The 53,483-nt window shown below is 41.5% G+C and overlaps 1 protein-coding gene across 1 annotated transcript; it reads left to right on the top strand.

Moving 5' to 3' along the window:
• Positions 1 to 409: 409 nt before the first annotated feature.
• On the top strand, positions 410 to 50,121 carry LOC124277697. Its single transcript, XM_046713426.1, is given in 9 exon segments — positions 410 to 478; positions 561 to 606; positions 24,700 to 24,930; positions 25,781 to 25,990; positions 36,998 to 37,108; positions 40,313 to 41,579; positions 41,581 to 41,969; positions 42,001 to 43,425; positions 44,666 to 50,121. Coding segments are annotated over 9 exon segments (4,950 nt in total). The 5' UTR covers positions 410 to 421; the 3' UTR covers positions 45,880 to 50,121.
• Positions 50,122 to 53,483: the final 3,362 nt, after the last annotated feature.

The raw sequence follows: 53,483 nt of genomic DNA, 5'->3' as shown, positions 1-53,483 counted from the left end.
ATATTGCGGTGCCACAGTATTGTAAGTAAATATTTACTCTTATGTAAACGTTTGTGATCCAACAAATATATCAAGTCAAGGAAGGCACGCTTCTGATAGTCGCGTTAATTCGCAACCAAGGGATGTAAACTGTATTCCTGATTCTGTCTTTATCGCAAAAGATAAAGATGCAGATATAAAATACAAAACTAAACATATAATTTACCTATGGAATTGTTTGTTTGTTGCATATTTAATGCAGGGACATATCAGCTAATGGATGGCACATCCACGGCGTTGTGGTATGTAGTTCAGTGACCCGATTCTTGCATCACGCGCTTGTAACACGCGAAAAGGTTATGACCCATCCGTGTTTCCGTAGGTTGTCAACCAATCGAAGTAGCTGTTTGATTCCCTCACAGTGCGAGAACATGGGACCAATATGGCCGATACAACTGTTGTGGTCGAGGGAAAAATTAAGTTTAGAGATGGCAAAAAAGTGAGTTTTCCTCGTAAATTGTGATTTTCAAGTTGAGGTACTATGTGGGATAAATCTACAAGTGTGATTTCCTGTTTTTCAGTGGAAGCCGCGATGGTGTGTTATGAAAAAGCCTTCTCCAGTCGCTGGTAAGTAAAGTTCCTAACTCCAGTCAGAGCCTGTAAGTTTGTAAGTTTCAACGCCCCGTGTTACATAGACGCCCGTCACTTGGAGAGTGCATTGTCTGTGCATTATATAGTGCAACACTCATATGTGCACTCGTGACCACTTGGGTCAATTTTGGAGGGAAAGAAACTGCTTATCAGCCAATACGGAAATAGAAAATCGTTTACGCCGTGTTCAAAATCAGAGTTCGCGAGTCAGATGAACCAAAGTTGTCGACTGAGGCCAAGGAGTTATTGACTGTATGCTGAGGAAATTCCCAGATCTTGTTCATAATAACTAAGCGCAATAGTCCAAAATTGTCTGCTTATATTATCAATGTATTACCAGGTTTCTAGATACGCTATGATGATCCGATAAGGGAGGTATCAACCCGCTGGCCTGTCAAACGCTACAATGTTGAACTGTGCAACCCATTACAACATGAAACAAATGGCACTTGTTAATATTGGGCTAAAGTCAAAACACCTGGTACGAAATGTGAATGTCATTTCAATTGAATTTGCTTTTTGTGGTTTATTATCACAAAACAATTATTCAGATATATCATTCTGTTTATATGTCGTATGTCTTGACCATTGAAGGATGACACAAAATAATATGCCACCATCGTCTTTTCTCATCATGCTGATACAAAGTGAAATTATATATTGGTAAAATTATAACTTTGTATTGATTATATCTGAGGCAGCAAATGCTCAGTGATGAGACACATAAGTTCCTCTGTTATCAACAATGAAATGTATATTTATCATGCATTACACATGTATAAGTTTAACAGTGTTTGTGTTTTTGAAGTATGAATGTGTCTAAGCACAAGTAGAAATTTATCTATATAAGAAATACATGAGCATTCAATAAAAAAAGTCACAAAAAATATTGTGCCAGGTGATACTGTTTATGCATAGTTAATAGCTGGATTGTTTTAGTACATTTAATGCTATAATAGTGTGATTATGTGTTAACATGTAATCCTTGTAGAATATTTGAAATATAATCTGCTTGATAATTTTTGATATGTATTTTCAAATGATATGTTTTTGTTATATCATCTGATATTGTTGTGTAAGTCTATCACTTAATGGGATGTGTTTCTGGCGAGTTAAGTGGGCTCTGAATCATATATGAGAATATTTATACGAGTGCAGTAGGGATGACAAGATACTCTACATATGTATTGTGGGAGAACATTTGTAATATTACAGTAGTGGTGCCGAGAATTGTCCCTGAAAGTGCTTAAGATCTTTTATGACAGTACGGTAGGTGTGCCTGGATACAATACATTATTATTGTCGATTTGTAATAGCATGGTAGGTGTGCCTAGATACAATACATTATTATTGTCGATTTGTAATAGCATGGTAGGTGTGCCTAGATACAATACATTATTATTGTCGATTTGTAATAGTATGGTAGGTGTGCCTAGATACAATACATTATTATTGTCGATTTGTAATAGTATGGTAGGTGTGCCTAGATACAATACATTCTTAGTGTCGATTTGTAATAGTATGGTAGGTGTGCCTAGATACAATACATTATTATTGTCGATTTGTAATAGTACGGTAGGTGTGTCTAGATACAATACATTATTATTGTCGATTTGTAATAGTATGGTAGGTGTGCCTAGATACAATACATTATTATTGTCGATTTGTAATAGTATGGTAGGTGTGCCTAGATACAATACATTGTTATTGTCGATTTGTAATAGCATGGTAGGTGTGCCTAGATACAATTCATTATTATTGTCGATTTGTAATAGCATGGTAGGTGTGCCTAGATACAATACATTATTAGTGTCGACTTGTAATAGTATGGTAGGTGTGTATAGATACAATACATTATTAGTGTCGATTTGTAATAGTACGGTAGGTGTGCCTAGATACAATACATTATTAGTGTCGATTTGTAATAGTATGGTAGGTGTGCCTCGATACAATACATTATTAGTGTCGATTTGTAATAGTATGGTAGGTGTGCCTAGATACAATACATTATTATTGTCGATTTGTAATAGTACGGTAGGTGTGCCTAGATACTATACATAATTTGTGTTGGGGCAGCAGTTGTAGATAGAGTATGTAGGTCAGCCTGATCACCCTACAGTTGGGTCTGTGGGTTGACAGTGTCTTTCAGTAAACCCACAAGCATGACACCACCAGTATATCGGGGACACTTACACAATAGATACTTGTACAGATATTAAAGCCATACGGTGCACACCTTATTATTCTTGAATAAATAAGTGTTTGTTTTGATGGGAAAAGGTTTCAGAAACTAGATTGGATTGTCTCTTGTAGTGCACACAGTCCATTTAAACTGAACTTGGATAAGCTGTCATCAGCTATTTTAATCTTATAAATATATCCAAGATATTTTTTATGGATTAAACTTCTTTTTAATCCCTTCATCAGGCGTTTGATGAAGGGACCATTCCTGGTCCCTTCATCAGTACTGATGAAGGGACCAGGAATGGTCTCAAACGTTGTGAGAGAAATTAAAAAAGAAGTTTAATCCATAAAAAATATCTTGGACATCAATGTACAACTTCTAAATGCCTTATAAATATAGTAAGTAAGTTTGGCATCCTGATGAATAACTGTACTTACATTAGACACAGTGTCTCCAGATGTTGTTAGTTAATAGATGTATATTTGAAGTAGTCTTAGTGACTTAGGTAAGAGTGATATCCAGCTTACATGTGTTAATGATGTTTATATACTGACTTAAGGTTGGAAACAAGTACACTTCATTATCTCACTGCTGAAAGGAAATGGTAAAGGTGTTTCGAGTCGGTTCCTGTTTGTTTGAGTGATGTAGGTTAATAAGCACAGAGCTCACAACACCTGTTGGTTTCAACTTGATGTAATGCTGCATCTGTTCATCTGAGTGGGGATGAGGAAGGTGTTGTGGTTGAATTAATGCATTAAACAGTGAGTGTTCATTAGTCTTCTTGTGGCATCAACAGCAGTTTCATAGAAGTGGTTGACTGTGTATTTAAAACATAGAAGATCAGTCATATGTTATTTGTCGACTTCCTGATTAAAACAATAAAGTAACCTATATATCTATGTGAAGAATAATTCAAATATGTGATCTTCATGCAACCACTGGTTTTGATTCGAGATGGTAGAGGCATCTGCTTGCCCATTCAAGAGTGTTCCATACATGCTGGATTAGTCAGTAGTTGTTCTAGAAGATTCTTGGTGATACTTAACTCCAGAAGGATCAAAATACAGTAACTTCCACACTATTGCTGAATTTAGAAAGAAATATCTTTGACAACCTATTACATTCGTATTTCAGTGATGGAGAATATCAGGGTCAGTGTTGTAGTGATGGGGAATATCGGGGTCAGTGTTGTAGTGATGGGGAATATCGGGGTCAGTGTTGTAGTGATGGGGAATATCGGGGTCAGTGTTGTAATGATGGGGAATATCGGGGTCAGTGTTATAGTGATGGGGAATATCGGGGTCAGTGGTGTAGTGATGGGGAATATCGGGGTCAGTGGTGTAGTGATGGGGAATATCGGGGTCAGTGTTGTAGTGATGGGGAATATCGGGGTCAGTGTTGTAGTGATGGGGAATATCGGGGTCAGTGGTGTAGTGATGGGGAATATCGGGTCAGTGGTGTAGTGATGGGGAATATCGGGTCAGTGTTGTAGTGATGGGGAATATCGGGTCAGTGGTGTAGTGATGGGGAATATCGGGTCAGTGTTGTAGTGATGGGGAATATCGGGGTCAGTGGTGTAGTGATGGGGAATATCAGGGTCAGTGTTATAATGATGGGGAATATCGGGGTCAGTGTTGTAGTGATGGGGAATATCGGGGTCAGTGTTGTAGTGATGGGGAATATCGGGGTCAGTGGTGTAGTGATGGGGAATATCGGGGTCAGTGTTGTAGTGATGGGGAATATCGGGGTCAGTGGTGTAGTGATTGGGATATCAGGGCCTATGTGGTAGCTGGAGCTTGGGCTTCCTGGTGAAGGTTGAAAAGTATACCTATTTAGTGTCTACCGGTAGTTATTTTGTCTACTGGGAGCACCGACTGTGTAGTGTGATGTTCTGCACTCCTCTTTGCCACAGTTGTCTTTGGTGTCAGGTGGAATAAGGCTCATGCTCATAAATAGAAGGTCAGCAAGGAGGACAGCTGTAAGATCATTAAATATCTCTAGAAGCATGTCTTGTATGTTTCAGTAAGATAAAACATAAGTTATCCAGAGAAAATATAGAGCTTCATTGATCCCCAAGATAGATGAGGTGGTTGACCAGCAAGCCCTGGGCCCAGGAGCTTCTACTGTAGGCATGACCATTCAGTATCTAGTTACACCTCAGACCCTTTCATCTGATTTCATTAACATAACAGCTTGATATAATTAGGGTTGGCAGTGGCACCCACTCCTCAAGTAGGGATGGTTGTGGTAGGCAGGGGGCTTCCAGCAGACAGGAAATGGGGAGTACTGAAGAACTACTAGTTTCACAGCTAATTGAAACATACAGGAAGATGATATGGTGCTAGTACTTTCTGAGTACATAGAAGATAGGGCGGCCTTCATCATGGTAGTCAGTAACACATGGTGCCTTCTCTTCTTGTGATGTTTATAGACGTAACCTAGACACTGTAAGTTTGGCCTACATATTGAAAGACAACAATATTAGTTTACCTCCCTGGAATAAACGTGATAAATACCTGTATAGCCTAAAATAGGCTGAATGGTCATTGTCAGCACTGTGGTTTCTGTCCGAAGCATATCTCCTAAACTATTTGTGATAGCTTAACCAAACTTGGTACACATGTCAACCATGATCCCTAGATGTGCCTTTTGGGGGTTAGACCCAGATGTGAATTTAATTTTTTGCGTTTCCATGGAAACATGACTTAGGCTGTGACTATGAGGATGTCATCTTGTCCGGAGCAGATCCGAAACTACACATGCCAGCTTCATCAAACTTGGTACATATGTCAAGCATGATCCCTAGATGTGCCTTTTGGGGTTTAGACCAAGATATGAATTTTATTTTTTGTGGTTTCCATGGAAACATGACTTAGGCTGTGACTATGAGGATGTCATCTTGTTGCATTTCCATGGCAACAAGTTAGGCTTCAACTGATTTGGTGGTAGTGCTCATTTCTGGAGCAGAACTTAAAAACTTTTCAATACTCTCCTTCCACTTTGCTGTATACACTCCAAAACATTTGACATAATCATATCTAGTAGACATATTTATAAAGAGTATTTTGCCGTTGAGGGGGATATTGATGACTTTGTCTTCTTGTTATGTTTGCTTTCTGTCGCTTATGGTACCAACAAAGTTTGAAACTGGCATAAACCTCACCAGGTATTCCACTTATACTAAAAACATGACAATTTTTCACATGTGACACCTAGTCTACTATATAGGTATACACATGTTGTGGGCAGTCATTATGCAAGAAAAGCCTAACTTTTAGAAACTGCCAGGTTTCTGTCACCTAGTGAGATGTGTTTCTGCCCCGTCCCCTGGTTCTGTGAGTGAGCACCACATGTGCTGCAGTCATGTGTTGTGTCCTGCCTCCATCCCTCCCAGAACACCATGCCATGTGCTTTCCTCAACTACTGTAGCAAGAATTTGAGGGGTGCTAATTGAGGCTGTAGCCTGTTTTATCCAACCAGGCCCAGCAGGAATGTCTCTAATCCTGAGCATTGGTTGTTTTGGAGTTTTGCAGTCATGAGTCCTATTTTTCTCTCTTTTTCTAGGTCATGTTGGCATAAAATCCAACTCGCTCACTCTAGATCTTGTATTACTTTCAGTGTTTCAAGTTACCGTTTGTTTGTTCTTGAACTCATCATGCTTTATCAGAAGTATATATATAATCTGTGTAAAATGTTTCAAAATACACAGTTTGCTGGCAATGAATTATCTGTGTTATACACCCCCAAACACTATGAACAGAGCAGCAAATTGTGTCTAGTCGTGAATCTGGTGCTGGTGACATTTTAGGCTTTCTCTCAGTTGTTTAGAATGAGATTGTGTAAGCACTAGCCACTGGTAACTGTGTCAGGGCTGGATCCCTGCTTTGCTAAACCTTCCATTCCTGCCCAATTGTGTATGCCGGGCAGTGGAGTACTTTACTGACTCACAAGTGACTCACAATATGTCAACACTCAATGTCAAGTTTATCTAAAACCTTATGAAATATTGAAGTATTTGGCATAATCTGAATACATTTCAGAAGAAGACTTTCTTATATATTCAAGAGATTGTCAATATTTGTGTTGACTGCTGTATATTTGATGTTTGTAATCTTCACCAGAAAATTCCCTGATGTGAGATACAGCTGGCTGGGCTTCTAGTGTTCCAGGATTGTTCAGTGTGGACCACTGATGTAATTAGGAAAGTGTAATTCGATGATGATTCTGTTTACTTTGAGCTGTACAGACCTACAGGAACTCAGTGTGCATGGCTGTGGGTCGCTGTTTGATGTCTGTCAGTGGCCTCCATGTACAGTGCAGAGTGATGGCCCCGGTGAAACCAGATACCACAGCCTCTATTACACCATGTGTTGAGATAATGTAGTGGGGGAGCTGCTTTTCTTTGGGTGTTGTCACTTTACTGATGCTGAATTCATGAATGAAGGAGAAGTGTGTCACCTCCACCAAATTCTTTCATAATATTTAGTTTGTGGAGGTCATTTAAATGAAGGTATGTTCTTTATTACATCTGATAGGTAGAAAGATGTTTGTTTCTCATTTGACACTGTAATGTTCACAATGAGAAGTCCCAGAAAGTACAAGACAAGGGGGGGGAAAATACAGGACAACAAGGGAAGGTAAATACAAGACAAGGTAGGGGTAGATACAGGACAACAAGGTAGGTGTATATACAGGACAACAAGGTAGGGGTACATACAGGACAACAAGATAGGGGTAGATGCAGGACAACAAGGTAGGGGTAGATACAGGACAATAAGGTAGGGGTACATACAGGACAACAAGGTAGGTGTATATACAGGACAACAAGGTAGGGGTACATACAGGACAACAAGGTAGGGGTAGATGCAGGACAACAAGGCAGGGGTAGATACAGGACAACAAGCAGGGTAGATACAGGACAACAAGGTAGGGTAGATACAGGACAACAAGGTAGGGGTAGATGCAGGACAACAAGGAAGGGGTAGATACAGGACAACAAGGTAGGGGTACATACAGGACAACAAGGTAGGGGTAGATGCAGGACAACAAGGTAGGGGTAGATGCAGGACAACAAGGGAGGGGTAGATACAGGACAACAAGGGAGGGGTAGATACAGGACAACAAGGTAGGGGTACATACAGGGCAACAAGTTAGGGGTTGATACAGGACAACAAGGGATGGGTAGATACAGGACAACAAGGGATGGGTATATACAGGACAACAAGGTAGGGGTAGATACAGGACAACAAGGGAGGGGTAGATACAGGACAACATGGAAGGGTAGATACAGGACAACAAGGGAGGGGTAGATACAGGACAACAAGGGAGGGTAGATACAGGACAACAAAGGGTAGATACAGGACAACAAGGGAGGGGTAGCTACAGGACAACATGGAAGGGGGTATATACAGGACAACAAGGGAGGGGTAGATACAGGACAACAAGGGAGGGGCAGATACAGGACAACAAGGGAGGGGTAGATACAGGACAACAAGGGAGGGGTAGATACAGGACAACAAGGGAGGGGTATATATGGGACAAGGGAGGGGTAGATAGAGGGCAACATGGGAGGGGTAGATACAGGACAACAAGGGAGGGGTAGATACAGGACAACAAGGGAGGGGTATATATGGGACAACAAGGTAGGGGTAGATACAGGACAACAAGGAAGGGGTAGATACAGGACAACAAGGAAGGGGTAGATACAGGACAACAAGGAAGGGATATATACAGGAGAACAAGGTAGGGGTAGATACAGGACAACAAGGGAGGTTTGTATACGGGACAACAAGGTAGGGGTATATACAGGACAACAAGGGAGGGATAGATAGAGGACAACAAGGGAGGGGTAGATACAGGACAACAAGGTAGGTGTAGATACAGGACAACAAGGGAGGGTAGATAGAGGACAACATGGGAGGGTAGATAGAGGACAACATGGGAGGGGTATATACAGGACAACAATGGAGGGGTAGATACAGGACAACAAGGGAGGGGTAGAGGTAGATACAGGACAACAAGGTAGGGGTAGATACAGGACAACATGGAAGGGGTGTATACAGGACAACAAGGGAGGAGTGTATACAGGACAACAAGGGAAGGGTATATACAGGACAAGAAGGGAGGTTTGTATATGGGACAACAAGGGAGGGGTAGATAGAGGACAACATGGGAGGGTTATATACAGGACAAGAAGGGAGGTTTGTATATGGGACAACAAGGGAGGGGTAGATAGAGGACAACATGGGAGGGGTATATACAGGACAAGAAGGGAGGTTTGTATATGGGACAACAAGGGAGGGGTAGATAGAGGACAACATGGGAGGGGTAGATACTGGACATTAAGGTAGTAGTAACGAGGCTGTAGGATGGTATTTGCAAGACAGTTAGGGATGGTTTGTGCAAGACAGAAGTTAAGGGAACCACATGTTCATAGCGTAATGTGGGAAGTTGTTTTTTGCAAGTTTAGTTCTGCAGGAAATAATTAGGTAATAGTTTATAATAACTTCCGTGTAGATTGTGTGTTCTTTTGATAGATCGGATCTTGGCCTCTTCATATTAAGTGTCCACTTCCTGTATTGCCTGTATGGGAGAGTCATGTTCTTGCCATATGGACATTTTCTAACTTTCCGTCAAAAGCATAGATAATTTCACTGAACATGGCAGTGCACCAGATAGTTTTCAACTCCAGGAGAAGTACACCTTAAATCTGATGGAGGAGTATCAACATTCTCAGGAGTATGTAACTGTTTATAAATCTGAACGTATGTTTTACTTGCATAATTTGCAGAATAGCTAACAAGAGCCGTTGTTACCAAGCAAACAATTTCTAACCTTTGGTATGAGTGCTGCCATTGTACATTCTGTGCAGCGTTTCCATCAGTGCGACTGCCTGCCCTGTGGCCGTCCACTGCAGCTGACAGTATCTACAAGATAATTGATAAACCCCACATGTGTAGACATCACAGGCCAGTCAGTTGTTACAATCACATCTTCACAAAAGATACTTTTAATGGACTTTTGTTTCAACACAAATTGTTTAGATTAAATAGCTGGGTCTCAACTTGAGCCAATTGTTGATCTATTATGGCTGCTTAGCAATTGACATATGAATCCCAAGTATCCCCCTACCACAAGATACACGCTTAAGTGAATAGTAGCTCACATATACTCATTTATGAACTTAATCATATTGCCATCTAATTTAGCATTGCTATCTCTACCAGACATACATACCAGGACACTAACTGTATCAATGAGCACTGATGTGTCTTCCACTCCAATTGGGGCCGTGGGGTAGCCTAGTGGTTAAAGCGTTGGCTTGTCACTCCGAAGACCCGGGTTCGAATCCCCACATGGGTACAATGTGTGAAGCCCATTTCTGGTGTCCCCCGCCATGATGTTGCTGGAATATTGCTAAAGCGGCGTAAAACCAAACTCAGTCAGTCAGTCCACTCCAATTGTTCATGGTAGAGACATGCAATCTTATGTCAGTGGGAATCATGGTGATTCACTTTCACTCTTACCAACAAACTTTAGGAAAATCCTAGGTGGCTTTCTTCTCTCATGGCAAGCTCTCGCATGATAATTAATTTTCTGTCAATGGCCAAAAAACTTTGTTATCTCTCCATGAATGATTTTTTTTTTCACAGGTGATGTCTCAGAATAACATGTCTTAGCTCTACTGATCCTAGAGCTGATACAGTAAAGCTATTTCATGTTTTGGTCGCTTTGCAATAACCGTGGCCAAATATTGATGGTTTTCCACCAGATTGGCATAAGTGTGAACCAGTTGCGAGTCCACAATTAATTATGACTAATGCTGTTTTGTACTGTTTCTCCTCCCTACAGAAATCACATGACTTCTTGATCTCAAAAACAACCAAAGAAAGGTATTGGGAGACTAAATATATCTTTTTAAACAGATGTACTGTTTTGTGCAAGGTGTGATGAATGGGTCAAGTTGACTTTCCATACCAACTATGTAATAACAAATGACAAGTTATAAATTACATGCAGTGCTTGGCATTTGTCTGGTTGAATAAGATCAGAATGAGGATTGCTACTTATTGGTTGTATTCTATTTCGACTGCTGGCTGATTTGCCAGCTATCACAGACAACTATTTCATTATCATTTAGTTGCCAAGAATGTCAAATGAATGGGCTGACGTTTTGAAGCTTGATCAGTAGTCCTTTCCTTAATTGATGTAACTGTTAATGCATCTGAACATGGTTTACTGAACAGTTTTGTAAGTTATATGTTCTGAGCTGCCAGGTCTAGAAGGTTGTGTCTTTCCAGAACTCTTTGTGCCATTATTTTAGGACTATGTTGCAGACAAACAGGTTGCCAGGAGGATTTACAGTGATTAGATGAAGTTTGTGTTGACAGAATCCTCTGTAGGGAAGGGTAAGCTCAAAAGCCTACTATGTTGTTAAGATGTCAAGTCATCTTTGTACATGATTGTGTATTTCTGATAGCATTTATTTATGTCCACATATCAGTGTTGATTCCACTGGGTGCCACGTCCTGCCTGGTGCTGGGAACGGAGACTACAACTGGTGCTGTTTATTTATCAAACTGTATCATTTCTGGCATCAACTAGAAACACATTGCTCTCCCAGAACACATGGCTGCTTTGTCGCTCAGCTCAGGGGGGATTTTATCAGCTTTTATATGAATGAGATATGACTGATCACTTGTTTCTTGAACAGACCTTTTTTGTAGGGAGTTAATTTTGTGTAGTGATACAGAGTTACGGCATCAGTTTCTTTTCAGATTGACTGAGATGAAACATGCTCTGTGGCACTGAAAGACTGATATCAATAGGGTTATCTGTCCAACATTGTAAACTGATCGCTCACTTGTCATATGTTCTCTGAAGTGTCATCTGTAGATGGTAGAGTCCACTCAGGCCTGGGAAACATGTCTCATGTGGATTCAGTTTCCTCACAGTATAGATAAAACACCATTCATCAGATGTGTAGATGTAAAAGAAGTTTCATACATTCTGCCTGCATCAACATAACAAGTACACAAAATCTTAATTGAGCAGAGAAAATGTTTTGGAAATACTTGATACCTTCCATTTTATACAAGTTCATCCACTTCAGTTCTTATGTCTCTTGTTCAAACTTTGGAATTTGTTGTTGTGCAAAGAACTCGCTACAAATGGATGTTAATGGAATTTACATTGGAGACATTTTGACAGGACACACAGAAGATGCTGTATGTATGTATACTAGTTAGCACCATACACAGCTTGCAGGCTGGGGATATGCAGAACGTTGGCAGCCTTTTCAAGTGGCATCAGTGCCATACGTTCCTAATACATAGAAAGTATGTTGGATCCATAGCTGGTAACCCTGGAAAGGTCTTGTGTGCTTATCACTTTTGACAAATCATCTCATATTTAATTATGATCTGTTTCCCTGCTCCCCTTGCCAGCAAACATGATTTATATGGGAATTAGCACAGTTGGCATACTGGCCTCTTCAGGTTTCTCACTGGTCCAGGTTGAGACACACTTTTGGCTGAAACTGCTCTACAGTTCAACCTCATTAGCCACCATCTTCCTTTGCCTGCCTTTACTGCCTCTTGCCCCTGTCAAGATCTCCATTCTGTCCCTGACTCCACCCACCTCCCATCTTAAACTGATTGGTGATCTTTATCAGTTGATCTTGGCACTGGGGAAACTACTGCCAGGTGCTTGTCTGGAAACAATTCATTCTGGGGTTGGCGGGACAGTTCTTAGTACGTCTTTCTACAGCAGCTTGTTAGCTTGTTTCACCCTAAAAATCTGGCCAATGAGAGATGTTGTCTTCGTGGCTGCTTGTTTTACTAAAGAGATTTGTATAAAGATTGTTGTGGTGATAGGTGTGACATTATAGCAGATGCCAAAAAGTGCATGTTTGTTGAACATGTCCTGTATGTTTCTATTTCTGAAGAGAATATGTACATGAATTTTGGCCTTTGCACAAGTACATTACTACAAATATGTCCTGTGTAGCTGGTGTACCTGTCCTTAGTTCATATTGGCACATACAGTCTTTGACTTACATGCAGCTTGCATGTTGGGGTACACTGAACCTAGATGCTGCCTGCTTGTTGGGGTACAGTGAACCTGGGTGTAGCCTGCGTGTTGGGTAACAGTGAACCAAGGTGTAGCCTCCTGGTTGGGGTACAGTGAACCTGGGTGTAGCCTGCATGTTGGGTAACAGTGAACCAAAGTGTAGCCTGCATGTTCGTGTACACTGAACCTGGGTGTGGCCTGCTTGTTGGGGTACAGTGAACCAAGGTGTGGCCTGCTTGTTGGGGTACAGTGAACCAAGGTGTAGCCTGCATGTTCGGGTACACTGAACCTCGGTGTAGCCTGCTTGTTGGGGTAACAGTGAACCAAGGTGTAGCCTGCTTGTTGGGGTACAGTGAACCTAGGTGTGGCCTGCTTGTTGGGGTAAACTGAACCTAGGTGTGGCCTGCTTGTTGGGGTACAGTGAACCAAGGTGTAGCCTGCATGTTGGGGTACAGTGAACCTAGGTGTGGCCTGCTTGTTGGGGTAAAGTGAACCTTGGTGTGGCCTGCTTGTTGGGGTACAGTGAACCTGGGTGTGGCCTGCTTGTTGGGGTACAGTGAACCAAGGTGTGGCCTGCTTCTAGGGATACAGTGAACCTAGGTGTGGCCTGCTTGTTGGGGTACAGTGAACCTAGGTGTGGCCTGCTTGTTGGGGTACAGTGAACCTGGGTGTGGCCTGCTTGTTGGGGTACACTGAACCTTGGTGTGGCCTGCTTGTTGGGGTACAGTGAACATAGGTGTGGCCTGCTTGTTGGGGTACAGTGAACCAAAGTGGGGCCTGCTTGTTGGGGTACAGTGAACCTAGGTGTGGCCTGCTTGTTGGGTTATGGGACATACTCTGTTCCCAACAAGTATTCAATTTCCTTATTAAATGTAGTGGCTCTCATCCAAACTATTATGTTAAATCAAACTAAATAGGTACAGTAGGTGCAACTGTAATAAGCTTACATTTTCATTGAATTTTAGTGCTGTTTGATCAAATCTTGTAACTGTTATAACAGTGTCATTTCCATTCTTAATCATCATGCAGTCATTGAATTCTAAAAAGATTGTTATAACAATGGAGAATTTCATGGTTATGGTGATAGTTGTGACAGTGTGTGCACTGTGACAGAGGCAGTTTGAAATGGATGATCTTGTCGGTGAGATGAGATAATATAGAGTAATGTGACCTATTGTTTGCAGCCTTGCTTGGAACCTACCACACGTTCCCTTTTGTACTTGGTGACAGTTGACACATAGGGAAGGAATGTCAAGTTGACAGATCAAAGTGATGGTTTTGTCTACAATCAATCATAATCACATCAGCCACTGTGCATGACATTATTTTTCCTTATCCTGACTCATGCTCTTTTGCTTGTCTTCTTCTTCTTGCGAACATAGTGGAACACTTGTATCTCCCTAATTGAAGCTCCCTTCAATGTAAAATCACTAATTAGTACTCACCAAGAGTTGCTTCCCTTTCCGAAATGCACGGGAAAGGAGGCGCCACCTCTTCCCACATGGTTCACTCTCTCCTTCTTCGCCCAGTGAGCAGGATGTGAGAGCGCCTGTGTCTCCCTACGGCACTATATCCTTTGATTATTCTTACTTAGTTTCCTCTACAAGTGTCTTATAGAGGTTTAGCTAGTATCCTTCAACAATATGGTTTAATATCTTAATTACAGTTCCATTGTGAAGTTCCCGTAGGTTTTTTTTACATATATAAATCACAAATTATTTAAATCCAAAGTATTCTGTTTCCCACCTCCGTTTCCGTAGGATTCTACAAGCAAAACAGCATGAGTCAGGATAAGGTAAAATATGTAATTTTCTGAATAAAATTGATATTTTATACTTATCCTGACTCATGAGGTAAGCCCTCCCATCCTCCTCACATAACACTTTGGATTTCCCTGTAAATTCAAGTGTTGGGAGAGAGTGAAGCATGTGGGAAGAGGTGGCGCCTCCTTTCCCGCGCATTTCGGAAAGGGAAGCAACTCTTGGTGAGTACTAATTAGTGATTTTACATTGAAGGGAGCTTCAATTAAGGAGATACAAGTGTTCCACTATGTTCGCAAGAAGAAGAAGACAAGCAAAAGAGCATGAGTCAGGATAAGTATAAAATATCAATTTTATTCAGAAAATTACATTATCATGGTACATACAGTTTTGTACAGGGTAGGTGTTCAAGTAACACTAGGAGATGGCGACATAGCTCTCACATGGTGTTCCTGTTGTTCAAGTAACACTAGGAGATGGCGACATTGCTCTCACATGGGTGTTCCTGGTGTTAAAGTAACACTAGGAGATGGCAACATAGCTCTCACATGGTGTTCCTGTTGTTCAAGTAACACTAGCAGATGGCGACATAGCTCTCACATGGTGTTCCTGGTGTTAAAGTAACACTAGGAGATGGCGACATGGCTCTCACATGGGTGTTCCTGGTGTTAAAGTAACACTAGGAGATGGCGACATTGTTCTCACATGGGTGTTCCTGGTGTTTAAGTAACACTAGGAGATGGCGACATAGCTCTCACATGGGTGTTCCTGGTGTTAAAGTAACACTAAGAGATGCCGACATAGCTCTCACATGGGTGTTCCTGGTGTTAAAGTAATGCTAGGAGATGGCAACTTAGCCCCTACAATGTACATTGGCCGCCAAGTGCACGGCGGACATTTAATATGTATAAAGTTTGTTAGTTTGTGAAAGCACTGTTGAGACAGTCCATACAGACATTGTACAGGGAAGATCAGACAACTACATAAACAATAGCCTGTGGTGTGTGTGCAGTATGTAGCTTCTTTTGTGTGAAGTTGATCATGTATGAAGTGTTAATGACACAGTGGTTCAGTTACACCACCATCATCCCATCATGAAATGCATCTCCAAGCATCTGCAGCTGTGTAATGGCAGTGTTCCCCACAGCACACTGCAGCCAAGTGTGGGGTATGTGTAACGCTGGAGGAACAAAGCAGTGATTCAAGAATAAGCTTCTGTTTTAGTGAATAAATTGGTGTTTAATCTTGTGGGCATCAATTCTTACTCTTCACTCCTCAAACAGGATCTTGAACTAACTTGTTATTTCCTAGGAGCAGAGATATTTCTGATATGGGTAATACAGATGATGCAGGTTGTTGTTTGTTCTGTAGGTAGCTATCTCCATTACAGTTGGCGATTAATTGTACTGATGTCAGACCAGTACATAACCATGACGATCTTGATGCTGTTCCTCATGTCAGACTTGACCAGCAAGCCAGAATTATAAGAATTATTTTAACTTTAGACTCACATGTGGAGAGCTTGTATGTTGAGCAGCAAGGGTGTAGCTGCTCACACGCAGAAATAACACCCTCACCGGAAGCAGCAAATGCAATATGGCATATCGCTTTTGTAATTGAGGGCATCCAAATATTTCAGTGGAATCTCTGTGGTGCCTGGTACTCTTTTACAGCCATTGATGCAGCCTTCAAACAAGAACTATGAAAGGGTCATAATTGCCACGTCATTGCAGAATAATAGCAATCCCATTTTGATGTGTGAAGAAAATTATCAGCCTTGTACTGGTATCCAGATGGAAAGAATTAATGCTATGAAATCAAATTCAGACAGTCTCATTTGTAAGCATTAATGTGGACATTACATTATTATTAAATAATTATTGATTATGTTATTCAGTTTCTTTCTACAGTTGTGTAATTACAGTTGTGTCAATAGTCCATTCAAATGGTCTGAAGTGTTATCACTCATATTGCTTAGTTTTCAAACACACCGAATTGTGCTGTATTGAATATTCGGTTATATTTGTCCAAGTGAACATCTGTCATATTGTGTGGCTAATCTTTCCAGACTTTATACCTCTCTGTCCTTCTAAATCCAATTTGTTAATTTGATATTACTGGCTCTGTCAGCTGGTCATGTACAAATCTGGCAAATCATTAGAGCTTATCATGCTTATGAATCATCTTTCTTAGTAATTACTGTGGAATTTGGTCCCAGATGGAGCTGATAGTATGGGTAAAAACATAGGCCTGGTAGAGGAATGGTGCACTACAGTAGGCCTGTAATGAAAAACTTGGTCATGATACAATACATATCTCCAGTAGTGTGTTTGGGAAAACTGCAAAATGTGAAGTCTGTTTACCATTGTCGTCTAGCTGTAGATATTGTGGTGAGTCATTGTTTCTTAGTAATTAGTGAAGTCGTCCTTGCTATTATTTAAGTAGATCATATTGTTTGGGTTAGCAGTTGAATAGAGTGCTTCCTGTATGAGTCAAGCTGCAGGCACTGTCAGTTGTTGACGACCATGATGATGTCATGGCCATTTGGATATATTGATTTTTGTAATGTTCCTTGAAGTATCCAGAGCACTTAATCACTTCAGTGACTATTTGAATTAATTTTCCGAAAGCATAGCTGAGAGAGCCATCTCATTTTGCACTAACAAACTTTTATGTTCCTATCTTTGCACTTCACTCTCTGTTGTCTTCAGAATTCACATGAAGCTTATTTAGTTATCCAAACTAATTTCCTCTGGTGTTGCTTTTTGGTTACATTTGTCAAATTTAGGCAATAAGATCTGGGTACATTTTGTGACATGAAATCAATATATTTTTTGAGTAAGAAGCTTTCTTACTTACCTGTAGTTATGTTTTTATATGTTTCCTTTGTTTAGCTGTTGCCTGCAAATTTTACCCAGGGTTGTATTTTTTTATTAATCTTCTTGTGTGACTATATATTGTTTGATTCTCCACTCAGAATTAACTGTAAAAATGTAATGGTAGAAACTATAACATATGTGAATGTGTTGAAACAGAGGTGGTGTTATTATAAATCATGGCTTGTCAATCCAAATAGTGTGAAGTACTTGCAACAAGGTCAACATTCTAGTCCACTTACATACATGTGTTTAAGTCCAATCATGATGGTAATCAGCCAGATCTTGTTTTTCATGTAATGACATTCCTAGCATACCAGTGACATTTTATGTAGGCCCCAGCACATATTATTATTGATGACGGGACATGCCATGAATGCCTACGATTACCTACACTGACAATGGAATCTCTAGCAGGTGTCAATATGAGGACAAGGCAATGTTGAGGCCTTATGACTGGACATCTCTTTCTTAGGCAGGCCGCCAGCCAGCCAGCCAGGCAATCAGGTGTGACCAGCAAGCCTTATCCTTAACGATTGAGTGAACAGTTATTTATGATCACTTTCACACGTTCTGTCAGCAACAGATGTCATTGTATTTATATATGGCTTTTGTGAAACTGAATGACTTCCACTACTGTTGTAGTCCTTATGTCTTCAAACCTATATTCTTGTTTGAATTGGATTTGTGAATGTGCACATATCACTGATCTGTGTAAATCTGGTATTTTTTAAATACATTTGTACTTGTGTGCATGCAGTGATGTGTGACACCTGTCACTTACAATGCAATCAAGACACACTGTTACATGTCTGTATTGACATTGCAAACATCACTGGCTTCTACAGGTGTGTCACTGCTGCATAGCCAGGCACTTCCCACATGGTGTAAACAACAACCTAGCACTGCCTGCTGCTGTATGTTGCAGTTGGTGAGTGGGTGTTGTTGTGGACCTGTTTGTGGGACTTGGAATATAGGTGTGCCACATTGAGAAGGCTGTGATTGTTACCAAGCTGTCACATCAGAACAAGGTTGTCTGTGTAGGAAGAATTCCATACAGTCACTGGGTTCTGTTGCAGGTTGTCTTACAGTAATAGCTCATAGTCATCATAGTAGTTGTTTGAGAAGTTGAATAAACTATGAATAAATGTGCTCTCTTCTTCCTCCGCATTTTTGGACTGAAACCTAATCAGGATTTCTATTTTGGTCACCAAATTTACATTGTTACATTTACATTTGTTGTATGTTTATTGTGTTCTTTTAGCCAGTTAACCCAGAAAGATAGCAAGATATATTATATCTGTGACATTTAGAAGCAGTAAAGGCAGTGTTAGCTATTTATGCTGATGGATTTCAGCTTTGCCATGTCCTGAATCTTCACAGTTGTGTGTCCATTGTAAACACCAAACGTTAAAAATCATCTTCTTCAAAACCAGTAAACAATAGTTTTATTTTCCCATCATACATGTTACAAGACAAGGCCAGTTCTATTTGCCAAGAATGGGGTTGTTACAGCAGCACCTTTAGTGCTTACTTACATCTTCTTCAAAATCATTGGACATAATTTTCTGATGTTCCAAAGATGGTCCAAACAAGCTTTGTCAAACAAGCCCAATTTATTAATAACAACCTCTATAAATGATGATGTGATGTTTGATTTGCTGACTGAAGGACAATGTGACATAAGAACCGATTATGATTGGAATAACTTATATACACTGACCTAACAAGACACACACCTGAAACAGTTGGTTATACCTGTTTTTGGTTAGACTTGTGGAAAAAAATGAACTTAGATGCTTAGGGACCATTCATAATTTATGGCAAGGGGGTGTGATGATGATTTTTATGCAGAAGCATGTACAATGTGAATTGGACACACACCCCAATTTACGTGCAAGGTAAGTGCCCCCTATCATGTACGAAATCAATGACCCCAAACTTCTTGACCCCAGTACCTGCGTACAAAATTGCTGACCACCCCAGAACAAAATGGATGACAAACCACCCCACCCACCCCTAAAAATCATCATCAACCCCCACCCACCCCTAAGCCATAAATTATGAACGGTCCCTTATGTGCTAAGATATGACAACAAGTTTATCCAGTGATACTTGAAGGAGCAAACATCTGTTTGAAAATGACACACTGAACAAATAATTTGAGATAAATGGTTCAACCTTTTCTTCATATAAACACTTTATCAATCAATCATACATGTTGGAAACTGGTAACACCTAAACTGAATGACCACGACAGTTGGGAAACTTTACATGATTTATGTGTCACAGGAAGAAGGAGTGTCTCAGTCCAAAAACAGGTTGAACAACCCAGCACAAGTGAAACATCAGGACATAATCCCTGGTATAGCAAATCCTATGGTGTAACCCTTGCATGAAGTTAAGGACTGCTGAGGAAGATGATTTTATTGTGTGGAAAAGAGAAGGAGGAAGAGGGCATTAGACACTGTTGATATCTAGCCACTACCCAGTACTGGCCACAAGATTTCTATAGTATGCATCGCCATGACTTCAGGTAAAACAGACAGTCTACCAAACCACGAGGACGATAGCCAACAAGTTTATGGTAGTTAGATTAGTGCATGCTGGGAGAGGGAGGGAGTTAGTGTGAAGAGCCAGAGATAACAGTAAATCTAGAGGGTGCTGGATTGACCTGATAATGATGTAAGGGAGCTGGATACTCTTTGATGGGAGCTGGGATCCTGACTTAGTTGCAAACATTTCAGCTGAAATTACAGATATGAAGGATAAGTCAAAAGAACTTGTTTATAAATGGTTCAATGATGCAAGGTATTTGTTGCATTTAAAATTATAATTTGCAAAATAGATGAACTGTGGGAAAATTTCAACAGACTAGGATAATGATATTTGGTGACTGGTAGGAAATGTAATTCTTCTGAAGAGGAGCATTATCACTGGAAGTTGAACATGATCTGTGTGCTCACTTAGTAATAATTCAATATTGTTTTCAAGGGAGATTACATTCACAATGCTCATTAGATTATCCAATGAATTAAGGACTTAATTTACCAGTATATAACTTCATACATCACTGCTTATCAGTGATCTAGAAACATGCACAGGAACATTTGCTTCTTTTCATATTTTGGATTGCACTACTCTTCATTCTGATTATCAATTATCTTGTACTGTAATAGTATTGTACTATTGTTTAGCTTCCCTGACAGAAACATGATGTTACTAGAGCTTCAATGAGTCCATTTTTTTAGACTCGAGTACTCGAGGGATGAGACTCGACTCGGACCCGAGTACTCGAAATTCATACCTTTCAAGCAAACGATAGCGTAAATTGCATGACGTGTTCCGATCACAGAAGTGAACACTTACTTCTTTCCGACTTCATATCGTCATGTGACTAACATTTCCTATTGGTCAGAATCAGTATTTGGATGTTTACTTGACAAATGGTTTTTTTCTTCGTACTTCATGTATTGCCTGCAAAACGCAGTGATGTACCGCACAGGCGGCATTTGGTTATTTTGCTCTTTTCACTATCCAGACCAAGATACGCACATACATTTGATTTTTTTTATCTTTCTCCATGTCTATCAATTGTCAAGATAGTTACCTAATCATTTTAAGAAGTGAAATCTCAAACGATGTATAATATTTACTCTCATCTGCAGACTTGTAACAACTAATACCATACAGCCACACCGTGTGAGGAGTAAACTATTTAATTTAGGTGTTAATAAAAACATTATCAGATGGGTTAAAGAGTTCAGGGTACATAGAACTCAGTATGTCAGTGTCAATGGCTATCAATCTTCTTTCCTCTCAACCTCTACTGGAGCTCCACAGGACTGTGTTCTTTCATCCGTTCTCTTCGTTTTGTATACCAATGACTGTTACTTGTCAATATATGACGTGATTACTGTGAAATGTGCAGATGACGCCACTGTTACTGGCCTAATTTCTGATTCTGAACATTATTATCGCCAAGGCATTGACAAATCCGTAATGACAGTTTTTTATCAAACCTTTATTCAAAGTGTGTTGACCTACAATTTTCTATGTTGGTATGGGGATCTGTCTCATCGCAACAAAAACAAACTTTTCAATATTGTTAATACTGCTTGCAAAATTTCTGGAGTGTCTTTCGAGTATATTCCCTTTATCTATGAGCGCCAGATTGTCAAAAAGGCATCTAAAATTAGATTTGATAGTTGATATATTTGATCTCAACATTTTGAACTACTCCTTGTGGACTGCTGTCGATTCTCTCCTTCAAAACAAACAGAGCTCCACAGTCTTTCATACCATCAAGTATTCGTGAATGCAACAAATATTTTGAATCACTCCATCATGTGATTAGAACTAGAATTATTCAGCCTCTTTACCTATGTGGTTAATTGAATTATATCATGTCAGATTTATTTGTAAATATCATTCGTTTTGAGCATGTAATTATTGTGTAAATGTTTGTGAACTGTGTATATATTCATTTTGAGTCAGTTTGGATGTAAAAGAATTTCCTCCGGGGAAAATAAAGTTATATCTTATCTTAATATTAGACGTTAACGGCCGCTCGTGCTTAGCACATGGCAGACAGTCTGTCAACGTCAAATAATTCGACTTATCTCCCCTTTTCGAGTCCTCGAGTCCTTGAAAATGGACTCGAGTCCAGCTGAACCCGACTCGTCCTTGAGTACTCGAGTACCCGTGGAAGCCCTAGATGTTACAGACCTGCCTGTAATATTCTCGTTCTCTGTATCAAAGATGCTACCCCTTCAATGCTTGCTCCCATCAATGTTGACGACACCTGAATTAGTTTCAGAGATTCAAATCCTATTTCAAAATCTCAGCAAAAAATAAAATTTCACAAAAGTACCACATGGTATGGAATGCTGAATGTGTGTGTGTGAATAATTGTTGCTGGTAATATATTTGAAAAGCCAGTGGTCAAGCCGACCAGATTTAATTGATGAACATTTTCAATGGATCAGATTTTGCAGTATAATAGTTGGTGTCCCCTAAATGTTATCAATTTTTATTCTTGTCTTGAATACAGGAAAACACTCTCGTGTCAGGAAGTCTTAGCCATAGGTAATGTTCAAGACAATTCCTTTAAAACAAGCAAGTTGCATACTTAGTTTGGGATTCCTCACTTGACACGCAAGCTTGCAAAACAACAGCTGGCATTTCTGTTTGATCATTTACTTTTTGTTTCTTTGAACAGTATGAAAAGACCCTATCTGCCCCTTATAACAGCTCGGACATCTGGATATGTTTTACTGATGTCAGGGTTATATGCATCTTGACATACAGTACTACTGGGGACAAATAAGCAAGCTTGATATGAAATGTTTTAGCACAGTCATCTGACAGCATGGCAGGGGCATCACATTGTGTAAAACTGTGGCCTACAATGTGTACAGAACAGCTGCATATCTCCATACAAAGGCACATAGCAAGCGCTCTAACCATGTGAAATGTAATGCAGAGCTTGATTTGGTTACAATCAACACAAATACTGTTTTGGTATCAGGATTCTTTATTTGTTTAAAAGATTCAATTTAGTCAGTCCACACCTGTCATAGTCCCTCCATGATTTCAATGTGTGTCAGTTAAAAATCTAATGCACCACAAATGAAGTGGCCTAGTATGAACTCTGTTGTCATGTTGTCATGGGCAATAAAAATCAAAGTAGATGTGACAAGGGAAGAGCATGTTTTTGACCCCACTGCACACGTGTGCTACTATATAGGCTTGAATTATCTGCATGCAAAAAGTAAGTTTGCGCATATGGTTGCCATGGAAACTGAACTTGAACAGAAGCAGTTAAGGTGAAATTGTGAGTGATGATCGTGGCAAAGTTTTGAAACCTTATTCTCAAGAAAAACAAGGATCAGAAAGCTGAAACTTCATATGGCATGCTTGTAGCCATGAGCAGATTCAAGTTTCCTCGAGGTGTCATGACTGCCTGGCAAGTTTCATGAAGCTTTGTAAAAAGGTGTTTTTTTGCTCTCTCTCTCATTCTGATTGTATTAATAACATATGTTCTGGAATGTTGACTGCAATGATGCAGTATGTGTTTTACATTTCCTAGAATCTAAAATCAGCTTTTGCTTTTCTGAAACTCAACATGGCCACCAAAATGTAATTGAAGCTGTTGACTACCCGGTACATATCCCAGGTGAACCACAGTGATGCAACTTAAGAAATTGTGTCTGAGGGTTCATTGTGAAAAAGTGAAAAGAGGTTTTGTAGTTAGCAACATCATCCAGACATGCTGTTTCTCCTTGTTCATGTGTGTAGCCACACAACTGAGTGAGTGTCTGTGCATGAGTGTGCATGGGTGCGAAGGTACAATCCAGTATGTTATTAGCCAATGCCTGTATGAATGGGTCCACAGCTGTTGTGTAGAAAGCGTGCAAGTTAACAACATACATTAGGACATCATGACCACCATCACTCCCTCCTGCAGGTTGAGCAAAAGACTACACACTATCAGATCAGTCTCATGATTTGGAAACAGGTAGATCTTAGAACTATCACCCTTTGAATTCTGGTATCTATCTCTCTTTGGGCTGCAGACCCCACTGACATGATGTGACGACATTTATGAATTTATGTGTCATGAAGTAGAGTCTTTATGTCACTCATTTCCTTTGAATGCTTGACTATGGCAACCTAGCTGGGAACATTTGAAACTTTGTTGTCTCCATTTCATGGAGGCAATGAAACACTTATTAACCATAGCGACTCCATTGACAGACTTCCCAGTGAAAGATTAGAACATTGCCCCCATACATGACACGAAATGCTAACCCCAGATGGGTGGGCATTTAGCAGCAGTTGTTTATTGTCTTGCACGTGTGTTCCAGTTAGATGATCACAAGACTTGGTGCAAATGTTATGCTTCTTCAATGACAGTGAGGACAATAGGCCAACATCATTCATATATCTAGTCTCTGCCATGGATGTAAGGGATAGCCTAGTTTTCATCGTGTGCATGAGTCACCCCCAAAATAAGGCTTCAATATACCGTATGGGTACATGTTTGCACACTCCAAATGTGATACTGTTGAGGTGGTTTTAGATCATGTAAAGTGTTGTCATACGCAGATGTCAGTTTGACAATTCTGACTTACCACAAATACTAGTCTACAAAGATAGCAATATATCGTTTCAGATCGCCTACAAGTTCTATTGTACAAAGATGTCAAAGAAGCAATGCGTGATGGTGGCAAACCCAAGTCAGTGTTTCCACTGGAAGGGTTCTATGGCATCGAGTCGTTCCAGTTTGACAAGGAGGCCAATGTTATGGCACTGGTGTGCCAGAAACAGGTTACTCTGCTGGCCTACGAGTCCCGAGAAAACATGATACAGTTTGAAATCAAAATCCGCAGAAGTCTTGGCCAGGGTAGGTATGAGACATGAAGGACATGGTCAGTGTTCCCCAGCTCAAGCTGTCAACCAGTTCATACCCTTACTTGTGTGTACTGTATTTAGGTTTAATTGCCTTTAGCGCAGATGTGCAAATCCTCACTCATGTAATATACCATGACAAGTAAATACCCAGTGGAAGAATGGGTTTTCCCAATATATACCATATAGAATTGTGAAGAATTAGAATGCATACTTGCACTATATCAATAGTTAATTAAAAACAACTGCCAGTTTCATCAGTTGGATGTATGCATTGAAAATGTCATTGGTGAGTGTCTGGCCCAGAAGCCCCTTCAGTTTGCTTCGTTTGGGCAGTCAAGATGTTTCCAACCAAGTCTAAATATTACACTGTTTATCAATGTTTATGTTTGAAGGGGTTGAGGTTATTTGATGTTAGTTGGATATGTACACACTTCCAGCTCTCTTCTCAAGGAAGCTGCTTTGGATATTGAGAAGTTGAAAATAGCACAAGTGGTTACTTCTAAACAAACTGACATCAATAGAGCTTAGTTGAAGAAGAACCTGGCCATGTTCCTCTTATGTTTGAAACGTATGACAGAAATAATAGAAACTGATTCTCCATTTGTGATGTACAGCTTTCAGTAATGTCAAATAGCTCTCTCTCTCTCTCTCTGTGTTGAAAATTACAACAGGAAGTGGAGATATTGTTGAAGTAACTGGCTATTACAAGGTTTTGACACCTGCCACATTTATTGTTGAGACATATTCTTCAGAATCTAATTTCCCTGTTCTATTGCAACCACCAGGAATATTAAAAGTTTTACTTATTGTTGGACTAATTGGAAAATGTATGCACTTTTCAGAACATCAGTTTCCTGTAAGACTGGCCAAAGTTCCTCACAACAGTCGTCTCCCTTTGGAGTTGATTCGATTGCACATTCATGGACAGAAGTTTTGTATGACAGCATATATTCCACCCAAAATCCTTCAGTCTTGGCAGATTTGTGATTTGAGGCGGTTTGGATCTGTGGATGGAAAATTTTGCTTTGAAGGAGGATCAAAATGTGGCCGAGGTGAGCATTAACATGTGTTCCCTGACAGGACTTTTCTGGAAAATATTTATATGAAATATGAAATGTGAATACATGTTGGATTGGAATGTGCTCAGGGATTCTCCAGTGAAGCTTTCATTTCCAAATACTTTTTAAACAAGTTTTCATTGGCAGAGGGCATAATGCTATTTCTTTCTATAATTTGTATTTTCCTTATCCTGACTCATGCTCTTTTGCTTGTCTTCTTCTTCTTGCGAACATAGTGGAACACTTGTATTTCCCTAATTGAAGCTCCCTTCAATGTAAAATCACTAATTAGTACTCACCAAGAGTTGCTTCCCCTTTCCGAATGCACGGGAAAGGAGGCGCCACCTCTTCCCACATGGTTCACTCTCTCCTTCTTCGCCCAGTGAGCAGGATGTGAGAGCGCCTGTGTCTCCCTACACACTATATCCTTTGATTATTCTTATTTAGTTACCTCTTTTAGTCATCTATAGAGGTTTAGCTAGTATCCTTCAACAATTATGTATTGATATTTATTCGTATTTCTGCTGTTTATTCACAGGACGCCGTGATTATTCAGTAGTTTACGTTGATGAAAATCTGTACTGTTTGCAGGTTACGTTTTTCTGCTGCTGATCCGCATTTAATATGCCCCAGCTGTACTGCACCATGTTCATTTTCTTCACGTTGCAGTTACTGTAATAAATTGTCTATTTCTGCTTTTGACAAATATTTACTTTGCGTCTTGAGATGCGCAGCAGATAGGACATGTAAGCAGAGTCTAGCCATGGCTGATACATCTGAACCCCTTGCCAGTCAACTGCTGTCTGACGACCCCCTCCCGTCTGGTGTTCCGCTAGAGTTACCCTCGGAGGAGAGGTGTGGGACGCAGTCCGCTGTCTCCAAGAAGCGTCCTGCATCCCCAGACATCCCGTCGTCTCAGCCGAAGACTTCTACTTCAACTCAATGCAGACTCCGCACCCCCAGGGCAGCGTCTACCTCCAAGGGGAAATCGACAAAGTCTACTAGGACTTTCTCAGCTGAGATTGTTCCCGCCGCAGAACTGGGCCTGTATGATGATCAGCCGATCATCATACCTGATGTGCATCACAAGAAACGACCGGTGTCTGCAACAGTGACGTCAGCGCAGATCGCCATGCAGCTTGATGTACCAACGCTGATGTCTGACGATCTTCCTGAGGGTCCCGTCGCTACCAACGCAGATAGGGCAGCAACTACATCTTCGCAGACCGTCCCAGACGACCTGGTTCTTCAGATTATGAAGATGATGAGAGACCGCTACGGACTGGAGAGACAACCAGCCCAGAGCCTGAGCCTTCGCAAAGGCTCCAACGTAGACGTCACCCCAGAGGGACCTCTCGTCAACATAGCGGCTGCTACGAAGTCATCGCGGAGGAACCCACCTGCGGAAGGATGTCAGAGCCCACCTCTGCGAAGGACCCAGATGTTCAGCCTTCGCGAAGGACACCTACATCGTCACCTACCTCGGACTCCGATCAACACTCACGTAGAGGTTTGCGAAGGAAGATCCTCTCATCCCCGGACTCAGACTCGGACCCCCAGCCTTCGCGAAGGCCTTCGCGAAAGTCAAGTCGTCACTCCCCAGGACCGGACTCAGATGAAGCTTCGCGAAGGGCACCAGTTACAGGCTCCAAGTCATCTTCGTCTAGAAGGTCATCGAGGGATTCCCCAAGAGCTTTGCGAAGCTATCACCGTTCACCACATAGATCTCCGCGAAGGTCACTATACAGACGCAGCTCGTCAGGCCGCTCGCCACGTCGATCTCCTCGTCGTTCACCTTGTCGATCTCCTCACAGATCACCACATCGTTCGCCTCACAAGTCTTCACGGAAGTCCCCAGACAGGTCTCCGTTGACGTCACCCTGCAGAGCTGTACAAGTATACAGGTCTCCACCTCAGTCACCATCGGAAGAGCATCAACCTCTTATCAGCGATCCCGTTACAGAAGATGATGGAGGCATCATTTTCTGCGATGCAGAAATACGCTACTGGATGGTTAACAACCTGGACCTATCTTCACCTTCCAAAAACGGTAACCCGGCCCACACCTATCTCATGAGGGAGGACGACGCAGATACGATCACCCTACCTCCGATCGATCCGATAGCAGCGGTCCCACAGAATCTGGACTCAGCCTTCCATAAAGCCACTAAAGCCCAGGCGCCGCACTTACCACAGTTCAACGCCAAAAAGTTCTCAACCCATAATATGGACCCATTTTTCAAGGCACAAGAAATCGACGATAACTTCAAAGTCATCAACGATGCCAAGACTAAGAACTATGAGATAGACGACCGCAAGCTGGCTCAGATCGAAACCATGACAAGAAGAATGTTCTTCGGCCTTAACAGATCAAGAACGATTAATGAAACTCTCATCACCAGATTTCAAGGTTCTACATCAGAAGACTACAGAATGATATACTCGGCCCTCCTTATGCAGAAGAAGGACCAGCAGTTTTTAACGGATTATCTAACATCAGTATCCGCAGCGCTAACTCTGGCTCGTCGTCAAGGTCTCCTCGCTTCCTGCAGTTGGGGTGAACAGTTCACATCTTCACTCTACACAGCCCCGTGGTCTACGCCATCAATCTTCGCTGGAGGAATAGATAAAGTCTCTAAAGAAGTCACCAAGGATTCAAGGGAAGTCCTTATGATAAAGTCGATGGACACGCTAGCTAGCGTCATCAGGCAGACATCACAGAGATATTCAGGAAGATCAAAGTTGACTGGCTTACAGAAAGCGGGATAGGAAGATGGCCGGTTCAAGAGGAGGAAAAGATTCTTTTAGTCGGCCATATGGCAACTACAGGGGAGGATCTGGAAGAGGCAGGGCACCCAGAGGCTCCCGCAACTATAAACGATGAAGGACGGTTTCGGAACGACTGGAGTCTTCCACCCCCAGCCGTTCCAGTACAACCATCACAAGTGGGTGGACACCTTCAACTGCACTGGGAGAACTTGGGAATTCTACAGGATCCATATGTCTCCAACATCCTACAACACGGATATCGAATCCAACTACAGGCCACGCCTCCGCTTACAGTCAACCCTCACAAGTTCGATTTTCAGGCTCAACAACTACCAAAGTTACGAGAAGCTGTTTCATCTCTCCTAACCAAGCAGGCCATAGAAGTACTGGATCAAGTAAACATCGAACCAGGCTTCTACTCCCCAGTTTTCCTAGTGCCCAAGAAAAACTCCAAGGAAAAGTTCCGACTCATCTACAACATGAGCATGTTCAACAGAGATTATCTACGCAAACCGCCAACGTTTCGCATGATACATCTACCTCAACTACTGCACCTAGTTCGTCCCATTATCTACGCAAACCGCCAACGTTTCGCATGATACATCTACCTCAACTACTGCACCTAGTTCGTCCCATGGACTACATGGCCAGTATAGATCTGCAGGATGCTTATCTACATATCCCGATACATCCCGAATCCAGGAAATACCTACGGTTTACACTAGACGGGCTGCATTACCAATGGAAAGTACTCCCATTTGGAATATCATCGGCCCCCTGGTTATTCACAAGAGTAACGAAACCTATCGTCACTTACCTACATCGTCTAGGGCTACGCAGTGCGTTCTACCTCGACGACGGGATTGAAGTAGATCAAGATCCACAGCGTCTCAAACTACAGTTAAACTTCATCATCAAGCTACTAACGCAGCTAGGATGGTTAGTAAATCTACTCAAGTCGGACCTAGAACCTACGCAAGATCTGCAATTTCTAGGCATTCGATTTCTCACGACACAGAACCATATCGTCGTACCAGAGGACCGATGGCTCAAGATCCAACAGACCATCCCACAAGCCTTACTCTCTCCGCTACCACTACGACAATGGCAGAGTCTGTTGGGTCTCCTCACGTCAGCCCAAGACATGACAGTCAGAGGCAGACTACAGTTACGTCCGTTACAGGTCCTCATCAACGCTCGTCGCGACGACCTACAACCATTCAGTCTACCGAAGCACATCAGACCTCATCTACTATGGTGGACCAGGAGGTCGAATGTCTGCGAAGGCATCTATTTAACAGAGCCGAAATTCAAAACCCATCTCTATGTAGACGCGTCGCTCCAAGGTTGGGGAGCTCATCTCGGCAACCGGACGGTATCAGGGTTATGGAACCAGCAAGAGAGCAAGCTGCACATAAACATGCTAGAAATGAAAGCAGTAATCAACGCCCGACTACATTGGAGCACCTTTCTACAGAATGCACATCTAATGATTCACACCGACAACTCAACAGTGGCGTTTTATATAAACAAACAAGGCTCAACGAGATCATTGAACCTATTGACTCTATGCTTTCAACTGTTGGATCTAATCGACGATCTCAACATACATGTCAGAGCATGTCACATTCCTGGAGCCAAGAATGTACTAGCAGACGCACTCTCGGCCACATCTACCGTCACCGACAGAATTGATGCTCCATACAGTAATCTTTGCACAGATTATCAAGGAAATAGGAGCTCCGCTAGTAGACCTATTCGCCACTCGCTTCAACAATCAGCTAACAACATTCGTATCACCAGTCCCGGATCCACAAGCGTGGGCAACGGACGCACTAAGCATATCCTGGGAAGGCCTCAACGCGTACGTGTTTCCTCCGCCAGCGTTAATTCCAAAGGTGACAGAAAATCAGACAACTCAGAGCCTCCAACTGATTTTGGTCGCGCCCTACTGGCCAGTGAGAACGTGGTTTCCCATTCTAATTCAAGAAATCGGACAACCAAAACTACAACTACCAAAGCGCTCGAATCTACTAGTACATCCTCACACCAAACAAGCGCACGGAAACCCAAAAACATTCCAACTTCACGTATGGACTGTATTAAAGTGTGTCTAAACAACAGAGGTTATTCAGCCAGAGCGGCGAAAGCAGTCACGCTTGCTTTACGCAATTCTACGCACAAATTGTATGACGACAAGTGGCATAGTTTTGAGACATATGATTTACAGCTAGAAATGCTACACATCCACAAGTGGCTGACTACCTTTGTTACCTACGACAAACTAAACGCCTAAAAGGCTCGACATTGTCAACATATCTCGCAGCTCTAAGTTCAATGATAACTATAAGAACGGGTGTCAAGTTAACGAAAACGCCAGAGTTACTGGCCTTGCTACGTTCATTCCGATTGGAGGATCAGAAACAGAGATTTCGCGCTCAAGGATGGGATCTAAATATAGTGCTCCAACACCTCACAAGTGAGGCCTATGAACCACTGGAATCAACATCATTTGAATTTCTGACACAGAAAACATTGTTCCTGTTATCCCTAGCAACGGCAGCCAGGATGTCAGAAATTCACGCTCTAGATTATGAGAGAACACGTTTCGATGACAATCAAAACATAGTGCATATGGGACTGCGATGGGACATTATTGCCAAGAATCAATTGCCAGGTCAACCGGACAGATTATTCCATGTCCCTGCACTTTCCTCAATTCTCGGACCTCATGATACGCTTGACCTATCATCATGCCCAGTGAGAGCACTCAAAATCTATCTACAACGATCCAAAACGAGGCGACGACAACTCAAGCGGTTATTCATCCCTCTATCGACAGCTTACTCAGACCAAGTCTCGCACTCACCATATCGATATGGATCAGAACTGTCATACTGTGCCTACAAGGCTGCAGGACTCGACCCTCCAAGGGCATCTAATCCCCATGAAATCAGAGCACTGGCTTCGACACTCGCTTCTACACGGAAATTGCTCGTTGAATACCATTATGGAGGGCTGCTTTTGGAACCGGACATGGTGTTTGCTAACCACTATCTGAGAGATATCACCACCGAGGACGACTCAGGTATTCACCATTTCGGTCCCATGGTCCTCGCACAGCAGTTGACAGTCCCTCGTAGACGATGAGACATAGTCTCACGAGATTATTCTGTATATATCATACCAGTATTATCTAGCTTATAACTCTAATGGAGTTTTGTGCTAATTATATACATATCTTAAGTCTACATTAGTCTTAAGCCCAGTACTGATGTTACATGTACATTGGGTCGCTTTTCCACTTTGGAGTCGCTTTTATACTATTATTTGTATTATCATAGTATCTAAATATTGTAGTACCCCATCTATGGCAGCTGGTAGAACTTATATATTATAGCAGCAGGAATTATCTTAATTACAGTGCCATTATGAAGTTCCCGTAGGGGGTTATTACATATATAAATCACTAATTATTTAAATCCAAAGTATTCTGTTTCCCACCCCGTTTCCGTAGGATTCTACAAGCAAAAGAGCATGAGTCAGGATAAGGAAAAATATGTAATTTTCTGAATAAAATTGATATTTTATACTTATCCTGACTCATGAGGTAAGCCCTCCCATCCTCCCCACATAACACTTTGGATTTCCCTGTAAATTCAAGTGTTGGGCTCGTTAAACAGGAGAGAGTGAAGCATGTTGGAAGAGGTGGCGCCTCCTTTCCCCCCACATTCGGAAAGGGAAGCAACTCTTGGTGAGTACTAATTAGTGATTTTACATTGAAGGGAGCTTCAATTAGGGAAATACAAGTGTTCCACTATGTTCGCAAGAAGAAGAAGACAAGCAAAAGAGCATGAGTCAGGATAAGTATAAAATATCAATTTTATTCAGAAAATTACATTATTATTGAAATATTTCAGAATTTAATTGTTTGATCGGCATTCAAGAAGTTGGCAAGTTCAAAATGAAGCATACAACTTTATGGATGACAACTTCTTGTTTATTGCATAGAGTGATATTTTCGGTGTAGATTCTTACGCTGTTATGAAGCTAAAAGCTGTATGTTTCATTTCATAATTTGCTAAACACAATGAAAACATATGCAGTACATATGGGAGCATGAAGACATGTCCCTGTAGTCCTGAAGTTCAGTGTTAAGACTGTTCTCTGTACTTTAAATATGAAGAGAGCCTGACAATTACACACACTATTCCTTGCAGTCTTCAGATATTGGCGAGAAACTCTTGTATACTCAATGTCCATGATGTTAAAGATTTTTTAAGTCTTGGTATCAGTTATCTGGATAGGTATCTGATTAGATGGTATGGTGACTTTCATATAAGTTGTGGGTAACTTTAGGTAACATATTTGTGATAATAATATTAATACCTCAGTCAACACTTGTTATTGTCAAATGTCAGATCAGGATCTTATTGCAAAACCAGTTGTATCAAATTCTGTTGGCATTTATGCTTTATTGTTCTGAGATGTTTGACATTTGAAATGTTATAGCACTAAGTAGGCTGATTAAAGGTGAAAGACACTGATTATGTAATGCCCTAAGCTTATTACTGCAGGAATGTGAGATTCAAACAGATTGATATGTGTAAGGCGAAAAAAAGTTTTTTGTTTTTCTGATTCACCAGCTGAAAAAAACAAGGAAATTTAAAATTACTTTTCTGATATTTATTAATACTTTCAACTCCACTGGTAAAACAGTATGTAAATAAATAAGTTGGCATGAAATTTCACTCAAATTAGGTGTTATTTGTGCACACTAGACTAAGGCATAACACCATGTCAACAAATCAATGAAGTGTTCATTGTTCATTGACACCTGTGTAATCAAGTTTTTCAAATTTCATTCAGTGTTGTTTATTTACATTAATTTTAGCCACATCATGTACGAGCTCATCAGTAGATCATACCTACTTACCACTTGTTACAGAAACAGCATATAGAATAATACATACAAAACAGTGCCTGGCTGAATGAGAAATGCTGTTTAGCTTGTAAATCATGACATCTAGCGATGTTTTATCACAAATCTCTGGGTGTTGGGGCCATCTTTTGTTATCTGTTCCTTCAACTGACATAATACACGTTGGTTTTTTACTGCATATAAACAAGATCTTCTCTTCAAAATTCTGAATCTTCTTAGAACTGTAACTGTAGGTTTCACTGCAAATATTTTTCAAATGTAAGATTTTGACCAGCACCAAATATGACTGATGATTAGTACACTGACATTGTAAGAACAAACCGATATTTTGTAAACCAACAAAAAACAATCACTGTATGCATGGCGAACAGTTTGCTGTAAACAGTAAATGAGAATAGACTTTTTCACCACTTGGTCGTCTCCTGTAGGGGTCAGCACAGCTATAAGGTCAACACCTGGACAGGGCCCTGGATGTGGTCCGAATTCATTTTCATATTCACCATTGAGAAGAGATGTTTTGGTGTAATATTTCAAAGACAAATTATGTTTCAGACCTGAAAATTATTAGCCTGGGAGAGTAGGAATGAGGCCATGGGATTGTGTGGGCCTTAATGAGCTTGAGAGAGGGAACTGCTTGTGTGACTAATCCAACTCATTACCACTGTCTTTGTGTGTCCTACCATTCAGATTTCACTGCTTCACTTAAAGTCTGTCCACAAACAAAGCTACATGAAACATTAAGGGATGACAATAGAAGCAGTTAATAGTCTCTGATTATGATGTATGACTAATTACAGACACTGAGAAGGCACACTTTGAGTGAATTGGGTCCTCGTATCGGCCAGATGTGGGGACTGTGCGAGTGAAGGGAGTTCTTGTACAGTGTGGTGACTGTGAGTGAAGGGAATCCTTGTACAGTGAGGTGACTGAGTGAAGGGAATCCTTGTACAGTGTGGGGACTGAGTGAAGGGAATCCTTGTACAGTGTGGGGACTGAGTGAAGGGAATCCTTGTACAGTGTGGGGACTGTGAGTGAAGGGAATCCTTGTACAGTGTGAGGACTGAGTGAAGGGAATCCTTGTACAATGTGGGGACTGAGTGAAGGGAATCCTTGTACAGTGTGGGGACTGAGTGAAGGGAATCCTTGTACAGTGTGGGGACTGAGTGAAGGGAATCCTTGTACACGGTGTGGGGACTGAGTGAAGGGAATCCTTGTACAGTGTGGGGACTGTGTGAGTGAAGGGAATCCTTGTACAGTGTGGGGACTGTGTGAGTGAAGGGAATCCTTGTACAGTGTGGGGACTGAGTGAAGGGAATCCTTGTACAGTGTAGGGACTGTGAGTGAAAGGAATCCTTGAACTTGGGGGACTGAGTGGGAATCCTTGTACAGTGTGGGGACTGTGAGTGAAGGGAATCCTTGTACAGTGTAGGGACTGACTGAGTGAAGGGAATCCTTGTACAGTGTGGGGACTGAGTGAAGGAAGGGAATCCTTGTGGGGACTGTGAGTGAAGGGAATCCTTGTATAGTGTGGGGAGTGAAGGGAATCCTTGTACAGTGTGGGGACTGTGAGTGAAGGGAATCCTTGTACAGTGTGGGGACTGTGAGTGAAGGGAATCCTTGTACAGTGTGGGGACTGTGTGAGTGAAGGGAATCCTTGTACAGTGTGGGGACTGTGAGTGAAGGGAATCCTTGTACAGTGTGGGGACTGTGAGTGAAGGGAATCCTTGTACAGTGTGGGGACTGTGAGTGAAGGGAATCCTTGTACAGTGTGGGGACTGTGTGAGTGAAGGGAATCCTTGTACAGTGTGGGGACTGTGAGTGAAGGGAATCCTTGTACAGTGTGAAGGGACTGTGTGAGTGAAGGGAATCCTTGTGGGGACAGTGTGTGGGGACTGTGTGAGTGAAGGGAATCCTTGTACATCCTTGTGTGGGGACTGAGTGAAGGGAATCCTTGTACAGTGTGGGGACTGTGAGTGAAGGGAATCCTTGTACAGTGTGGGGACTGTGTGAGTGAAGGGAATCCTTGTACAGTGTAGGGACTGTGAGTGAAGGGAATCCTTGTATAGTGTAGGGACTGTGAGTGAAGGGAATCCTTGTACAGTGTGGGGACTGTGTGAGTGAAGGGAATCCTTGTACAGTGTGGGGACTGTGTGAGTGAAGGGAATCCTTGTACAGTGTAGGGACTGTGAGTGAAGGGAATCCTTGTACAGTGTGGGGACTGAGTGAAGGGAATCCTTGTACAGTGTGGGGACTGTGAGTGAAGGGAATCCTTGTACAGTGTGGGGACTGTGTGAGAAGGGAATCCTTGTACAGTGTGGGGACTGTGTCGAGTGAAGGGAATCCTTGTACAGTGTGGGGAAGTGAGTGAGTGAAGGGAATCCTTGTTCAGTGTGAGTGAAGGGGACTGTGGGACTGGGAGTGAAGGGAATCCTTGTACAGTGTGGGGACTGTGTGAGTGAAGGGAATCCTTGTACAGTGTGGGGACTGTGTGAGTGAAGGGAATCCTTGTACAGTGTGGGGGACTGTGAGTGAAGGGAATCCTTGTACAGTGTGGGGACTGTGAGTGAAGGGAATCCTTGTTCAGTGTGGGGACTGTGTGAGTGAAGGGAATCCTTGTACAGTGTGGGGACTGTGAGTGAAGGGAATCCTTGTACAGTGTAGGGACTGTGAGTGAAGGGAATCCTTGTACAGTGTGGGGACTGAAGTGAAGGGAATCCTTGTACAGTGTGGGGACTGTGAGTGAAGGGAATCCTTGTACAGTGTGGGGACTGTGTGAGTGAAGGGAATCCTTGTACAGTGTAGGGACTGTGTGAGTGAAGGGAATCCTTGTACAGTGTGGGGTGTGGGGACTGACTGTGTGAAGGGAATCCTTGTACTTGTTCAGTGTGGGGACTGGAGTGAAGGGAATCCTTGTATAGTGTAGGGACTGTGAGTGAAGAGAATCCTTGTACACTGTGGGGACTGCGAGTGAAGGGAATCCTTGTACAGTGTGGGGACTGAGTGAAGGGAATCCTTGTATAGTGTAGGGACTGTGAGTGAAGAGAATCCTTGTACACTTGGGGGACTGCGAGTGAAGGGAATCCTTGTACAGTGTGGGGACTGTGTGAGTGAAGGGAATCCTTGTATAGTGTAGGGCAGATGTGGGCAAGTATGTGGGGATCATGTGCCAGCAACCTGTGTTGACAGCATAAACTTGTCAAGCTTTTCTTACAAGTCATGATCACTTCCACAGAGTGTGTCTGTTATTTTTCACATGTCACAGTGATGGAAACTACTTTCTTGTTTTCCAGGAATGGGAATCCATGTGGCTCTGTCTGAGCAGGCTGACGAAATTGCCAGCATTGTACAACAGGCCAGCCAGGGAAAACAGCCCAGCTGCCATAGTAACATAAACAAGAGAAGTGAGTTTATCTTTTGATTATTTTTCATTTCATTTCAAACTTTGTAATCATATTCACCAGATTTCCACCAGACTAACTTCACTGAGTTTCCTGAGGTGTTATATTGCAAGTATTGCTGTGTGCTGTGAGCATTGATTTCACAAGAAGGCTATACATTTCTCCCTGTCCTTGTCTCTCCCATGTCCTGGTATGGGACAGTGGCTGTCTCGTTTCTACAGGCAAGGCATCAGTTTCAGCTGCTCTCTTCTTTCAGCTTTAGCAATATCTGCTTGTAGAGCTTTGCCATTGTGATAACAAGTTATGGCTAGTAATGCCTCATTGTCTAAGTTAACTTCACATAATATCTACGTTGAATTAACAGTTTTGTATTGAATGGTGATGGAACTTATCTTTTACTAGCAACCAACACTGAATGTTTACAGGTATATAACATAATTATGGTTCATGATTATTGGTACAAAACACTAACAGACAGTGATTTATATTTAGGAATGGTATAATAAGACCAAGGTGTTATGTGTTATGAAGAGGCCCCTATCCGTGTCAAGTGCTGAAACAAACTGACATATGAACATGTCTGTCAGATAGGTGGAGCAAGCATTTAGCAGTGGGCTACAGTCAATAAAGGCTGTTTGTTTGGTTGGGGGGAGGCAGGGGGGATCTCCTTCAGCATCCTGTTACCTCAGTGTTGAGTAACTGCAGTGAGGCAGCTAGGCTCCTTCCCCAGGAGGCCATTAGGAAGGCACTCATCTGTGCTGGGTTTCAACCAGGAGGAAATAGGCTCAGTGCTTGCTAGTGAACAGCTGACAGACATACAGTTGTTACATTCTGGCATGTATAAATGTGGGTACCTGTTTTTATTGTGTTAATATCTTAGGCATTTACTTATCAAATTATCATTATATCAGTCTGTTCAAGAATATTTTTAAGCCAAATTAAAGGAAAATAATTGGAGTTGCTCTACAAACTGTATGGATGGTCTCTCATTAATGACTGGCATAAATTATTGTTTTGAAATTGCTATTTGTCTTCAAAATTGTTACTGTATAGGTGAGTAAACTAATAACATGCTTGTAACATATGTTATATTTGGGATTACACTTTCTTAGTAATTAATAACATGCTTGTTTAGCCCATTTCACTTCTATGTGAAGTCAGTTATGTTAATCTGTCATCTTGTATAGAGGAATCATTCTTCTTGGAAGAAAAGGAGAACACACCGCCATGTTCCTGATAATCCCATTGTAAGCTTTCATGCAGCAGACAGGGTATGGGGCAGCCAGATTTGCCAGCAGGATAGTCTCCCACTCTGTAACATGAGAGGTGTGGACTTGGAAGATTGTGAAAACTAGATACGGTTGTTTTGAGTAATGGGACAGATTTCAAATGGAGGCTTTGATTGCCTATTTAGTCCTGTTGGTAATGTTGATGTGTGTTAACATGCTTGAATGGTAATTATTTCCCCCCAGTTGTGTGGTGTGCTCTGCGAGATGCTGGCAGGTACTCTTATCTCGGTGTGGGGAGGACAGATGTGTTATCATAACAGTTTATGTTTCTAAGTAGACAAATACCTAGTGATGAGAGAAATGGAGGTAAAGCAGCACTTTGCCTCATCACTGTTGATAGGAACTGCAAACAAGGACCCAGTGTCTCCTTTACTGGATGTTTAGGAACACATAATACATTATGTCAAAACACAACCATTTGGTGCAGTCAAGATAAACACCATGTAACAAGCATGGATGATGATGTAGTCGGGCTGTTGACCATTGCAGCATTGTAGGGAGCTAGCAAGCAGTGCCTCAAATACCCTTACCTTATACCAGTATAGCATTGCACAGCAATTATATGATCATGGTAGGTTCTGCTTCTGTATATGAAAGCTGATGTTTGACTGATTTTAGTGTACATTATGCACTTCAATAAACTGTTGTCCAGTTGATTCATCAACTTGGTTCATGAATCTGCTAGTGTTACTCATACCACTTGCTGACCCGGATCAAAGGTCCTTGTGAGCAACTACCAGGTTCTGCTGGTCTCATAGGTGATATTCATTGTCATGATTTTCAAGCGAGACCTGGGAGGTCAATGTGTGTTTCTTGACAAGTCACTACTGGTTCCCATCTGTTTTGTAAAGGAACAAAAGTTAAAGCATTTGCTTTTCAAAAGCAAAAGGCCCCAACAGTTTAAAATGCCTGCTCAGTTTGAGCTTTAAAGATCGTGTATGTTAGCAGTTAAGTAAAGTTAATTTATATATTTTTATATTAAGGTTATAAGATAAATAAATATTAATTTATTTTAAGGTTATAAGATATTATGAGTCTAATGTGTTGAATCCATCATAATTAGCAGCTTAACTGTTACAGATGAGAGTACAAAAACTTTATTGCTATATTTGTTGCAAATGTATTGTTTTGCTTAATGTAGTCATGAAGCATATATTTTATAAAGAAGCTGATGAATGTAGCATGTTTTGTGCTCATTTTTGTCTGTGAAAGGAATTGTGGTCAGTTTTGTTCTTCATCAACTTCTTACATGTGGTCAGTCATTTGATATGCTTCTCAGTTGTATGGGTAGAAAATGCTGAGACATATTGAAGACAGTAAATTCTTTTAGATGTTTATTATAACAAAAAATGTATTGTTTCTTAGATATTGACCTTATCAAAATTTGTTGCAAACAGTGCCAAATCACTAAGTAACTACTTTGGGAACATGATAAACGATGAAAGTGAATGTAATATAGTTAGGTGAGCAATAGTACTGTGGCACAGTTGTTTGTTGTTTTCCTGAGAGGCTAGTTCCCTTACCTGAGACACATAGTTATGTAACATTGTTGCACAATTACCTTTTGATAGAACTCCCTTGATCTGTACACAGTGCAGAATTTGCTTAGACAGGAACTGAGTGTAATATGTTATGCAAGTATGGTTCAACTGCATGAGAATCAAGTATTGCTCCACTTATGTATATGTACTATGCCTGGCAGCGTTCAATGTAACAGTGGATCTACTGCCTTTGTGGGGAGTTTGTACATGTGTTGGTAACATAGGGCACATCTTTGGCCAGATGAACAGTGGTAAAGTTAGGTCTGCTTTATCTCATGTCAGTAGCCCTCTTTCAGTAGCGGATCTATATGAACTTCCATGCTTTATAAATGAGCTTTATATGATGACATTGTTGTGTGTATTGATGTTGTGAAAAGAAGGCACATATGGCAATGATGGGGACATTTATATTCCACCACAGGCTCAGATTCCTGGTGCTTTTGACTCTGTTGGATCATCATTTGGAAGTGGCAACAATGGCCTGCCACCCAGTATGCTGGGTTGCTGTGGCGATATGCAGAATCAGGATGACTGGGGGTGGCAGAAGCGACACTCCATTAGTGTCATGGACTACAGGAGGATGGGAGCCTTGGCAGAGAAGTCAAAGTTAATGAGCATTGAAAATCTAGAAAGACAAAGACTGTTGGCAGTATATGATGTCCCTCCTAAACGGATTCGTAAAGTTGAAACAAATGTTGTGTCCCAAGCTGTTGGTGGTCAGAGATCAGACAGCGACAAGGCCAAGTCCTGTGTTTCATGTTCTGCTCTCCTAGGTAGGGTTTCTGATACCTCTCGTGTATGTTCCCATGGTGCTTCCTACTCCTCCCTTCCTTATGAGAACAGCTCTCAACCATATGTCAGCAGTCTGTCCACAGCCTGCTCTGCAAAAGATCTGTTCAAGCTTCAAGGCAGAGGAGATTACCATGGCTACTCAAGAAGCCTGGGAAGTCAGGGAAACTACCAACTTAGTGTCATTGAAGATGAAATAAGAATGGCAAATGACAGGACTAAAAGGAAAGAAGCCCTTCAGAAACTTCAAAGAGAAGAGAGTTCCTTGCAAAGAGAAATCACTCTGTTGGATGAAATTTTGCAAGTATGTAAATTTGATGATGAGGGTAAAGCTGGTGAACTTAAAGGAACCAAACCTTCAACAGTCATATTAGAGAAATCTTCTAGTCTACCTCAGAAGACAAAGAAAGATTTGTGGGTAGACACTAAGAAGTGTAACACAGAAGTAGCAAAGCTCAGAACCACAGGGCCTGAAAAACAAAGCATGGAAACCAACTGTCTCAGTCCTAATTTGTTAAGCAAGCTGAAAGAAATTCCTTCTCATTCTAAACTGCTTGCTCCACTACCATATGTAAACTTGTCTAAATATGATGAAGATGACAAGTCAGATCATGTACATGTTCCAGGAAGTGGAGACAAGCTTGTAGTTTCCAGTGCCTGCAGCAGCAGCTTAAGCAATGTGTCGGTGTTCAACAAGGAGAATTCTCCTCATACACAAGCTATTAAACAGAAACTGGGAGCCAGGTCCTCCAGTGAGTCTCGGATTGCTGTCAGAAGCAGCCAGTGGGAAGAGGAGGAGCAGCAAGTTCCTCAGTGGCAGAAAGAACCAATATATGCCAATGAATGCATAAAAAAAGGAAAATACACCACCACCTGAGCTGCCACCCAAAGGACCAGCATTGTTAAGAAAGAACTTATCCAAAACATCTACTGTTGTACCCCATTATCCACAGCCTGGCTTGAGTCTCACACCACCTGCTCTTCCTTCCAGAGATAGGAGTCGGTCTGTTGGGTCGCAGGGTAAGCTCCATGGATATGACAATGCTCCTATGGTTGGTTACCAGGCTTCTACACCTTCTTCTACATCAGTTGGAACGCAAGATTCCTACCTACTTATGGGGGGATTTCAAGAAGAGCCTAAGACACCAATGGAGGGACAGCCTTTTGGTAGTGGTGGCATTGATTCACACAGAACCAGTGTCACATCTCGAGCACTGATAGTGGGTGCTAAGGGGAGGGAGATACACAGAAATGTCTAGTCAGTATATGGAAATGGGGCAGTTTGAACCTGAATGTCCGAACTTAAGAATTTCAGACTCATCATCATCTGAAAGTGACCTTTATGGATATTCTCCTAGTCCAAGACCTTCAGTTGAGTTGAGAATAACTGAGCCAATAGATGAAGCTGCACCTTACATACGACAGCCAAGGCAAGAAAGCAACTATATGGAGATGACTGGTTTACAGAGTAACAGAAATTCTCAAGTCCTTCAAAACCTGCAGACTCTCCAGACATATGTATCTTCAACACCAGGAGGTGACAGTTTAAATCAGAATACTAAGAGTGAGGTGGTCAGACCTGCTATGCCTTTTCCAAATTTGCTCAATTTCCAAAAGAGACAATCTGATCAAAAGAAAGCGCCATCAAGAACAATCATCAGCTCTAATTCTAGCCAGGCAGGTGAAAATACTCCCACCCAGGAGACCCCAAAAGAAGGTGGGGGCTTTCTTGCCAGATTTATGAGGAGAAGCTCCAGAGACCAGAAAGCAGCATCACAAAGTCAAGAAAACCTGACAGGAGCTCGGAGTCGAGCCAGTTACCTGGAACGTAGTCAGTCAGACCAAGGGGAACCGAGTAAGCCTGAGCTGCCAGAAACTGTTCCTCACATAAAGGTTGGCAGACAGCGTTCATCAAGCTTCCCCAATAGACTCAGCTACCAGGAGGCTAATACTGAATTGAAAATGCCACCTTCACCCAAAGACCTGCCACCTCCTCTTCCACCGGAAAGGAACAGAGCCAGGGAATACAGAGGTAGTAAAAGTTTATCGCTGGATGACAAGCCTGGTCCCCCAGTTGAAATCATCAGTAAGTCCAGTAACAGTCAAGGGTTAAAGAGAAACATCACAGAACCTCTTCTGAAGGTTGAAGAAACCAAACCAGAGATGAGGGTTTTGACTGTCCTGCATGTACAGCAAGAGCTGCAGTTGACAAATCCTTACCATCAGTTGACAGAATCTTCCAAAACAGATGATGAAAAGTTGATTGAACTTTTGCAGAATGGTGGTAGTTCAAAGCTAGGAAGAGAAGAAAAAGGAAACTATGCATCTATGTCGGAACTGAAGAGTAAAATGAGTTTGCCATTTCCTGTCAAGAAACAACTGAGTGCCAATGAACAAGCAGCAGAGATAGCTCGCCATGTTACATCACTGCCTCCATTTATCCCACCAAAGACAAAGCCATACCCTTCAACTCTGTCGCCAGTGATAGAATCACAGTTATCACCCAGAGGTATGGCTTCTGATGCCATCTATGTGGAGATGAAGGAACTGCCTGGTAGAAGATCACCCAGCACCTCTGATGCTTTTGCCCTGGACCCTGCAGGCCAGAAGGACAAGGCCCGTGCAACACTCCGAATTTGTCCACCAGTAGAGGATGAAAACGGGAAAATCTGGGTCCCTCGTAGTAGCCTGAACTCTGCAGGTACGTGCAGCATGAGGGTTTTCATTGGTTGGAATGCTGATAGCTTGGTATTGGAGCCTGCCACTTCTTTCTGTTGCTAGCCCTGCTGCCTCTCCAAATCTCAGTGCACTGCTTGCCATGAGAATTACAGTAACTGTCCATTGTATCACAATGTTCTTGCACAGAAGCTTCATAGTAGTCTTTTTTTCTATTTTATTTTATTTTTTGCTTTTATTGGACTTTTTCACTGATTTGCAACTAACTTTATTACAAATGTACTGAGATTTGGAGAGAGCTAAATCATATACCGATATATTGCTTGAAGGACTGATGGAAAAGTATGTCAGTTAAAGCATCAAGTAGAAAAACTATGTTTGTCTTGTAGTTTAATCTGTATGTCATTTGTTTTGTTATAACCTGACTCTGTGAAGTGTTTCCATGTTGTCTGCTTAGAGAGTTCACATATGACAATGGATAATTTGACAGAGGCCTTATGAAACACCTCTAGATAGTCTATAAGGTGATGAGTGTCTGATCTTCATGTCAGGCTGGCTAAAATAGTGACTTACCAATCTCATCTCCAGCTAGCTCGCAGTGCATGTAACAGCATTTGTTTGTCTGTAGCTGCAACACCACTAACACTGCTTTATGTGTAAGCCTCATACCTGAAATATACCTTAAATTGGTGTACTACTTGGTCAAAAGTCAAGATTCTTAGATATATTTGAGTTTTTCTTGCCACTTTTGAAAGTATAGACTAAGATTGTGTTGATATTATAGTAGTCTTACCCGATAGCATGCCTGCCTGTTTCCCTGCTTGCTAAACACTTCTGCATGAACACCCCTCTGCACCTTACTCTCTCCGCATAACTTGTACCTTCATTGTTCAGATGGGTATATATCTTCATCACCTAAATAATTATAGCGATGCTTCTTCATAACTTCTTTAAAGTGTCTTATTTATGTATTTAAAAGTATGAAACTGAAATTTTTAGAAAGTCCTCCTTAAATAAGACCATGTTTTTTGTGATGTAAGAAACTATGTAATATTTCATGTACATGTTTATTTGTGCTATGCCTTTCTGGTGTGGTTGATATGGCATGCTAATGACATGTGTAATTCAATTCTTAGTTAGGATGTTTTCGTAGTCATTACAGTTGCAAGTATGATGAAATTGCATTTATGTATCAAGACATGATTTCAGTTTTGTCAAAAAGTGCTCTAAATGCTGATGAAATAATATGTGAGCTTACTCTACAGTTACTGTTACAGAAACTGCCAGTGGGTCATCCCCTCACAGTGCCAAATGTTGTGACACCCAGAATTTACACTATAGTGCTCTGGTGGTCTCTGTTGATGATCTCAATGACAAACTGGATGCCATTTCTGTCTCTTCCCATGAGAGTAGTGACAATCACAGTATTCGCAGTGAAGACACTGTTCGGAGTAGCCCCGCCTCCACCATACTGCGACCAAGGTCGGGCAGAGACTACCAGTTCGTAGAGCGACGACACACAACAAGTGAGAGCTGTACATCCAGCCCCCAGACACCGTACTCTCCGTCCTCCGGAACTGTCTTCAGTTTTGAAAGTACTATGTCCAACTCATCGCATGGCGAAGAGTACAATGCCTACATGAATGTGGATATGACACCAGGTGCTAAGGATTCTGTGTTGAGCCACAAACATGTGTCTGATCATGAAGTCTCTCCCGAGAGGACGCTACGAGATAGGCTGATCAGTGAAAGAGATAGGCGAAGCAGTGAGCGAGAAAAAGTAATAGGTGAGAGAAACAGGTTGAATAGTGAAAGAGACCGAATCAACAGTGATAAAGAGCATTTACATAGCCCAAGAAGCAATTTGAGAGGTGACAAAAATCAGTTAAGTCCTGAAAGGGACATGGTTGGACAAGCACAAGACAAGCATGATGTTGATTTAAAACTACACCAGAGTGATATGAATTGTGAAAGTCCAGAGAAAGTCATCACTAAAATAGACAGATCAAGTAGTGATCAGAAAGCTAATGGTGACAGAGACACTTCCCATGTTGAAGAAGGAGACATCCAAGATGACCTATACTCTGGTAGTGAGCACTCACCCTCATGTAACAAGAGTGCATCGCCCCCTCTGTCCCCTTGTGTGCCAATGTCCCCCATACCACCGGAGCAGGTGAACCCCCAATTAAACTATGCAGAGATTGACTTGTCCACAGCATGTGCTGCAGCATCTCCTACAGAAACAAAGAGAAAGCCAAAGAAAACTGTGCCCACCACCCCAATTGCATATGCAACAATCGACATGCTTGCCACGCATGCCGTGAAGCAGGCAGGGATTGAGCATGCGCAGTCTCGTGAGGACAGTCTTCGGCGCAGTGTCAGTGTGTGTACTCGGAAAAACTCAGCTCCTTTGGTGAAAGATAGGAAATATTCAATGCGAGAACGGAAAATGAGCACAGGTTCTTTAGGTGACACATAGCCTTTTGCATGCTTTGTGATGTATTTATGACCTGACAGTGCCTTCATTATTTCTGTAAAGTGCCGCTAATACAAAAGGCAGCAGTTTTAAACAGTGTGCTCAATCTTTTTCTCTCCTAGGAATTCTTACACGATTGGTGGGTTACTTTGCTCAGTTTGCCACAGTACAAGGGAGATAACTCTTATGCCCAGTTGTGAGTCCCATTTATGTACTGGAGATTTTTGTGTTTTTGTGAAGGTCGTATTTATGTTGTCTCCATGTTGCCTTATATTTATTTATGTGTTCTGTATTTGTATAAAATTTCAATTGGCATTGTCTTGCAAAAGATGAAGTTCTGTGAATGTATGTTTATATTAATATGTTTCTTTTCCTTGGTTGTTTGGGGACAGAGTAAATGGATTTTACTTGAACATGTTGAGTTGTGTACTGGATAGAAAGAAAATTAAAACAAATATTACCTATTTGCTTATGCTGAAATTAGAGGTATGTTCAGTCAGTTGAAATTTGGAAACGGAACAGAGACTCCTTCATTTCTCAGTTGAGATAACCTAAAAACATTAGATGCTTCAGATCTCTAAATTGCTATCTCTATTTGAACATGTGAAGACAACCAGGTCACACACAATTGTCTTTCCAGTTGTCGTGGTTCTATTGCGTATCATTTGGCCACAACTAACATGCCAGTTGAACGATGACAGTACGGAACACACTGTAGGCTGTGATTGTCATGTCTCTGTATGGCATTCACTGTTTTAAAGTTACAGTGATCACTACCTCAAAATAACATGCCATTTCTCATGGAGGTGCTTTCTAATAGGTTATAATTTGTTAGCTGTTCATTAAATAAATGATTCATATTATTCTTAAAACACCTTTTTCCAATTGATCTCTGGAGGTATTAGTTCCACAATGGCTTGTAAGGACACAGTTTAGCACACCAGACAGGTTGCCACTGGGTGCCATACTTTGTACATATGTATTTGAAGGTGAGATAGGTTCCAGGATTGTTGATTGGCATTTCCCAGAAGTTGACAGGTGACAAAGTAGGTACTAGTTATGGATAACATCTTTAACATACTAATGTTATGCTTCAGTATCAGTCCTTATAGGATTGTCAAGCTGGACTGTAACAGGATCTGTTTTGCAAATGCTTCACATATACATGTGAGACATGACGTGCAAGATCTTGCATTATATCGTACCTGGGTACCCTTTATCATAAGGCTAAAACCATACACATTATGTTTAAGTTTTTATAGCTTTGTTTCCAATCCATATAGATTGTTTTGCCATAACAGGACCATAACAGCAGTGTCAGAGAAAGATCCTTACTTCCCCTAAACCATTGTTATAAGTTCAATATTACCAACTATTTTCGAGATAACTTTATGTAAATGCTGTTCATGCTCCAAACATGTCAGGTGGTTGATGGTGAAGGGCTAAGAGGTGTGATGCAAGATCTTAACGGCTTGTGATATGCCTGCTTCTGGGTTCCATGATGAAGATGCCATATCTACTATGTTAATGCATTCATATATATATTCTGATTTCTTGAACAGAACATTGTAGTGCAATCTAATTAAAATCAGATGGTTAGCTCTGATACAATACCTCTGTAAGTGAATATTCGGTAGGAGTGTCCTAGTCAGAACTAGGAGTACAGTCAGAATGAACAAAACATTAAGAGCAGCATATCTTGATTTGCAAAGTTTGGTTCAAATTTTTGAGTTGCATCAGTTTTATATTTTGAACTTAAAGAAAACCAAATGAGTCTTTATTCAGACAGTAACTTGAACAGATTGTTTACAAATTTGGGGGTCACCCTCCATTTCTGTGGGAGAGGTGCTGTGCAGACTTCTATTTTGATATTACCCTGGTACTAATTATCAAGATTTATCACAGATTACATCTCTTGAACTCAGGTATTGGGTGGGGAAACATCTTTATTTTAATAAGATTGAATTATGCTGTGAAATATGTTCAATTAAGTCCAATTTCAGACTCAAATGAAGTGTAAAGTGAGGGGTGGAGACAAGGGGTGTCTAGCGTACTGCCGACATAGTTATCGCTCTGCACAGGAGGAACCCTGTAACCTCATGTACACTGAATGATTGGCTGTAAATATTCACTTCCCCAGGACGGTGTTACCAAGCAGACAGCACAAAACACAAAGTTGTGATATATTCCAACGTGATTAGGGGAATATGGGCTGTGTTGTCTTGTATACAGGCATTGTATCCGTAAGAGGCCAAGGCTACAATGACCTTGTGGAATTGTTTTGGGGCCACTGAAGGTAATTCTCCTTGTTGGGCAGTTGTGCTGCTACTGAACAGTAGAAGTATGATTGTTGTGTAGTGGGGACGGCGCATTGTGACTAACAGGTTTTGCTGGCCAGGTTTTTGTCTTACTCAGTTTCAGTGGTTGATATAGCCGTGATCAGAATGAACAGATTGCTTTAGTCTCATCATGGTGCTGTGCTGAATGTTTTGGGATCAAATTCTTCATATTTATGTTGACAATAATTTGTTGTTGAAATGTACAGTGTGATTGATGGAAGACAGATTGTGCAGGTGCTTGTGGTCTGTCTTGCCGAGAGTCATGGACCTTCATTACGTTATATGTATGCATATTGTCAGAAACTAGATGGCACAGCATGCTTTCTAGCTGTGTAAAGATAACACTGACATATTTTCTTTTCATTGTGTGGAACAGTGGATTCTGGTAATCCTGATGTGGCTCTCTCGGTGACCGGTTACATGGAATGTCCAGCTGCACAGTGTCTAAGCAATGCTTCATAAATCAGGCATTTCTTAACACTGACTTCATGTGCAGTTATAAAACAATTTGGTCTTGCATAAATGTTTGCAGAAAATTATTTTAGTAATCCTTTTTATGGGTTTTGTTATTTTGGGAAAATATTGTTTTGGTACAAGAATGTGATTAGTAAACCACTCAACTGCAAGGATGAGTGTTTTATCACCATACCCAGATGAATCCTTCACTGACTATGTGAACCACATCCACCCATCATGAAGTATCCCACCCATAACTCTACATGTACTGTGGTCCACGTTGATGGTCAAGTATTTCACTGCCATAAGTTGTCTGGGAAATGCTATCCAGATTCCAGCATGTTGCGATCAACACCCTGAAACTGTGTTTCCTCCCTGTCATCTGCACTGTGTCCCGGAATGTCACATGGCAGTTGTGTAGTGTCAGTCAGTCAATCTAAGTAGATGATGAAGTCATTGTGAAATGTATATTTCAGATGGTGCTACTAGTTTCAGTCAAACAATGGCAGATGCTGCCTGATAGTGTGTACAGGCAAGGCAAAACAACGTGTCTGTTTCTCCTGTTTGTATTCAAGCAAAGTTTATTTCGGGAAAATGATGTTGCAAAAGATAATAAGGACATTTGTTTGTGCCTTCCAATGCTTGTGTGATGGCTGTTGCTGCTACTGTCAATGAGCTCAAGAGGGCAGCTGCTGGTTGAAATGTTGCTTTTCAATAGTACCATAATACTAGATGTGTTTTTCATTTGGCATTGTGTTGTCCGTAAGCCTATCAAAAACCTGGAAACATTAATGAGTAAAAAATCCATAATGAACGTTTCCTATATTTGTAAACAGTTCAAATGTGTACGACAGTCATATATTCACGAAGAAATATTACTGTTTCTTTTGTTTAAGAAAGTTTTGCAGTGTGTACAGTAACCTATTCTGAGGAAAATATTTGGTTTGACATACATATTCAGTAGGTACCTTTTCATGTAGTAAAGCTAAATATCTGCACACATACACTTGAAGAATGGCAAGATATTGTCTCATGTTTCCTCTTCAGGCATAGTAATTGTCGTCTTTCAGACAGGTGCTTGTTAAGTTTAGACATACCAGTACATGTATGTGGATGATTTTTCCAAACCTCCTTCCCCCTGCCAACTATTTGTTTGGAGCCTGTAGCAGCAGCAGCCAGTCAATGTAGAATGCATGCTTGTGTGTGACTGAGACTGTTTGAATCATTGTCAAGGAGTGAGAGCTGATTTTATATAATTTTTATAGTAAATTATGCTTGTTATGTTTGTATTTTTGTTAGAGACTGGAGTACCCAGCTTGCTTTGTGTCCAAATTCATCTGGAAGGTGAAACCATGTGCTAGATACTTCCTTTGTTTGCCAAATTACATCTCATTATCTGTATTGTGGTTTTTCAACGAATGCATAATAAATTCATATTTAGTCATTTCAAGGTGTGTTCTTGTGATGTTTGGATGTGACTGATACATGATAGATCCCTGCTGTCAAATGAGTATGTTGTCATCACTCTGTCATTGTTCTGTGTGATGGCCCAAGTGACTGTGCCTGGTATCTGACATGCAACTATACATAAGAAGTCATGTGATTGGTGACAAGTACTGAGCCTCTTACAGAAGAAATTCCCAGATAGTGAAATCTTTTGTTGTATACATTGCATAGAGGTATATCTACACAACTTCAGAGTCAATTTAGCAAATTGTTTCACCGTCACAAAGCAGCGAAGTAACTGGAAAATGGACAAACTTGAAGTAATGATCAGTGAACAAATACTGGTTTAAAAAAAAACAGATTACACCAATAGACATTCTTAAAGAATTCGTAGCAGATGTAAAACGTGGCACAGAGCATTATGGAACGCATATCACCAACACCAGAAAAGATCCGGTGAATCCATAATGGTGATGTCCACCCTGCGAATGACATGTACTTCCCGGGCAAAAGTATAACGTACTAACTGATATTGACGATAGTATTTGACAAAGCTTTTGATAAGTAATGAAAAAAATGAAGTTTGAAGCTGATTCAGAAAACTTCTTGCAACAATTTGTGACTGATGTGTGGATGAAACTTGGGTTGAACACTTTAACCTGAGCAACACTGGAAGTATGTGTCATCACCACCAACGAAGGCAAAGACTATGCCATAAACTGGAAACCATATGGGGTATCATCCAGGTTGACTACTTTCCAAACATTTTGAAACATGTTAGTGCTGCTTTGGAAACTGAGGCGAGATATACTGTCCCATGAGGATTTGCACCAGTGCAGAAACACGTCTTTGCCATGGCCAACATCCACAAGTGTGTCCTTGAATTCTTAAGCGCAAACTTAACCTTCTGATCGAGCTCCATCAAAGTTCCTTTTTTCAGTACATGAACAAAGCTCTAGTTGAATCCCATTTCAACTCCAATGATGACGTTATCACAGCAGTGGAGGGCCTTTTGGGCAGTTAGAGAAACACTTAAAAAACTTTGATAAAATCCCTCGAACATAGTTATCAAAGGTGTCATGTGTTATAAAGATGCCTACTCAATTACCAGCTCTGACACTGCTGGTCAGCTACTGGAACACAGGATTACTACACTAATGTCATGATATGCTCAATCTGGAGATGGAAAGTCAAGTTTTCTGTACGAAATTAAGAGGCACAAAACTTTTGCCCCCTGTTGCTTTATCTGTGATGTAGTTGACCTTTGAACATAATGCTGATTTGAAAGGTTCAAACAGATTTTCTTACTCAACTATGATACCTGTTTCATCATCTTGTTGAAATGCGTTGACAGTGAGTTTTTACAGCTAGGAAACATTGGGGTTATCTATCAACCATCTATCCCTCACAGCAGCTCCTTCACCCTGCAGAGAATGGGTCATCCACATTTTGAGTTATCTATCAACCATCTATCCCTCACAGCAGCTCCTTCACCCTGCAGAGAATGGGTCATCCACATTTGAGTTATCTATCAACCATCTATCCTTCATCCTGCAGAGAATGGGCCATCCACATTTGAGTTATCTATCAACCATCTATCCTTCATCCTGCAGAGAATGGATCATCCACATTGGGGTTATCTATCGACCGTCTATCCCTCACAGCAGCTCCTTCACCCTGCTGAGGATGGGTCATCCACATTGGAGTTATCTATCAACCATCTATCCTTCATCCTGCAGAGAATGGGTCATCCACATTGGGGTTATCTATCGACCGTCTATCCCTCACAGCAGCTCCTTCACCCTGCTGAGAATGGGTCATCCACGTTTGAGTTATCTATCAACCATCTATCCTTCATCCTGCAGAGAATGGGTCATCCACATTGGGGTTATCTATCGACCGTCTATCCCTCACAGCAGCTCCTTCACCCTGCTGAGAATGGGTCATCCACGTTTGAGTTATCTATCAACCATCTATCCTTCATCCTGCAGAGAATGGGTCATCCACATTGGGGTTATCTATCTCCACCATCTATCCCTCACAGCAGCTCCTTCACCCTGCTGAGGATGGGTCATCCACATTGGAGTTATCTATCAACCATCTATCCTTCATCCTGCAGAGAATGGGTCATCCACATTGGGGTTATCTATCAACCATCTATCCCTCACAGCAGCACCTTCACCCTGCTGAGGATGGGTCATCCAAATTGGGGTTATCTATCAACCGTCTATCCTTCATCCTGCAGAGAATGGATCATCCACATTGGGGTTATCTATCAACCATCTATCCCTCACAGCAGCACCTTCACCCTGCTGAGGATGGGTCATCCACATTGGGGTTATCTATCAACCGTCTATCCTTCATCCTGCAGAGAATGGATCATCCACATTGGGGTTATCTATCAACCATCTATCCTTCATCCTGCAGAGAATGGGTCATCCACATTGGGGTTATCTATCAACCATCTATCCCTCACAGCAGCTCCTTCACCCTGCTGAGGATGGGTCATCCACGTTTGAGTTATCTATCAACCATCTATCCTTCATCCTGCAGAGAATGGGTCATCCACATTGGGGTTATCTATCTACCGTCTATCCCTCACAGCAGCTCCTTCACCCTGCAGAGAATAGGTCATCCACATTGGGGTTATCTATCAACCATCTATCCTTCATCCTGCAGAGAATGGGTCATCCACATTGGGGTTATCTATCAACCGTCTATCCCTCACAGCAGCTTCTTCACCCTGCTGAGAATAGGTCATCCACATTGGGGTTATCTATCAACCATCTATCCTTCATCCTGCAGAGAATGGATCATCCACATTGGGGTTATCTATCAACCATCTATCCTTCATCCTGCAGAGAATGGGTCATCCACATTGGGGTTATCTATCAACCGTCTATCCCTCACAGCAGCTCCTTCACCCTGCAGAGAATAGGTCATCCACATTGGGGTTATCTATCAACCATCTATCCTTCATCCTGCAGAGAATGGATCATCCACATTGGGGTTATCTATCGACCGTCTATCCCTCACAGCAGCTCCTTCACCCTGCTGAGAATGGGTCATCCACGTTTGAGTTATCTATCAACCATCTATCCTTCATCCTGCAGAGAATGGGTCATCCACAGTGTCTATCCCTCACAGCAGCACCTTCACCCTGCTGAGAATGGGTCATCCACATTTTAGTTATCTATCAACTACTATCCTTCATCCTGCAGAGAATGGGTCATCCACATTGGGGTTATCTATCGACCGTCTATCCCTCACAGCAGCTCCTTCGCCCTGCTGAGAATGGGTCATCCACATTTTAGTTATCTATCAACTACTATCCTTCATCCTGCAGAGAATGGGTCATCCACAGTT

The sequence above is a fragment of the Haliotis rubra genome, unplaced genomic scaffold (genome assembly GCF_003918875.1).
Source record: "Haliotis rubra isolate DU_JTF1 unplaced genomic scaffold, ASM391887v1 Scf226, whole genome shotgun sequence".
Taxonomy (NCBI): domain Eukaryota; kingdom Metazoa; phylum Mollusca; class Gastropoda; order Lepetellida; family Haliotidae; genus Haliotis; species Haliotis rubra.
This window is presented reverse-complemented; position numbering and strand designations above follow the sequence as displayed.